The following is a 72,089-nucleotide window of genomic DNA, read 5'->3' on the forward strand; positions in this document are numbered from 1 at the left end:
ATATGAAAGCAGGACCCATCTTTCTGCTGCATACAAGAAACACACCTCAAATTTAAAGATAGACATTACCTAAGAGTAAAAGGCTGGGAAAAGATTTTCTAATCAAATGGTCTTAAGAAGCAAGCGGGTATAACCATCCTAATATCCAGCAAAATAGACTTCAAACTAAAATCAATCAAAAGAGATCAAGAAGGGCATTACATACTCATCACAGGAAAGATCCACCAAGATGAAGTTTCCATTCTGAAAATTTATGCCCCAAACACAAGGGCACCCACATATGTAAAAGAAACATTACTAAAGCTTAAACCACATATAAAACCCCACACATTAATAGTGGCAGACTTCAACACCCCCCTCTCACCACTTGACAGATCAGCCAAATTGAAACTTAACAGAGAAATAAAGGACTTAACTGATGTTATGACTCAAATGGACTTAATTGACATCTATGGAACATTCCACTCTAACAAAAAAGAACGTAACTTCTTCACAGTACCCCATGGAACCTTCTCTAAAATCGACCACATACTCGGTCACAAAGCAAATCTCAACAGATACAAAAGAAAATGGAATAACCTCCTGTATTCAATCAGACCACCATGGTTCAAAGTTAGATTTCAACAACATAAATGACAGAAAGCCTACAATCTCGTGGAAACTGAATAATGCTCAAATGAATCATGAATGGGTCAAGGAAGAAATGAAGAAAGAAATTAAAAACTTCCTAGAGATCAATGAAAATGAATATACCACATACTAAAACTCATGGGACACTCTGAAAGCAGTACTAAGAGGAAAATTCATAACACTAAATGCCCACATAAAGAAGTTGGAGAAATCTCACACTAGTAACTGAACAGCACACCTGAAAGCTCTAGAACAAGAAGAAGCAAAGTCACCCAGGAGGAAGAGACGCCAGAAAATAATCAAATTGAGAGCAGAAATCAATAAAATAGGAACAAAGAGAACAATACAAAGAATCGATGAAACAAAGAGTTGGTTCTTTGAGAAAATGACAAAATAGACAAGCCTTTATCCAGACTAACCAAAAGGCAGAGAGAGAGAGAGAGCATCTAAATTAGCAAAATCAGAAAAGAAAAGGGAGACATAACAACTGACAATGAGGAAATCCAGAGAATCATCATGTCATACTTCAAATAACTTTACTCCACAAAACTGGAAAACCTAAAAGAAATGGACAATTTTCTGGATAGGTACCTCATACTTAAGTTAAACCAAGACCAGATAAACTATTTAAATAGACCAATGACCCGTAAGAAAATAGAAGCAGTCATTAAAAGTCTTCCAACAACAACAACAACAACAAAAAGCCCAGGACAAGATGGCTTGAACATAGAATTCTACCAATTATTCAAAAAGAGTTAATACCAATACTCTTCAAATTGTTCTACAAAATAGAAACAGAAGGAAAATTACCAAACTCCTTCTATGAAACTACAGTTACTCTGATTCCCAAGCCAAACAAAGATGCAACAAAGAAAAAAATTAAAGAACAATCTCCCTCAGGAATATTGATGCCAAAATACTCAATAAAATTTTTGCAAACAGACTCCAAGAACACATCAAAGCATTATCCACATGACCAAGTAGGCTTCATCTCAGAGATGCAAGGTTGGTTCAACATACAAAAGTCTGTCAATGTAATACACCATATAAACAGTTTGAAAGAAAAAAACCACATGATCATTTCATTCAATGCTGAAAAGGCGTTTTACAAAATTCAACACCCCTTCATGATAAAGGTCTTGGAGAGATCAGGACTACAAGAAACATACCTAAACATGGTAAAGGCAATTTACAGCAAGCCAACAACCAATATCAAAGTAAATGGAGGGAAACTAAAAAAAAATCCAGTAAAATCAGGAACAAGGCAAGGCTGTACAATCTCCCCATATTTACTCAAAATAGTACTTGAAGTTCTAGCTAGAGCAATAAGACAACAATAGGAGATCAAGGGGATATAAATTGGAAAGGAAGAAGTCAAACTTTCAGTATTTGCTGGTGACATGATAGTATTTAGGAGTGACCCCAAAATTCGACTCAAGAACTCTTACAGCTTATAAACTCCTTCAGTAAAGTGGCAGGATACAAGATTAACTCAAAAAATCAGTAGCCCTCCTATATACAAATGACAAACAGGCTGAGAAAGAAATTAGAGAAATATCACCCTTTACAATACCCACAAATAATACAAACAACCTTGGTGTAACTCTAACTAAGCAAGTGAAGGACCTGTATGACAAGAACTTTAAGTCCTTGAAAAAAGAATTTGAAGAATATATCAGAAAATGGAAAGATCTCCCATGCTCATGGGTAGGTAGGATTAACATAGTAAAAATGGCAATCTTACCAAAAGCAATCTACAGATTCAATGCAATCCCCATCAAAATTCTTCACAGACCTGGTAAGAACAATACTCAATTTCATATGGAAAAACAAAAAAACACCCAGGATAGCCAAAAGAATCCTGTACAATAAAACAACCTCTGGAGGCATCATGATCCCTGACTTCAAGCTCTACTGTAGAGCTACAGTAATAAAAACAGCTTGGTACTGGCATAAAAACTGACATGTGGACCAATGGAACCAAACTGAAACCCATACTTTAATGCGCATATGTATGAACATCTAATTTTTGACAAAGAAGTCAAAACTGTACAATGGAATGAAGAAAGCATCTTCAACAAATGGTGCTGGTACAACCAGATGTCAATAGGTAGAAGATTGCAAATAGATCCGTATTTGTCACTGTGAACAAAGCTTAAGTCCAAGTGGATCAATGACCTGAACATAAATCTAGTTATTCTGATCATCTTATGAGAGAAATTTGGAAGTAGTCTTGAACGCATTAGCACTGGAGATTACTTCCTAAATACAACACCAGTAGCACAGACACTGAGAGAAACAATTATTAATAGGACCTCTTGAAACTGAGAAGCTTTTGTAGGGCAAAGGACATGGTCAACAAGACAAAAGGACAGCCTACAGCATGGGAAAAGATCTTCACCAACCCCACATCTGTCAGAGGGCTTGACACAGGATATTTTGATTTTTTGAGACAGGGCTTGTCTGTGTAGTTTTGGTTCTCCTCTATACATCCCAAGTGCTGATATTAAAGTTATACACCACCAACACATGAAAAAAACTCTTTCTCTCTCTCTCTTTCTCTTTTTTTCTTTCTTCCTTCCTTCCTGTCTTATTTCCTTTCTTTCTTCCCTTCCTTCTTTCTTTCTTTTGTTTTTGCTTGCTTTTATTTGTTATTTTAGACAGGGTTTCTTTGTGTAGCCTTGTCTGATCTTGACCAGGCTATAGATCAGGGTGTCCTTGAACTCAAGAGATATCCCTTTCTCTGCTTTCCCCGTGCTGAGATTAAAGACTTATGTCACCAACAGAAGAAAGATCCCCCTCTCTTTATTTGGGTTGTTGGTTCAAGAATGATTATCTCTTTGTAGTCTTGGCTGTTCTAGAACTTCAACTGTAGACCAGGCTGGTCTCAGACTCACAGAGATCTGTCCACTCTGTCTCCCAATTCCTAAGAAAAAAGGAGTGAAAATCCACTGCTGGTCAACAACTCTTTTTCTTTTTTATTAAGACATTTTTTTTCATTTATTTTACACACCAATCAAAAATCCCCCTCTTCCTCTTTCCACACTCCCCAGCCTTCTCTTCCCAACCCACCCTCCAGTCTACCCCACCAGAAGGCAAGTCCTCCCATGGAGAGACATATCCAGCTGAGGCAAGTCCAAACGCTTCCCCCTGCCTCAAGGCTGCACTAGGTGTCCCATCATAGATAGGGGGCTCCAAATGCCTGTTCTTGTACCAGGGATGGATTCTGATCCTTCTACCAGGGGGCTCCCCAAGCAGATCAAGTTACACAACTGTCTAGCCATGCAGAGGGGGGCCTAGTCCAGTCCCATGCCGACTCCATAGCCAGTGAACCAAGTTTCATGAGTTCCCACTAGTTTGGATTGGTCATCTTTGTAGGTTTCCCCATCATGATCCTGATACACTTGCTCGTAGAATCCCTCTTCTCTCTCTTTGACTGGTCTCCTGGAGCTCTGCCTGGTGTTTGGCTATGCATCTCTAGATCTGTTTCCATCAGTCTTTGGAGAGAAGCTCTGTGATGACAGTTAGGGTATTCACCTGTCTGATCCATGGGGTAGGCCAGTTCAGTTGAGGTACTTCTCCACAATTTCTAGTAATCCATGCTGGGGTCATCATTGGGGATTCCTGGCAACTTCCAAGCACAAGGTTTCTCTCTATCCCCATGGTATCTCCCTGTATCATAGTATCTCTGTCATTGCTTTTCCCCTCAAGCCCTGTTCCAGCTCAACCATTCCATTCCCTTATGATCTTATGCCCTATCCCCTACCCTCCTTGGCCCATCCATCATCCCCAGTTTACTCATGGAGATCTCATGTACTTTTCCTTCCCATGGCGATCCATGCATCCCTCTTTGGTTCTTCCTTGTTAGCTATCTTCTCTGGAGTTGTGGGTTGTTTTCTGATTATCCCTTGCTTTACATCTAGAATCCACTTATGTGTGGGTACACACCATGCTAGTCTTTCTGAGTCTGGGTTACCTCACTCAGGATGACATTTTCTAATTCCATCTATTTGCTTGCAAATTTCATGATGTCATTGTTTTTCTCTGCTGAGTAGTATGCCATTGTGTATATGTACCACATTTTCTTAATCCATTCTTCAGTTGAGGGGCATCTAAGGTGTTTCCAGGTCTACAATTCTTTAGAGATCTTGAAAGGACAATTGTCAGATATATAGAAATACCAAAACAAAACAAACAAACAAACAAATAAACAAAACAAACACAAGAACTAAAAACAGGGAAAAACTCAGGAAAACAAACAAAATCATGAACAATGAAAGAACTGTTGGATAAATCACTATCATTGTTTGCAAATTGTATTACAGGGCTATAGTAATAAAGAAGTTTGATGTTGGTAAAAAAAAATAGACACATTGCTCAATGGAAACAAATGGAGATCTACAAATAAAGTCATATATGTAGAGACATTGGACACCTGAATTTTTTGTTCTTAAAAAGGCCAAAAATAAATACAAAAATGGAGACATCATCTTTAAGAAATATACCTGATGAAACTAGATGGGCTCATGTGGAAGACTACAAATACATCAATATTTATCACCCTGTATAGAACTCAACTTTAAATGGATTAAAATCTCAGCCACAGTCATTGAATATGATAGAAGAGAAAGTGGGGACCAACACCACGTGGTCAGCCCTTCTGATGGCTATTCCTTATTGTCAATTTGATTAAACGTGGAGTTACTTAAAACCCAAGAGATAAGTGTAGCAACCACCTTGAATCTACAGGAACAAAAAACTAAATGGATATGAGCACACACACACACACACACACACACACACACACACACACACAGAGAGAGAGAGAGAAGAGAGAGAGAGAGAGAGAGAGAGAGAGAGAGAGAGAGAGAGAGAGAGAGAGAGAAGTGGTTCAGTCTACAAGGCTGGATGTATCAGCTGGTCTTCAGTATACTTTGAAATCCTCCCTAAAAATGGAATGTAATACCAGTGATAGGATGAACATCTGTGAGTTCGAGGCCAGCCTGGACTACCAAGTGAGTTCCCGGAAAGGCGCAAAGCTACACAGAGAAACCCTGTCTCGAAAAACCAAAAAAAAAAAAAAAAAAAAAAAAAAAAAAAAAAAAAAAAAAAAAAAAGTAATGTCACCAGTTTGTGACCAAGCATCTGGTGCATGAATCTGTGGAGGATCTTTCATATTCAAACCATGGATCAAAAACCATCCTAAAAATGTGACAACTTGGGGCTGGAAAGATGGCTCAGCGGATAAGAGCACTGGCTGTTCTTCTAGAGGTCCTGAGTTCGATTCCCAGCAACCACATGGTGGTTCACAACCTTCCTTAATGAGATCTATTGCCCCCTTCTGGTTTGCAGGCATACTTGCAGACAGAACACTGTATACATAATAAATAAATATAAAAAAAAAATGTGACAACTTAGAATAGTTTATGACTGCTGGTTCTGTTATAGAGATTCTCTGCTGGCTGGTTTTAACTCAGTGTTGCAGTGATCTGGCAGCTGGAGTGGGTCCCTGAAAGCAGAACTGGGATGATGTACAAGAACACTCACTGTTGCCTGACAGTGGGCAGCTGCAGGAATTTCCATGTGTCCTAGGAAGAAGGGTTCTTCTGGATTTTCATTGTGCTTCTTTGGTTGTCTCAGGATAGCTGGATTTCCTACCTAATGCCTAGCTTCCTAACAGAGCTGTGTTGTTGGGGGTACAGAGGCCCTTTTACTCACAGAGAAGCCCCAAGAGAACCAGGAATGTTAATCATTGCAGGAATGTTTCCTCAATGGAGGAGTTAAAAACCAAATACCACTATTCCATCCAGAAAGCTGAGAGTGGATTTTGTTAACGACCTGGTGACTTCTTTCCTTTCTGTGGAGGCAGACCTCACCCACCTTGTGCTACAGAGGTAAACCTCACCTAGATTTTGCTACAGAGACAGACGTTGCCCAAATTCACCAGAATGGTTATTCCAGACTCTTCCCTCCCTAGATAGTTACCAATCCTTAGGGAAGATGTTCCATGCACTTTATAGCCTGTTCACCTCTATGCATTGGTCAGAGACCAATCTAGATTCTAGGTCTTTTAGCTATAGAACTCACCCTCATGGTCTCATGTACCTTGTAAAGGAGTTTCTTTGTAGTCACACTTTGAGCTTTATTGTGCACCTGGGATTGGATTGATTGGACCGATTGTTGCCTAGAAACCTTTTCCCAAATTGTACTGTATTTTAAATATGCTGACAACAAATACTTGGCATTAGACTCCCCAAAGTCTGATCCAGGTTGACAAAGTCAATCTGCACCAGGTGTTCTTTCTTTCTTTTCTTTCTTTCTTTCTTTCTTTCTTTCTTTCTTTCTTTCTTTCTTTCTTTCTTTCTTTATTTCTTTGAGATAGGGTTTCTCTGTGTAGCCTTGTTTGTTCTGGAACTTGCTCTGTAGACTAGGCTGGCCTCAAACTCAGAGATCTACCTGCTTCTGCCTCCCAAGTAATAGGATTAAAGGCATGAGCCACTACTACCCGGATCCATTTTTCATTCATTTTTTTTTTAAGCTGAGGACCGAACCCAGGGCCTTGTTCTTGCTAGGCAAGTGCTCTACCACTGAGCTAAATCCCCAACCCTCAGTTTTCATTCTTATCTCTTCAGTGGTTTGCTTCTATTTTCTTTTCTGTCAATATTTGCTTCTATTTTCTTTTCTGTCATTATAAAGCAACAAAAATAATGAGAAATGGCAGAAGAGTCTACTTTTTATGAAACTAAAAGAAGCAATGTCTCTGTAAACATGATAACATCCTTGAGAAACTATGGATTATAAGACACAGGAGTGTGTATCAGCAATTTGGAGGTGAATGTCAAAGCTCATGAGATCACAAGTAGCTAGATACTTTAGAGATGATATACAACATACATATTTCCCCAGGGTGGTGGTGAACAGTTGTTTCCTTGTATTTATTCTGATTTTGAATAGAATAGCACATGTTGTTCAGTTAAGACCTCAGTTACTGGTATCTGTTTTGTGTGGAAATGGAAAGGAAGAAATTTCATGTTTGAAAAACTCACAATCCATGACCACTCCTGAATTAGTAATTCTAAACAAACTAAGATGCAAATTCATGGCCATAAGGGAAGCTTCAGGTTAGGAAGCAGTCCATTGGACTTCTCTCATAATCTGCAAAGAATATGTTGTAGAAATTATTGAACATTTTAGACCAGAATAAAGAGAATGCAAGAAAGAAAAGGTCACAATTGTCATATATCAAAGTATATATGAGAATAGAACAGTGAAAAAAAATGTAACCATTATCTGAATGGAAAAGTATGCCTAGCAATTAATGGATATTCAATTTTTTCTTTCTTTCTTTCTTTCTTTCTTTCTTTCTTTCTTTCTTTCTTTCTTTCTTTCTTTCTTTCTTTCTTTCTTGGTTTTTCAAGACAGGCTTTCTCTGTGTAGCTTTGGAGCCTGTCCTGAAACTGGCTTTGTAGACCAGGCTGGCCTCAAACTCACAGAGATCCTCCTGCCTCTGCCTCCCAAGTGTTGGATTAAAGGTGTCAGCCACCACCACCCAGCTTGATATTTTAACAAAATATTTCTTCACAAAAATAAAATAAAGTGAGAAAAAATATGTTAACCTATTAGTGTGTTTCAGTATGTTCTATCTAAAGTTTATAAATTAATACTTACTATCATCTTAAAACACTATGCTAGTAAGATAGGAAAAATTTCTTAACATGAACATGAGAATTCCATTAGAAAACCTAAAGTGTAATTCACAGAAATGATTTCTTTTGGTCCTTTTAGGCTTCTACAATGTGGATGACAACCTCACTGAACACCAAGAAACATACTCAGGGAGCAAATCTTGTAAATGCCTTGAAAGTCAAAAAACCTTTGCTAGCCAATCAGACCTTCCAGTTCATCCGGGGACACATAACCAGAGGAAAGCCCATGTATGTATCCAGTGTGAGAAACTCTTTAGCACTAAATCTTCCCTTACTAGTCATCAGAGAATTCACACAGGAGAAAAGCCCTATGGTTGTAGTAAATGTGATAAAACCTTCAGGCAAAAGTCAGCCCTCATTGTACATGAGAGAACTCATACTGGCGAGAAACCCTTTGAATGTTATGAATGTGGTAAAGCCTTCCATCATAACTGGTATCTCAAAATGCATCAGAGAACTCACACTGGTGAGAAACCATATGAATGTAAAGAATGTGGAAGAGCATTTCTAAAGAAGTCGTACCTCAAAATGCATCAGGGAACTCACAAGAGTGATAAACCATATGAATGTGAAGAATGTGGAAAAACCTTCCATAACAGGTTTTACTTCAACACGCACCATAGAACTCACACAAGTGAGAAACCCTATGCATGCAATGAGTGTGGGAAAGCCTTTTACCATACATCAGACCTCAGGAGGCATCAGAGAATTCACAACAGTGAGAAATTACATGAATGTAAAGAGTGTGGAAAAGCCTTTCAAAATAAGTCATACCTCAAAACTCATCAGAAAGTTCACACAGGTGAGAAACCATATGAATGTAAAGAGTGTGGAAAAGCCTTTCAAAACAAGTCATATCTCAACAAACATCAGATAATTCATACAGGTGAGAAACCCTATGAATGTAGTAAGTGTGGGAAAACATTTCAGTGGAAGTTAGTCCTTAGTAAGCATTATAGAATTCACATAGGTGAAAAGCTCTATGAATGCATTCAGTGTGGGAAAATGTTTGGCTACAAATCATCTCTCATGGTACATGAGTTGATTCATTATGGGGAGAAACCCTATGAATATAATATATGTAAAAAAAGTTTTCACAGAAATCAAACCTAAGTAGGCATCAGAGAACTCACAGATATGGGGAAGTATGATGATGATGGGTGTAGAAAGACATTTAAGCCTCAGAATGCTTCAAATACTCCAACCAAGAATTCCCTTGAGTGTGTGTAGTATAGGTGTTCTTTCTGTAAAACATCTCTCAGTTAACATGAGAGAACCCTCACAGGGTTGAGAAACATTAGGAATGTATTGAATGCGAAGGAAAGTTTCACCAGAACTTGCCCTTAAAATGTTATGAGATTGTTTCCATGTTCTGGCTATTACAAACAATGCTGATATGAACATAGCTGAACAATTGCTCTTATGGTGTGGTTGAACATTCCTTGGGTATATGCCCAAGAGTGGTATAGCTGGATCTTGGGGGAGATGGATTCCCAATTTTCTAAGAAAGTGCCATATTGATTTTCAAAGTGGTTGTACAAGCTTGCATTCCCACCAGCAGTGGAGGAGAGTTCCCCTAGCTCCACATCCTCTCCAGCATAAGGTGTCTTCAGTGTTTTTGATCTTAGTCATTCTGACAGGCGTAAGGTGGTATCTCAGAGTTGTTTTGATTTGCATTTCCCTGATGATTAGGGATGTTGTGCTCTTCAACTGAAGAATGGATAAACAAAATGTGGTACATATACACAATGGAATACTACTCAGCAGAGAAAAACAATGACATCATGAGGTTTGCAGACAAATGGATGGATCTAGAAAAAATCATCCTGAGTGAGGTAACCCAGACTCAGAAAGACAGACATGCTATGTACTCACTCATAGCAGGATACTAGATGTGGAACAAGGCTGACTTGTCTGCTACTCACATCACCAGGGAGGCTATCTGGAAAACAAGACCCCAAGAAAGACCCCAAGAAAGACACGGGGATCGCCCAATGACAGAGAAATGGAATGAGATCTACATGAACAGCCTGAACATGAGTGGGGGTGGTGAAAGGCACGGGTAGAGGGAAAGAGAGCTTGGGGGAGCGGGAGATCCCAGCTGGATCAACAACAGAGAGGGAGAACAAGGAATAGGAGACCATGGTAAATGAAGACCACATGAGAATAGGAAGAAGCAAAGTGCTAGAGAGGCCCACAGAAATCCACAAAGATACCCACACAACAGACTGCTGGCAATGGTCGAGAGACAGCCCGAACTGACCTACTCTGGTGATGGGATGGCCAAACACCCTAATTGTCGTGCTAGAAACCTCATCCAACTACTGAGGGATCTGGATGCAGAGATCCATGACTAGGCCCTGGGTGGATCTCTGCGAGTCCAATTAGCGAGAATTGTTGAGACCAAGGTTGGATAAAGCACAGGGACAAATAGCCAAATGAATGGAAACACATGAACTATGAACCAATGGCTGAGGGGTCCCCACTGGATCAGGCCCTCTGAATGGGTGAGACAGTTGATTGGCTTGATCTGTTTGGGAGGCATCCAGGCAGTGGGACCAGATCTTGTGCTCATTGCATGAGTTGGCTGTTTGAAACCTGGGGCCTATGCAGGATTGTTTGGCTCGGCCTGGGAGGAGGGGACTAGACCTACCTGGACTGAGTCTACCAGGTTGACCTCAGTCTGTGGGGAAAGCTTTGCCCTGGAGGAGATGGGAATGGGGGTGTTTGGGGGGAAGGTGAGGGGGACGGGAGGAGGGATAACAAGGGAATCCGTGGCTGATATGTAGAACTGAATTGTATTGCAAAATAAAAAAAAAGTTATGAGAAAACTCACACAAGAGGAAATTTTTATAAATGTAATACATATGGGAAAATGTCCCACACTACAGGTCTAAACTTGGAATGCATCTAAGTATTTACATAGGAGGAAACATGAATGTAAAACAATATAGATGTTTTAAACATGTTTTAAATATATCTAACTCATATTGGAGAAAACCTCAGTGAAAGTCATGAATGTGGAAAATACTTTTTATAACTGAAAAAAAATCTATGAATAGAATTAAAGTTGAAAATCATTTTGGCATCATTCATGCCCTAATATGCATGAGAAAGTCTGCACTGGCAAAAGACTCTTCTAGAAATGTAATCATTAGAAAACTATCTGGAAGTCACTCCTTTTGAAATATGAAATAATCCTGTGAGGAAAATCTCTGTGAATGGAATAATTATGGAATCTGTCCAGTAGAAATTTCCCCACAGCATGCATCAGCGAACTCACTTGAGAAAGAATTGCCTATAATGTTGAAAGCCCATTCATTAACCATACATCACACCTAAGGAAGTATCAGACAGCACAATCTAGGAAAAGTCTTATAGTATTGAAGAACATCAAGAACATTTAGAAATGAAGCATTGGCATATATCACAAAGTGTGTGCAATGGAATAATACTGAGTAGCAGAGTGGCTACATGTCCTCCAGAGAACTTTTTCTTATATCTCTGGACCTAGCCTGCAATTCTCAGCCACTACTATGGCCATTACAAGTTAAGTGAGCTTTGCTGGGAGACTATGAACTCAGCTGATATGCAATATTTCTAGACTTGGCAACCCAAAGAAGAGCAGGCATTGTTTTCTAGTTTATGTTAAAGTGAAGTCAAGGTGACACCCCCCCCCCCCTTTTTTTTTTGAGAAAGGGTTTCTCTGTGAAAGTTTGTCACCTTTCCTGGAACTCAGTCTGTAGCCCAGGCTGGCCTCAAACTCACAGAGATCCGCCTGCTTCTGCTTCCCAGGTCCTGGGACTAAAGGCATGCGCCAACACCACCTGGCCCAAAGGACATTCTTGCAAACATTGGGGAAAATTTGTTGGGATTGAAGAATTGGTTGAAGAAAACAGAGATCTTTCACCTTTGTCTTTGTGCCCTATGCCTGGCATATTAGTGTGAAATAAATGTTTGTAATATTTAGTCTTCCCAAGTGTGATCTGTTCTCATTGTATTACTAACAGGTCACTCTTGATAATTCATTTTATGAATACAGGGAGTCTTTCTGAGAGATGTGAGTAGCCTTTTATCAGCATATTCATACAGAAGAGAAGTGTGCCTAATCATTCGTCATTTCTAGCTTAATTCTAGAAGAATCAATTGTGGAAAGATCACAATGAATCATTTTTAGGAATATTTTTTATTATGAAGGGGTATCTCACTAAAGAAGAAATAGATCACTGTCAAATATTTTTATAGTATTTTCATTTTTCTTTTCTTTTTTTTTTTTTCTTTGAGACAGGGTTTCTCTGTGTAGTTTTGGCTCCTGCCCTGGAACTGGCTTTGTAGACCAGGCTGGCCTTGAACTCACAGAGATCTGCCTGGCTCTGCCCCCTCCTCCCCAATGATGGGATTAAAGGTGTGTACCACAACCACCTGACTTTTCATTTTTATAAAAAATTGTAATAAGAGAGACTTACCAACTTGTGTATTATACATACGGGTACAAGTAATGTTAAACATAATTACTTTAATAACAAATATTTGAGTATTGACCAGGCATAAAACATGAGTGGTGTTATATTCTGTGAAGGTACATTTGACTGACATTCTTGTCTATTTAACTGGATGTTAGGAGCTGCTGATCATCAGCTCCTGGGTAGAAGCCAGGGATCTGGTACATTGCTTAAGAAACACTGAACAGCCTCCTCAGGTTAGAAATTTATGTCAGAAATTTCTCTTAATGACACCTTAACTGTGACATGATAATACATACAGCTAATATAATAAATATTGTGACAAATAGTGTGCTCTGTCATTTTCTGTTGCTGTAACAAAACACTTAATGTTTAGAACTTCACCAGGAGATTAAATTTATTTTAATGATAGTTTCTTTTTAAGTTTGAAAATCCAAGATCAGGTAGTTTCATCATTTTTGCTTCTATGGTGGGCTTGCTTAGCTGTTGAAGAGTTGTATCGGCAACAAGCTATGTGTGGAGAGATAGCAAATGTGCTTTGACCCTGCATTAAAAGTAATACATAGCCGGGTGGTGGTGGCGCACGCCTTTAATCCCAGCACTCGGGAGCCAGAGCCAGGCGGATCTCTGTGAGTTCGAGGCCAGCCTGGGCTACCAAGTGAGTTCCAGGAAAGGCGCAAAGCTACACAAAGAAACCCTGTCTCGAAAAACCAAAAAAAAAAAAAAAAAAAAAAAAAAAAAAAAGTAATACACAATTATGGGAGTAAGCCCAAGATTAGCACTAATTCCTTTTGTGGCATTTTCCCTTGATTCAGTTCCTCTTCCCTCCTTTCCTTGCCATCTGGCAGAGGTTCACTCACCTTTCAACACGACCACACAGTGGGCCAATGTTTACCTAGCACATACAATTTTGAAAGGATTTTTACCCTAACTGCTACTGCAAGATCATGTTGTTTTAAGTATGAAACATAGAAGAATTATACATTTTCTACTAATGAATGTAAAATTTTAATTTATTTAAAGATTTTTGTTGTTGCTTTGAGACAAGGTCTCCTTATAATGTAGCTTTTGCTGTCCTAGAACTTGCTATGTAGACCCATCTGACCTTGAAATTTGCTATGTAAACTAGGCTGACCTTCAACTCACATATCTATTTGTCTCAGGCTCCTGCCCCCAAGTCTGGGTTAAATGTGTGTGCCAACATTGCCAGCCATTTTCTATTTTTATTACCTAAATCATAAGTAAAACACATCCCCCCAATGTCTTCAATGTGCATAGTTACACCCAGTAATAAAAAAAAGCATTTTTGTAGACATGTACAATCCTTGCACATTACTTTGAACAGATTAACTGTTAATTACCTCAGACAGCTGTGAACAATGGTTATATTTTATTCCATCCAGTTAAATGTAGTCTCTTGAAGATGAATTTCTAATGTTGAAATTGGTACCTGCACACGTGTAGGTATGTATGCCAAAGGATGTGTGATGAGTTACTCTGTATAATTGAATCGCCAGTTATGGAATGCTAGGTACATGCCCACTCATAGCTACTTAATTAGTAAGCTTTGTTTCCACTACACTTTAAAGAAAAAGAGATGTATTTACTTGACTTTATGTGTAAGTGTTTTGCCCGAATAAATGTATGTATGTTATGTATGTCCACCACATGCATGTCTGGGGCCTGAGGAGGTCAGAAGAGGTCCTAGATGGAAAGTCACATTCCTTTTTATCCCATCTCTCTTGCATCTTGAAAGATCATAGAGAGAGAATGTGGGATGGCCATGTAAAAACTTTAGCTACAATTTCTCAAAGACAAGCATTACCTGGGGTAAGCCTTTGCTTCTTGTGCTACTTTTGTTGGAATGAGTATACAATGGAGTAAAATGAAGTCTGTTTTAATATCTGCCCACAATGATACGTTTTACAAAACATTACTGTGTTCCAGCAATATATAACACGGGTTTTAATGGGAAACAAAAATAAAGTTCAGCGACTCCAGCAAGGGAAACAGGCTAACTGTGGATCATCACTTCTCCCTCCTCTCTTCCAAATCCAATCCCCTAGTCTCAGCTCAGGCCTTGTAGCAGACCAACTGCTGTGACCTTCCCTTCCTCTCTGCCCCACCTCTAGTGGATTACACAGATCTTCCCCTCCAACCTTCTTTCCTGCTTTTAATCACATTATTCCAGCCTCCAAATACCAGCATGCATTCCCTAGGACCCTTCAGTGAAGCCTGCCAGAGAAGCAAGTAGGCTAGGGAAGGAGGCAGGCTAACTGAAGATCTTCACTCTTTTCTCTAAATCCAATGTTCTAGTCTCAGCCCAGCTCTGTAGCAGACTACCTTCTGTGGCCTCTCCACTCTCTGCCCCATTTCCCAGGGGACAAATTAGATCCTGGTGGAACCTCTGCTTTTCTCCCTCATAAGGACTGCCTTAACTCCCCTACCCCAGCATACCCATCACTACTTGTCAGCTCCCAGTACTTAGAAACACTTTTTGCCTAGAATATTTGCTAAAATCACAGATTGATATCATTAACTATGAAATTACAAAAGGAAAAGCAAGATTATAAGCACACCACAAATTATTTAGAAACAGTGAAATATTGTAGCAAAATTTCTCTTTATTTATTTAAGTTTTTTTAGAAAAGTTCTCACTGTATATCCTAGGCAGGCCTTAAACTAAAACTCCCCCTGCTTCAGCAGCTCATCCTCTGGGACTCTATGGATTAAAGGTGTGAGCTACCACACCCAGCTAAGCATGACCTCAGGAAACCTTGTTGTGGAGATTTGTTTGTGGATACTGGCCATAGAGTTAATTCAATCTTCCATCCATTTAGAATACTGCTAATCAGAGGAACTCACCTATAGCAAGCATCAGTAAAAGCAACATGGGAGGAAGTGGGCATAGTCTTTAGAGAGTATATAAGGACACTCCAGGAGGCAGACAGCTTTATTCTTCTCTAGACTAGACAGAGTGAGTCTCCATATCTTGTGACTCCTAGACTGCTAGATCTATCTCCTCCACACATTGAGGATCATACCCCAGAGCTGAGCTAATATTGCTGTGTCTCCACAAAACACTGCTGAGGCCGGAGGCTATTTCTTGGGTGAGTGCACAATTTAAGATTGAAAGTTGTTGCCGGGTTGTGGTGGCGCATGCCTTTAATCCCAGCCCTCAAGAGGCAGAGGCAGGCAGATCTCTGTGAGTTCGAGGCCAGCCTGGGCTACCAAGTGAGTTCCAGGAAAGGCACAAAGCTACACAGAGAAACCCTGTCTCAAAAAACCGAAAAAAGAAAGATTGAAAGTTGTTGGTGTTTTCTATTTTAATTTATTACCAAACTGAGGTTTCTGCTTAAAAATGCTTAAAATTTGGCTATTTATCAAAAGAGACTCTGTTCCCATTTGGTCATCTTGCTTTGTAAAAATACTGTGAGTTACAGGTATAGATAATTGTAGTTTATCCATTCACAGTCTTTCTTTGCTCTGATGTTCCAACTTTCAATTTTGTTCTTTCTCTAAATTTTAAGAATATTTATAGAGTATTTCTGTATGTAGTTCATAGATGTGAGATCAACACACCTCTAAATTAATTTTACATGTATAATATATAAAATAATTGCTCTGAATAGATTGATAATTACTAGAAGTTAGAGATATATTCTATGAGTATTATGTATAAAAGTGAAAACTCATTATTTAACAAAGGAAAATATTTTAGTATTTCCCTGTTGTAAACTATAGGGAAACATCACAGTGTGAAATAATGCTTGATAATAGTTTACCATCTTTGAAAAACTGGCTCTTCATGCTATTGGTTGATTTGCTAGGTTGGAAGTATACATGTGATTAAATTAGAGAAAACTAAACACATTATTCTATTCAGGAAAGTAAATCCTGGTTGTAATCTGTGCAGTTTTTTAATTCTATACTCAGTTTTCATTATTTCTGTGAATTCATAAATTGTTTTGGAATGTTGTATCAGAAGCTCATTTTTTAGTAAAAGGGAGGACCTGTATGGACCTGGCTCCCGTTTTGGGTAACTGTTGGCTTGCTTGCTGACCTTGACCTTGATATCCTCCCTATGTTAATTCCCTGCTGGGTTCCACCAACCTGAATGCTTAAGGGAAGTTCCCTGTCTGTATATCCTAGATATTGGGCATTAACAGCTGAGATGCAAGATTGTAAAACATCAGTAGCAACTTCTGCCCTCTGGGTTCTCCCATTGTGCAATAAGCCTGTATTTTTCATACGGCTTTAGGCATTCAAAAAAAATGAAATATCTAATACAGAGAAAAAAAATACAAAATGGGGGTGATTAGGTAAGTTAAGGAAGGCAGCATTGGAGTCTCCATCTCTTTTCTAAAATAATCTTGACAATGAGTATTAGTATTATTTTCAAGGTAAATAGGACCAGCAGCTAAAGCCATGGAGTCCATTTGCTTCAGACCACAGAAGCTGTAGTTACTTGGGGGATGTTTATCTCACTCAATCCAAGATTCTTTATTTGTGTAGACCTTCCAAGAGAAGGAAAAATGGGCCCCTGTTGATTAAATAGGAAATTCTGCTAGACTCATGACATCCACATTTATGCCTCAAGGTTCATCCCATAAACTGAAGCCAGGAACTGTATCTTTGATAAACAAACAAGTTTCCACAGAGAGTACCCTAGAATTCAACTTATGGGATTTAGGATAGATATGGAAACCTCTGGGGATGTCTGTGAAGGATTACTTGGGGGTAGATTCACTACAGTTGGTAAGATCCACACTAAATGCTCATGAGATCACTTGACCATTCCATGGTTTGAGGTCTCAAACTAAGGAAAAGGGATCAGGAGCTGAGCAGCAAGTGTTCCTTGCTTTCTTCCTGCTGATTTTGGATGCAATGAGACCAGCTCCCTCAAGCTTCTGCCACCATTTCTTTCCCACAATGATGGACATATCCTTCAATTATGAGCCCCCCTAATTCTTATTCTTGTTAACTGTTTGCATCAGAAAGAGTTCAAGTAACTAATGTTTCCTTCAAGTGTCAAGGGGTGGGACAGGAGGATGTGAAGGACTAAGATGCTAAAATCAGAAATTAAGCAAAGCATTTACTAGGGACCATGTGAAATAGGGAGTGTTTTCTTGGATAGCCAACAAAGAAGGTTGTGTTTAACCTACTTATGTCTGTAGTGAAAGGCAAACTTGTGGACTTGAAGGAGTTTCATCACTCTAGTGTATATTTATTTATAAACACTTGGAAAGCATGTCTCAGACCAGCAACCAAGACACTAATTTGAAGGGAGTCTCCAAAAAAGATGCAGGTGGAATGGCTCCGAAGGACATCAGATTAATCTATATTTCTGTCAAGAAGAGTGAAAGAGGAAAGATCAGGAACTGCAATCCTATACTTATCTTGATATTTTGTTCCTGAAAAATGAAGCCTGCTTTGCCATATACAGAATTAAATCACAACTTGCATGAGTTTTTGTGCTGTTTCTGGTTTCTCTGGGGTCGAATAATAGCAATTCTTCTGCTTTTCTTCCTTCAGAAAAATGGAGTCAGACATCTCACAATCCTTCCAGAAAGAACTCACCTGCTTCATCTGCCTAAGGTGCCTGACAGACCCAGTCACCATAAGCTGTGGTCACAGCTTCTGTCGAGCCTGCCTCCACCTTTCCTGGGAAGACATCCAACCTCCTGTCCGATGCCCTTTGTGTAGAGAACAATATGGGAAGGAATTGAGAACCAACATTGTTTTGAAGAAGCTGGTGTCCATTGTCAGACAAGCCAGCCTTATGAAGGACCTGAGCTCTGAGGAGCAAAAGTGTGTGACCCACGAGGATACTAAGAGGATCTTCTGTGCTGAGAACAGGATCTTCCTCTGTCCACTCTGCTCAAACTCCCATGAGCACAGAGGACACAGACACTGTCCCATTGAACCTGCTGCTGAGGATCAACTGGTAAGTGATGCTTCTGAGAGAACTTGGAACCTGGAGAGAGGTAGCCTTAGCAAACCACAGGAAGATGCTGGTCCTCATTATGACAAAGGCACTGATTTCAGAATGGTGGAACTTTATTAACATCTAATGAAGAAAGGGTGACTAGGAATGTAAACATCCTTTGGGTTACCCTGAGTGTAAAGATCATTTGTACTTTATCCTACATTATACCCAGGTCACTGGAAAGTGCAACACTATCTTCCTATCTTTCAAAAGTGTCTATGGTTGGAGACTAAATTAGGAAAAGTACATGGGAGTCAGGTACAGCCAAACATATAATCAAAATAATTCATCAATATACCTGAGCAAAAGGGTGAGCTGCATTTTCTAATTCTGTGTTCTGATCTAAAATTCATACTTACAGAAAGATAAAAATGAAGCGTAATTTTGATTCTGGCACTCTTACTATAATAATAGTATTAATTGCCCTGTCTATCAGGTATATTTTTCAAAATTGATATTCATTGTTTTTTAAAGGATAGACTTTTGAAGCAAATGGTATCTTTATGGGAGAAGGTCCAAGAAAATCAAGAGAATTTAGAGGCAGAAAACAGAATGAGAACCCATTGGACAGTGAGTGTGAGAAACTTGCTTAAGATCTGCTTGATGCATATTTTGAAAATTTGCCATTCAAGATTTGAATATGAGGCCTAGGATATGATACTTGGATATGTGTCCTGCTCACCTCTAATTCTGAGTGTATAATATATCTCTGCTCTCAGAAGGAATGGTCTGCCTCTGGCTGAAGTATCTGGGACTAATGTGTGAATTGCTGATGGTTCTGCACACTGCATTAGATTTTATGACTACACTATGAATTCTAATTACTACATGCAGAGTTTCATATCTTTGTGAACATATGAGTGATCAATCCTTTCTTCAGACAACTCTAATATAGGTGTAAATGCATCTTAGGGTTGGATTGCCTATGTAATTAACAAGGAAGATATAAATGAAACCAAGGCATTTACATTTTCTGAGGTGTGAAGACAGTCAATCAGAGTATATGCATCAGAGTTATACAAGTCATTTGTGGAATATAAGCATAGGAGGATTAAATGAGGGAGGACCAAATACTTTGCAAAGATGATTGGGAATGTCCCTTTTTCTTCAGGATTACTTGACTTTTCGGGAAGAAATGATGAGGACAGAGTATAGGAAACTACATCAATATCTTTGTGAAGAGGAAGAGAAACATATTGTTTCAATGAGAAATGAAGGCCAATGTGTTTTAGAGAAACTCAGGACAAGTGAAACCATGATGGTCCAAAAGAGAAAAGAACTAAGAGAAATGTTTCAGAAGCTGATGGCAATGTCCCAGGAGCCGTATGTGGTCCTGCTGCAGGTGAGCATGGAGGAGTGCAGGAAGAGGCTTTATTGTCTGAGGCCCACAGTGATGATTGTTATACTAAGATAGCTTTCAATATATCCTGCATTTTTTTTAGGGAGTTTCCTTTTCAGAAATTTTCTGGAGAAACAAAATTCTGTAATAATCTTGAAAGAAGAAGCTTTTTGAAATTATGTCCATAGATTCTCCAGGGAATATGTCCTAACTTTTGGCTTTTGTGCTTTGCTTCTCTGAAAACTGAAATTCAGTGATTTCTCTTTCCAACATTCTTTACCTCTACTTGTATATTGTGCACAATTTTAAAGTAACCTATGGCTTAATTTCTTCTGTTTGAGTGCTGTGTTTTTGAGAGTCCTTTAGGAGTTGGCATTTTGAGACATGATCCTATTTGGTAGTACATGATACCTTGCAACTCACAGTAATGCTCAGGCCTCTAACCCTGCAATTCTGAAATACACATGTGAAGCAACATGCAGGGGTGAGGCCACCCTTTTGTAGTATCCTTAGCCAAAGTATTCCTATGGCTTGTAGACATTTGGGGGTTCAAAAGCAATGTACAGTCGATACCCTAGTCCTTCTCAAATTTTACTCTACAGTCTGCTTTCATGAATAATTCCAGTTCTGCTAATCTATTTGTTTGGCATCATCTTAAGACCTGAATATAATTTACCAGGATAGAATGGTGTGATTGTGACAGACATTTATATGAACTTTAGAAACAAATATTGTATTTCATTTCTTCAGCTATCTAAGCTTTTTTTTTTTTTATTTCTTTGCAGGGTTTGGACGATATGTTCAGAAGGTGAGTTTAGCCATCAGTGCAAGTCTGGATACCCAAAAATATGCTATAAAATTTTCCAAGTTGCCTTAGGAAATGCAGATATCTTTTATATAGAAAATCCTCAATTGTTTTAGTGTGATATTTTTGGGATTCTTTTATTTATTTTGTTATTTTTATGTGTGTGTGAATGTGTGTGCATACATGTGTGCGGGTTATAGGACTATTTTTAGGGGACAGTCTTCTTCTTCCATCAACGGCTCCAAGTATTGAAAAGATGTCAGACTTGTGTAACCTGAGGTGTTTGGCTGAACTTGCAATGAAGTTTTTCCTAATCACTGTGTGATATATTTAGCACCACACAGATCAATATTTTCTTATCCTTGCAGAAGTGAGTCAATGCAGCTGAGCATGCCACAGGCTATTAAGACAGAACTCAATGCCCTACCCATCACTGGACTGACTGAAAGTTACAACCAGTTCCAAGGTGAGTGTCTTCACTGATAAGATGATGAGAGGTACCCTCCAATATTGAGATATCCTTTGCAAACACAAATATTTTAACTCCCCAGAAATATGTCTAGGTAAGTCACATTCTATTATTAGTGAAACACACGGTCATCTTACAAACAAACCAACAAACAGAAATGCATACTAATATCATATTGTATGTAATAGTGGCAGAAAAGAGACTATCAGGTGTTCCTTGAGTAGAATGGTTATTTAACTCTGGACAGTATAATTCAAACTAAGTGTAGGCAGTGATGTAGTTATTTGATTATTTTCCTTTGAATGTGTTAGAAATCAATTTCTTACATTGCATTTTACTCCATAAATTAAAAAATACACAAGATAAAGAGGTGCACACTAGTAATCCCAGCATCAAAAACCTAGTGTGTGGAGGACTGCCAATGAGTTTGAGGAAGTCAGGTCAACATAATGAGTTCCTTGCAAGTCTGGGACAAATGGAAAATTCCTATCACAAAAGGAACCAAGAAAAATCATAAAATAACTTAACAGACAAAGCAATGTATCATGAGCAATGAAAATGAAACAAATTAATAGGACATGAGACAGTGTCTAAATCCCCCTTGTAGATCTAAAAGTCAATTTTAACCTCACAGGAAAGAGTATCAGAGGAACCAGAGGTTGAAGGAAGAGAGATACATTCAGGGATCCACTTCTAGAACATATTTAGATTCTCCTTGAGTATAAATATTCTCTGATAGATGCAAATGAAAACACCAATATGAAAGTTATCACTACTTATATCTACATAAAAGTAACTTTTCATGTATATCCATGAGGACAGCCTTTGCTCTGGCCCTTGCTTCAATGCACACATCTTCCCTTAGGTAGGTGTAATTAAAAGTCACCTGACAGAAGTAGGCTGAGGCTCCTTCCTCTACAGCATCTAAAATTTTCACAAAAATTTTGAGCATGCTGCTATTCTTTTCTTGTGGAAATCCTTATTTGGTTTATTTGAGCCAAATTTAACCTAAAGTCATAACATTCTGTTTTTAAAATCCATGAAGACTCTATGGACTGCTATCACCTGAGAATGTAAACCGTCATTTTACCTAAAATGTTGTTTCTTCCCACAGTGCCCATTTTCTTTGATAACTTAACCATGTTGCATTACAAGATGAACCTATTTAATACCATGAGAAGATTCAGCTTCAGACCTCACCATAAAGATACAACTGCAGATTCTGTTGGATGCTATTTGGCATCCTGGGGATCACAGAGCTTCATCTCAGGGAAGTATTACTGGGAGATTGATTTGAAGGACTCTTGGGACTGGGCTGTAGGGGTCTGTACGAATTCCTGCTTAAGGAATAGAGACCAACTGATTGAATCTGAGGGTTAATTTCTTCTTGTGTGTGTGAAGGTGGGTAATCATTACAGTCTCCTCACCACATGCCCAGTACTCCAGCACTATATAGAGAAGCCACTGGGCCAAGTTGGTGTGTTCCTTGATAGTGAGGATGGATGTTTAAGTTTCGTGAATGTTGCCAAGAGTTCCCTCATATAAAGATACCCTCCTGGCACCTTCAATTACCCTGTCTGGCCTTTCTTCTCCAGTGGGGAAACTGCAATCCAGCCTTCCCTCCCATGCCACCCCACATCCCCACATCCCTCAAATCAAGGTCTTCCATGAGGAGTCAACAGTGCCCAGCACTCGGAGTCTAGGCAGTTCCAAGCCTCTACCCACTGCACCAAGGCTGCACAAGGCATCACACCACAGGCACCGGATTCCCGGTGTCGTCTTTAGAGACTACATGAAGGACACCTAAGAAGGAATAGAAGGAGTAAATGATGTACTTTCATTCCCACTAACAACATACTAGAAATAAAACAAAAAATCAGGGCATCGAGGTGCAATGCAATCAACACTATCTGACTGAAATGTTGCAGATTCTGCCTAGTGGTGGTGGAGTAAGTCTTTAATCCCAGAACTTGGGAGGCAGAGGCAGGTGGATCTCTGTTAGGTCCAGTCCAGACTGTTCACACAGTTACTTCCAGGAGAGCCAGGCTACACAGAGAAATCCAGTCTCTGATAAGAAAAATGTTGCAGGTTTTGAACTGCTTCACATCCACAGCATTTCCAGCTCTCTAGGGGGTTAACTTGAACTCTAGACAGGCTGGGACCAAGGATTCTTTGAACACTAATGTCACTGTACATTGTTGGAACTGAAATAAAGTGATACATATGGAATAATTTTTAAGGGAAGAGAGGTTTATTCTTGCTAGCAATTTGAGATGAAACCATTCAATATAAGGGGCTGGGGTGTGATGGAAAGCGGGAATGGCTTGAAGCTCTGTTTCCAGCAGTGTGGGACTGTTTACTAGAGTCTCCATGGACCAGGTAGGAGAGAGGGGCCAGGAAACAGAGCTCATCTCTAAATCTCAAGCTTCCTCCATCTCCAGTGCCCTACTCCTCCAGCTTGGTCCCAACTCCTAAAGCTGCCATGTCATGTGTAAAGAACACCTACATCTGCATACATGTGTGTTTGTATGGATATTTAATATCCAAAGTTCGACACCCTGATAATCCAGGATAAAATCTCAACTCAAAACCCTTCATTTAATCACACCTACAAATCCTGTTTAGAATGAAGAGGACACTCATAGGTTCCAGGGATTAGAACCTGGGAGCCATTCATGATATCACATGGAGCCTCTGGGGTGAATTGGATAGCAAAGGAGCCAGTCACAAAGCCAGTCACAATCTAGAGTACCCATTGGTGCCTCCAGCAGAGGGCTTCTTCAAGTCCATAGCCATAGTTGGGTCTTGTGGTGACCCCAGGAGAGCCTGGGTATACATTCAGTGCCCAATACTTAGTGGAAACAACCAACAAACCAACTAATCACCAGCATCTACAGGGCCCTCCCAGTGGTCATTCAGCCCTGAAACACTCAATACTTATTAATCCCCTACTGTATGTTTTTGCTGTTCTAAACAGTTGGGATCCATCAATGGGCAAAACAAAGAGAAGTTTTCCCTCTTAGATAACAAACACTCCATTGGTGTCAAGAGGCAGTCATTAAATCAAATGAGAGCAGTCATGTGTTATACTGTGAGGTAACAAGGTATGGACAAAAGGGATAGCAGTGCAGAGGAAGGGCAAGTGTGTTTTTTATGGGGTAGGATAGGTGAGGGTATTAAAAGGACTATTCACAGAAGTTGTGCATGGTGCTTCTTACCTTCAATCCCAACAGTCAGGAGGCTAGACGCAGGAGATCTGTGAGTTCAAGGTCAGCCTGGTCTGCATAATGACTTCCAGGCCAGACAGCTACAGAGAGAGACAGAAACAAAGACAGACAGAGACAGAGAGAGATAAAGAGACATAAAGACTCAGAGAAGAGAGACCAGAGTGAGCTCTGAAGAAATAAAAAGGTTATCATGAGAGGTTACCTCAGCTTGTCTTGAAGCTGAAATCTAAAAGATCTTTTGCTGGGATGTCATATGTGCTTGAATTCGGATATGGGATGGATGCTGGACTAGACATTTGTCTAAAAAAGATAATGGGATGTGCCTGTCTAGTTGCCTTCCAAACATTTGTGTTTACACCTGTGGGTTATTGTTGCTGTCCTGTTCATCTTAAGGGAAACTTTTCTTTTCAGCTGGAGGTAGTTTTGATGTAAACTTATAACCAGTTAAGCTGCTGGAATAAGTGTCTTTTGCTCTGAAATGGTGGCCCTGTGCTCAGCCTTAAATGAAAGAAAATATCAAATGTATATATACTTTCTCCAAAACTCAGGGAATATCATTATTTTGTTTTATAAAGAACAGAAAGTTGAGTGGGTAGGGAAAGGGGATGTATTTGGAAGGAGTTTCAGTAGAGGTAAATCTGAAAAAAATAATCTGTGCAAAATTCTTGAAGGACTAATGAGACCTTTTTTTTTTTGATAGTTTTTTTTTAAATTTTTTTTTTAGACATAGCAGGGATGCTGCATCTATGAAAACTCAACAATATGGTCATCTAACAATACCTGTATAACAGTACCAGGCAACATGACAAAATGAATGATGGAAATTTCACAAGGTCACACAAGAGCTATAGGTAATCAATGGTTACTGATAAATGGAGACTCAGTTTTTTTAGGGATGAGCCCCTTATACATATACAGCCCTAGATACATATACATATTGAAAACACTAAATGGTTACACATGCACATATGCATATGTGCATATATATATATATATATATATATATATATATATATATTAGTTATAATCATAGAACAAGAGGTCATAAATTTGAGAGGAATGGGAGTGTACTTGTGCAATCATTTCATTTAATTGTTTAATTTTTTAAAATTTCACAAAGAAGTCCTCTACTGACATCCTTTCCACCCTCTCTAATGAGACCTTTTTAATGTTGATATTTGATAAAATCACAGATTGATATCATTATCTGTGAAATTATAAAAGGAAAGTAAAAATATAAGCACACCACAAAATATTTAGAAACAAGAAAATATGGTTTTAAAATTAGAATTTTAGAATTTTTTTTGTATTTTTAGACAAGTTCTTACTGTATATGCTAGGCAGACCTTGAACTAAAACTCCTCCTGCTTCAGCAGCCTTATCTGTAGGACTCTAGGATTAAAGGTGTGAGCTACCACACCCAGCTAAGCTGTGACTTAAGGAATCTTTTTGTGAAGATTTGAATGTGGATACTGGCCATAGAGTTAATTCAATCTTCTGTCCATTTAGAATACTGCTATTTACAGGAACTCACCTACAGCAAGCATTAGTAAAAACAATACCAAGACCCCCCCACCAGACCCTGCAATCTACATTCCCTGCCCCAAATCCGTCCACCTAAGATCCTAGCCCCTTCCTGTAGCACAGAAACCAAATCACCTGCTTGCATTAGACCAAGAGGTCCCATTGTACCAAGAGAGGAGGAGATGGGCAGACATCAATGCAAAATACATACAACAACATAAAGAACGATAGGGAATCACTAGAACCTAGCCCTCCTTCAACAGCAAGACCTGAACATCACAATGTAGGAGAAGCAGAAGAAAGTGACCTTAAGAATAGCATCACAACCAGGTGGTGGTGGGGCACGCCTTTAATCCCAGCGCTGAGGAGGCAGAGGCAGGCAGATCTCTGTGAGTTCCAGGCCAGCCTGGTTTACAGATTGAGATCCAGGAAAGGCACAAAGCAACACAGAGAAACCCAGTATGGAAAAAAAAAAGGATAACATCATGATGATGTTAGAGGCCATTCAAGAAAAAATGAAAAATGAAATTGAGGAAAAGACAAATAAAAAATTGGAATCGATCAATAAATCCCTTCAAGAAAGCCAAAACAACAACAAAAACCATAAAAAAACAATTAAACATGTCAGTGAAACAGTTCAAGGCCTCAAAAGGGAAACAGAAACAATGAAGGAAACACAAACAGAGGGAGTGATGGAAACAGAAAATCTGAGTAAATGAACAGGAAACACCTATGCAAGCATAACCAACAGAATGTGAGAGATGGAAGATAGAATCTCTGGTGTGGAGGATACTATAGAGGAAATAGATTCCTCAGTCAAAGAAAATACCCAAACCAAATTCGACATAACGCAAAACGTCCAGGAAATGGAGGACACAATGAAAAGGCCAAACCTAAGAATAATAGGTATAGAAGAAGAAGAAGAATACCAACTCAAAGGCACAGAAAATATATTCAACAAGATCAGAGAAGAAAACTTTCCCAACATAAAAAAAAAAAATCAGCCAGGGCGTGGTGGTGCATGCCTTTTATCCCAGCACTTGGGAGGCACAGCCAGGTAGATCTCTGTGAGTACAAGACCAGCCTGGGCTACAGAGTGAGTTCCAGGAAAGGCACAAAGCTACACAGAGAAATCCTGTCTCGAAAAGCAAAAAACAAAAAACAAAAAAAAGAAAGAAAAGAAATGAAAGTGAAATATCTATGAAGACACAAGAAGCCTATAGAACACCAAACAGACTAGACCCTCAAAAAAGTCCCCTCACCACATAATAATTAAACAACTAAACCTACAGACTAATGAAAGAATATTAAGAGCACCAAGGAAAAAGGCCAAGTGACTTATAAAGGCAGACCCATCAGAATAACATCTGATATCTCAATGGAGATTTTGAAAGCCAGAAGGAACTGGAAAAATGTAATGAAGACACTAAGAGACCATGGATGTCAGCCTAGACTAATATACTCAGCAAAACTTTAAATCAACATAGACAGAGTAAACAAGAAATTCCAAGACAAAATAAGATTAAACAATACCTACCCACAAATCCAGCCCAACAGAAAGCACTAGAAAAAAAATTACAACCTAACAAGTCAGATACACCCACAAAAACATAGGCAATAGATATCCCCACAGCAGCAAATCCCAAAGAAGAGAAATACACACACACACTACACGAAGAGATAACAGAAACTAACAATCACTACTCATAAATACCTCTTAATATCAATGGACTTAATTCACATATAATAAGACACAGGCTTACAGTATGGATATGAAAGCAGGACCCATCTTTCTGCTGCATACAAGAAATACACCTCAAATTCAAAGATAGGCATTACCTCAGAATAAAAGGCTGGGAAAAGACTTTCCAATCAAATGGTCTTAAGAAGAAAGTGGGTGCAGCCATCCTAATATCCAGCAAAATAGACTTCAAACTAAAATCAATCAAAAAAGAGATCAAGAAGGGCATCACATACTCATCACAGGAAAGATCCACCAAGATGAAGTTTCTATTCTGAAAATTTATGCCCCAAGCACTGGGGCACCCACATATGTAAAAGAAACATTACTAAAGCTTAAACCACATATAAAACCCCACACATTAATAGTGCAGACTTCAACACCCCAGTCTCACAACTTACAGATCAGACAAATAGAAACTTAACAGAGAAATAAAGGACTTAACTGATGTTATGACTCAAGTGGACTTAATTGACATCTATGGAACATTCCACCCTAACAAAAAAGAACATAAATTCTTCTTAGTACCCCATGGAACCTTCTCTAAAATCGACCACATACTCGGTCACAAAACAAATTGCAACAGATACAAAAAAAAAAAAAAAGTAATAACCTCCTGTATTCAATCAGACCACCATGGTTTAAAGTTAGATTTCAACAACATAAATTACAGAAAGCCTACAATCTCATGGAAACTGAATAATGCTCAAATGAATCATGAATGGGTCAAGAAAGAAATGAAGAAAGAAATTAAAAACTTCCTAGAGATCAATGAAAATGAATATACCACATACCCAAACTTTTGGGACACTATGAAAGCAGTACTAAGAGGAAAATTCATAACACAAAATGCCCACATAAAGAAGTTGGAGAAATCTCACACAAGTGACTGAACAGCACACATGAAACCTCTAGAACAAGAAGAAGCAAAGTCACCCAGGATGAAGAGACACCAGAAAATAATCAAATTGAGAGCAGAAATCAATAAAATAGAAAAAAGAGAGAACAATACAAAGAATCAATGAAACAAAGAGTTGGTTCTTTGAGAAAACAACAAAATAGACAAGCCTTTATCCAGACTAACCAAAAGGCAGAGAGAGAGAATCTAAATTAGCAAAATCAGAAAAGAAAAGGGAGACATAACAACTGACAATGAGGAAATCCAGAGAATCATCATGTCATACTTCAAATAACTTTACTCCACAAAATTGGAAGACCTAAAAGAAATGGACAGTTTTCTGGATAGGTACCTCATACTTAAGTTAAACCAAGACCAGATAAACTATTTAAATAGACCAATGACCCGTAAGAAAATAGAAGCAGTCATTAAAATTCTCCCAACCAAAAAAAGCCCAGGACGAGATGGCTTGAACACAGAATTCTATCAATTATTCAAAAAGAGTTAATACCAATACTCTTCAAATTGTTCTACAAAATAGAAACAGAAGGAACATTACCAAACTTCTATTAAACTACAGTTACTCTGATTCCCAAGCCAAACAAAGATGCAACAAAGAAAGCGAATTACAGACCAATCTCCCTCATGAATATTGATGCTAAAATACTCAATAAAATTTTGGCAAACAGACTCCAAGAACACATCAAAAACATTATCCACCATGACCAAGTAGGCTTCATCTCAGAGATGCAAGGTTGGTTCAACACACAAAAGTCTGTCAATGTAATACACCATATAAACAGATTGAAAGAAAAAAACCACATGATCATTTCATTAAATGCTGAAAAGGTGTTTTACAAAATTCAACACCCCTTCATGATAAAGGTCTTGGAGAGATCAGGACTACAAGAAACATACCTAAACATGGTAAAGGCAATTTACAGCAAGCCAACAGCCAATATCAAAGTAAATGGAGAGATACTAAAATAAAATCCACTAAAATCAGGAACAAGGCAAGGCTGTACAATCTCTCCATATTTACTCAAAATAGTACTTGAAGTTCTAGCTAGAGCAATAAGACAACAATAGGAGATCAAGGGGATATAAATTGGAAAGGAAGAAGTCAAACTTTCAGTATTTGCTGGTGACATGATAGTATTCAGTAGTGACCCCAAAATTCGACTCAAGAACTCTTACAGCTTATAAACTCCTTCAGTAAAGTGTCAGGATACAAGATTAACTCAAAAAATCAGTAGCCCTCCTATATACAAATGACAAACAGGCTGAGAAAGAAATTAGAGAAATATCACCCTTTACAATACCCACAAATAATTAAAAAAACCTTGGGGTAACTCTAACTAAGCAAGTGAAGGACCTGTATGACAAGGACTTTAAGTCCCTGAAAAAAGAATTTGAAGAATATATCAGAAAATGGAAAGATCTCCCATGCTCATGGGTAGGTAGGATTAACATAGTAGAAATGGCAATCTTACCAAAAGCAATCTACAGATGCAATGCAATCCCCATCAAAATACTTCACAGACCTGGTAAGAACAATACTCAATTTCATATGGAAAAACAAAAAAACACCCAGGATAGCCAAAAGAATCCTGTACAATAAAACAACCTCTGGAGGCATCACGATCCCTGACTTCAAGCTCTACTATAGAGCTAGAATAATAAAAACAGCTTGGTACTGGCATAAAAACTAACATATGGACCAATGAAACCAAACTGAAGCACCTGACATTAATCCGCACAGGTATGAACACCTAATTTTTGACAAAGAAGCCAAAACTATACAATGGAATGAAGAAAGCATCTTCAACAAATGGTGCTGGCACAACAGGTAGACGATTGCAAATAAATCCATATTTGTCAATGTGCACAAAGTTTAAGTCCAAGTGGATCAAAGACCTGAACATAAATCTAGTTATTCTGATCCTCATAGAAGACAAATTTGGAAATAGTCTTGAGCGCATTGGCACTGGAGATCACTTCCTAAATACAACAGCAGTAGCACAGACACTGAGAGAAACAATTAATAAATAAGACCTCTTGAAACTGAGAAGCTTTTGTAGGGCAAAGGACATGGTCAACAAGACAAAAGGACAGCCTACAGAACAGGAAAAGATCTTCACCAACCCCACATCTGTCAGAGGGCCTGACACAGGATATTTTGATTTTTTGAGACTGGGCTTGTCTGTGTAGTCTTGGTTCTCCTCTACACATCCCAAGTGCTGATATTAAAGTTATGTACCACGAACACATGAAAAAAATTCTCTCTCTCTCTTTTTTTCTTTCTTTCTTTCTTTCTTTCTTTCTTTCTTTCTTTCTTTCTTTCTTTCTTTCTTTCTTTCTTTCTTTCTTTCTTGTGTTTTTGCTTGCTTTTGTTTGTTATTTTAGACAGGATTTCTTTGTGTAGCCTTGTCTGTTTTGACCAGGGTATAGACCAGGGTGTCCTTGAACTCAAGAGATACCCCTTTCTCTGCTTTCCTCGTGCTGAGATTAAAGACTTATGTCACCAGCAAAATAAAGATACCCCTGTCTTTATTTGGGTTGTTGGTTCAAGACTGGGTTTCTCTTTGTAGCCTTGGCTGTTCTAGAACTTCAACTGTAGACCAGGCTGGTCTCAGACTCACAGAGTTCTGTCCACTCTGCCTCCCAATTCCTAAAATAAAAGGAGTGAAAATCCACTACTGGCCAACAACACTTTTTCTTTTTTATTAAGACTTTTTTTTCATTCATTTTACACACCAATCAAAAATCCCCCTCTTCCCACCTTCCACACTCCCCAGCCTTCTCCTCCCAACCCAACCTCCAGTCTCCCCCACCAGAAGGCAAGTCCTCCCATGGGGAGACACATCCAGCTGAGGCAAGTCCAAACGCTTCCCCCTGCCTCAAGGCTGCACTAGGTGTCCCATCATAGATAGTGGGCTCCAAATGCCTGTTCTTGCACCAGGGATGGATTCTGATCCTTCTACCACGGGCTCCCCAAGCAGATCAAGTTACACAACTGCCTAGCCATGCAGAGGGGGGCCTAGTCCAGTCCCATGCTGGCTCCACAGCCAGTGAACCAAGTTTCATGAGTTCCCACTAGTTTGGTTGGGTCATCTCTGCAGGTTTCCCCATCATGATCCTGATACACTTGCTCGTAGAATCCCTCTTCTCTCTCTTTGACTGGACTCCTGGAGCTCTGCCTGGTGTTTGGCTATGGATCTCTAGATCTGCTTTCATCAGTCTTTGGAGAGAAGCTCTGTGATGACAGTTAGAGTGTTCACCAGTCTGATCCATGGGGTAAGCCAGTTCAGTTCAGGTACCTTCTCCACAATTTCTAGTAATCCATGCTGGGGTCATCTTTGGGGATTTCTGGCAACTTCCCAAGCATAAGGTTTCTTTCTATCCCCATGATATCTCCCTGTATCATAGTATCTCTGTCATTGGTTTTCCCCTCAAGCCCTGTTGCAGCTCAACCATTCCATTCCCTATGATCTCATGCCCTATCTCCTACCATCCTTGGCCCACCCATCATCCCCAGTTTACTCATGGAGATCTCATGTACTTCTCCTTCCCATGATGATCCATGCATCCCTCTTTGGTTCTTCCTTGTTAGCTATATTCTCTGGAATTGTGGGTTGTTGTCTGATTATCCCTTGCTTTACATCTAGAATCCACTTATGTGTGGGTACACACCATGCTTGTCTTTCTGAGTCTGGGTTACCTCACTCAGGATGACATTTTCTAATTCCATCTATTTGCTTGCAAATTTCATGATGTCATTGTTTTTCTCTGCTGAGTAGTATGCCATTGTGTATATGTACCACATTTTCTTAATCCATTCTTCAGTTGAGGGGCATCTAGGTTGTTTCCAGGCCCACAATTCTTTAGAGATCTTGAAAGGACAATTGTTAGATTTCTATAGAAATACCAAAACAAAACAAAACAAAAAAACAACCAACAAACCAAACAAACAAACCAAACACAAGCACAAAAAACAGGGAAAAAACTCAGGAAAACAAACACAATCTTGAACAATGAAAGAACTGTTGGATAAATCACTATCATTGTTTGCAAATTGTATTACAGAGCTATAGTAATAAAAAAGTTTGATGTTGGTATAAAAATAGACACATTGACCAATGGAAACAAATTGAGATCTACAAATAAATTTATATATCTAGAGACATCGGACACCTGATTTTTTTATTCGTAAAAAAGCCAAAACTACATACAAAAATGGAGACATCATCTTTAGAAATATACCTGATCAAACTAGATGGGCTCATGTAGAAGACTGCAAATACATCAATATTTATCACCCTATATGGAACTCAACTCTAAATAGATCAAAGATCTCAGCCAGATACATTGAATATGATAGAATAGAGAGTGGGGAATAGCCTTGAACTCACTGGAACAGGAAAAGACTTTCTGAACAGAACACCAAATAAACAGGCATTAAGAACAACAATTAATATATAGGATCTCATGGAACTGAAAAGCTTCTGTTTGGCATAGGACACCACCATTGAGACAAAGTATCAGTCTACAGAAGAGGAAAAGAAGTTTAACTACTACACAACCAATAAAAAGATAATATCTAAAACATATAAAGAATTAAAAAAAACTGGACATCAAGAAAACAATTAACCTAGTTAAAAATGGAGTATAGATCTAAAGAGAGATCTCCCAAAGGAGGAAACAGATCCATCTCCACTTCAGGATGCCTTCATTCTATAGCCTCCCTTCCTAATCCTGAGCTCACCAAAGAGAAGGATCAGGGAGCTCCATATAAAGTTTAGTTCACATCCCAAGATTCCTGAAAAGAACCAAATCATCCAGCTTCTTTTATTCTGGTATTCTTTTTTTTTTTTTTGTTTTTGGAGACAGGGTTTCTCTGTGTAGCTTTGCACCTTTCCTGGAACTCACTTGGTAGTCCAGGCTGGCCTCGAACTCACAGAGATCCTCCTGGCTCTGCCTCCCGAGTGCTGGGATTAAAGGCGTGCGCCACCACCGCCAGGCCTATTCTGGTATTCTTAAAGGCAGATTCTAAATGACTTTAACTTGGGTTAAGGCTTTCCAAGACCTGGCTATGACTTTAGAGGCAAAGAAAACTGTTTAAGGGGAACCAAAAGGCACCATCTCCTGGTCTCCCATCAGGTAACAACTGTTACTGTAATGATTTTAATTCAAACACCAGGAAGATGCTACATAGAAGCCACAGTGTGAATGATAGCATAGGTCATGACTCCATTAATAGGGTTTCTGCTAACTCCAGTTAGGAATAATCCTTATCTGAACCATATTTATAGCTAGAACTCTAAATAAACTTCACATACAGGAAATCTTCACCATTCTGACAACTCCAGTTCCCTCAGCTAGTATTTAGTGGGTAAATTACATGTAATATTATCATCTTTCTCATCATCATCTTACACACTCCTTGAAAGCTGTGTTCAGATACCCATTATGGTTCCTTGTGCTCTCTAAATACTAAACACATCTCTGTGTTGAGAACATGCATGACAAATAATACTAAGCACATTTTTTTTTCTGCCAGTACTCCTATTAGGGATTCCTATCATTTCCTTGAACTCACAATCCCTGAAACAATTTAATCCTTGATCTGGTTTATTATTTAACTAAACAATACTTTAGATTTCAGATCAAGTAAGTAAAACCTAGAAATGCTTATTTATAAGAACATAGAAAAGAATCGATCGGCCATACAGGCAGACACTCACAGGATACCACAACTGGACAGAATGTAAAAATGAAGAGATCATGGGGATCTGAACCCCAACATACACCTCTATATCCTACATTAATGGCTCCAGAAATATTGTGGAAGAGTGGACAGAAAGACAGTGAGAGCCAGAATACCAGGAAGTGTGCTGTGAAACATTCTCTCCTAGAAATGGCTGCATAAACAAGACCAGAACAATGAATATGTTGGTATGAATGTGGGAAATTTTGAGAGTCCAATCCCTAGACAAAAAATTAGGCTCTATTAGGGACAAGCTCCCTAACTGATCATCCAGCACCAAGTGGTCATCCCTTCTGATGGCTATTCCTTATTGTCAATTTGACTACCTGTGGAATTAACTAAAACCCAAAAGATAAGTGTAGCAACCATCATTAATCTACAGGAACAAAATTAAATGGATATGAGCACACACACACACACACATAGAGAGAGAGAGAGAGAGAGAGAGAGAGAGAGAGAGAGAGAGAGAGAGAGAGAGAGAAGTGGTTCATTCTACAAGGCTGGATGTATCAGCTGGTCTTCAGTATACATTGAAATCCTCCCTAAAAATAGAATCTAATACCAGTGACAGGATGAACTTGGCAGTGAGAATGAGAGCAAGAAGTCAAAGAGCACAGATGAGAGATTTTCCTTCTTTTCCATGTCCTTTATATAGGCTGCCACAAGCTAAGATTTAAGGTAGATTCTCAAACCTCAAAACTTCTGAGCTTAGGCGGGGGCTTCTCCCTTCAAATGATTCAATCAAGAAAATTCCCTTCACAGAAAAATCAGAGACACTTGGGTTTTAGTTAATCAAGTATTTATTTTTTATTCAGACCTAGTTTCTCTGTGTATTGTTGGAGCACAGATTTGAATTCATTTTGTAGATCAGGCTAGCCTCTAACTCACAGAGATCTGCCTGCCTCTGCCTCCAGAATGCTAGGATTGGAGGTATGTGCCACCAGTGCCTGGCTTCCCAAAGTATTTATTAAAAAAAAGAAAGAAGAAAAGAACAGACAGTTGAGTGGGTAGAGAAAGGGATGAATCTTTTTGAAATCGCAGTTGAGGTAAATATAAAAATGAGTTGAACAAAATTCTAAAGAATTTTTGAGGTCTTTAATGTTGATATTTGCTAAAATCACAGATTGATATCATTAACTGTGAAATTAAAAAAGTAAAAGCAAGAATATAAGCACACCACAAATTATTTAGAAACAGTGAAATATTGTAGCAAAATTTCTCTTTATTTATTTTAAGTTTTTTTTTTTTAGAAAAGTTCTCACTGTATATCTTAGGCAGGCCTTGAACTAAAACTCCCCCCTGCTTCAGCAGCTCATCCTCTGGGGACTCTAAGGATTAAAGGTGTGAGCTACCACACCCAGCTAAGCATGACCTCAGGAAACCTTATTGTGGAGATTTGTTTGTGGATATTGGCCATAGAGTTAATTCAATCTTCCATCCATTTAGAATACTGCTATTCACAGGAGCTCACCTACAGCAAGCATCAGTAAAAGCAACATGGGAGGAAGTGGGCGTGGACTTTAGAGAGTATATAAGGACACTCCAGGGGCCAGCCAGCTTCATTCTTCTCTAGACCAGACAGAGTGGAGTCTCCACGTCTTGTGGCTCCTAGACTGCTCGATCTATCTTCTCCAGACCCTGAGGATCATACCCCAGAGCTGAGCTAATATTGCTGTGTCTCCACAAAACACTGCTGAGGCCAGAGACTATTTCTTGGGTGAGCGCACAATTTAAGATTGAAAATAGTTGGTGTTTTCTATTTGAATTTATTACCAATCTGATGTTTTTGCTTAAAAATGTTTGAAATTTGTCTATTTATCAAAAGAGACTCTGCTCCCATTTGGTCATCTTGCTTTTTAAAATATACTGTGAGTTACAGGTATAGATAACTGTAGTTTATCCATTCACAGTCTTTCTTTGCTAAGATGATCCAACTTTCAATTTGGATCTTTCTCTTAATTTTAAGAATATTTATAGAGTATTTCTGTATGTAGTTCATAGATGTGAGATCAACACCTCTAAGTTAATTTTACATGTATAATATATAAAATAATTGCTCTGAATGGACTGATAATTATTAGCAGTTAGATATATATTCTATGAGTGTTATGTATAAAAGTGAAACTCATTATTTAGTAAAGGAAAATATTTTAGTATTTCCCTGTTGTAAACTATAGGGAAACATCACAGTATGAAATTAATGCTTGATAATAGTTTATCATCTTTGAAAAACTGGCTCTTCCTGCTCTTGGTTGATTTGCTAGGTTGAAAGTATACATGTTATTAAATTAGAAAAAACTAAACACATTATTCTATTTAGGAAAGTAGATCCTGGTTATAACCTGGTGCAATTTTTTAAATTCTGCATTCAGTTTTCATTATTTCTGTGAATTCATAAATTGTTTTTGGAATGATGTATCAGAAGCTCATTGTTTAGTAAAAGGGAGGACCTGTATGGCCCTGGCTCCCGTTTTGGGTAACTGTTGGCTTGCTTGCTGACCTTGACCTTGATATCCTCCCTATGCTAATTCCCTGCTGGGTTCCACCCTCCTGAATGCTTAAGGGAAGTTCCCTGTCTTTATATCCTGCATATTGGGCATTAACAACTGAGATGCAAGATTGTAAAACATCAGTAGCAACTTCTGCCCTCTGGGTTCTCCCATTGTGCTATAAGCCTGTATTTTATATGGCATTAGGCATTCAAAAAAATGAAGTATCTAATATAGAGAAAAAAATACCAAATGGGGGTGATTAGGTAAGTTAAGGAAGGCAGCATTGGAGTCTCCATCTCTTTTCTAAAATAATCTTGACAATGAGTATTAGAATTATTTTCAAGGTAAATAGGACCCACCAGCTAAAGTCATGGATTCCATTTGCTTCAGACCACACAAGCAGAAGTTATTTGGGGGATGTTTATCTCACTCAATCCAAGATTCTTTATTTGTGAAGATCTTCCAAGAGAAGGAACAATGGGCCCCTGTTGATTAAATAGGAAATTCTGCTAGAGTCATGACAACCACATTTATGCCTCAAGGTTCATCCCATAAACTGAAGCCAGGAACTGTATCTTTGATAAACAAACAAGTTTCCACAGAGAGTACCCTAGAATTCAACTTGATGGGATTTAGGATAGATATGGAAACCTCTGGGATGTCTGTGAAGGATTACTTGGGGGTAGATTCACTACAGTTGGTAAGATCCACACTAAATGCTCATGAGATCACATGACCATTCCATCGTTTGAGGTCTCAAACTCAGGAAAAGGGAACAGGAGCTGAGCAGCAAGTATTCCTTGCTTTCTTCTTGCTGATTTTGGATGCAATGAGACCAGTTCCCTCAAGGTTGTGCCACCATTTCTTCCCCACAATGATGGACATATCCTTCAATTATGAGCCTCTCTAATTCTTATTCTTGTTAACTATTTGCATCAGAAAGAAGTCAAGTAACTAATGTTGCCTTCAAGTATCGAGGGGTGGGTCAGGAGGATGTGAAGGACTAAGATGCTAAAATCAGAAATTAAGCAAAGCATTTACTAGGGGACCATGTGAAATAAGGAGTTTTTTCTTGGATAACCAACAAGGAAGGGTGTGTTTAACCTACTTATGTCTGTAGTGAAAGGCAAACTTGTGGACCTGAAGGAGTTTGATCACTCTAGTGTATATTTATTTATAAACACTTGGAAAGCATGTCTCAGACCAGCAACCAAGACACTAATTTGAAGGGAGTCTCCAAAAAAAGATGCAGGTGGAATGGCTCAGAAGGACATCAGACTAATCTACATTTCTGTCAAGAAGAGTGAAAGAGGAAAGACCAGCAACTGCAATCCTATACTTATCTTGATATTTTTTTCCTGAAAATGAAGGCTGCTTTGCCATACACAGAATTAAATCACAACTTGCATGAGTTTTTGTGCTGTTTCTGGCTTCTCTGGGGTCGAATAATAGCAATTCTTCTGCTTTTCTTCCTTCAGAAAAATGGAGTCGGACATCTCACAAGCCTTCCAGAAAGAACTTACCTGCTTCATCTGTCTGAGTTGCCTGACAGACCCAGTCACCATAAGCTGTGGTCACAGCTTCTGTCGAGCCTGCCTCCACCTTTCCTGGGAAGACATCCAACCTTCTGTCCGATGCCCTTTGTGTAGAGAACAATATGGGACAGAATTGAGAACCAACATTGTTCTGAAGAAGCTGGTGTCCATTGTCAGACAAGCCAGTCTCATGAAGGACCTGAGCTCTGAGGAGCAAAAGTGTGTGACCCACGAGGATACTAAGAGGATCTTCTGTGCTGAGAACAGGATCTTCCTCTGTCAACTCTGCTCAAACTCCCATGAGCACAGAGGACACAGACACTGTCCCATTGAAGCAGCTGCTGAGGATCAAATGGTAAGTGATGCTTCTGAGAGAACTTGCAAGCTGGAGAGGGGTAGGCTTAGAAAACCACAGGAAGATGCTGGTCCTCATTATGACAAAGGCACTGTTTTCAGAATGGTGGTACTTTTATTAACATCTAATGAAGAAAGGGTGACTAGGAATGTAAACAACCTTTGGGGTACCCTGAATGTAACAATCATTTGTATTTTATGATACATTATGCCCAGGTCACTGGAAAGTGCAACACTAACTTGCTATGTTTTAAAAGTGTCTATGGCTGGAGACTAAATTAGGAAAAGTACATGGGAGTCAGGTACAGCCAAACAGGTAATCAAAATAATTCATCAATATACCTCAGCAAAACGGAAAGCTGCATTTTCTAATTCTGTTGGCTAATCTAATATTCATATTTACAAAAAATGAAGGATAATTTTGATTCTGGTACTCTCACTACAATAATTGTATTAATTGCCCAAGAGTCTGTCAATCAGTTATATTTTTCAAAATATTCATTGTTTTTTTTACAGGACAGACTTTTGAAGCAAATGGCATCTTTATGGGAGAAGGTCCAGGAAAATCAAGAGAATTTAGAGGCAGAGAACAGAATGAGAACTCTTTGGACGGTGAGTATGAGAACCATGCTTAAAATCAACTTGATGCAGATATTTTCAAAATTTGCCTTTCAAGAGTTGAATATAAGGCCTAGGATAGGATACTTGAAATATGTGTCCTGCTCACCTCTATTTCTGAGTTTATAATATGTCTCTGCTCTTGGAAAGAATGGTCTGCCTCTGGTAGAATAGTCTGGGTCTAATGAGTGAATTGCTGACGTTTGTGCATACTGTGTTAGACTTTATGACTTCACCATGAATTCCAATTACTACATGCAGAGTTTCATAACTTTGTGAATATATGAATGATCAATCTTTTTTTCAGGCACCTCTGCACCTCTAATATAGGTGTAAATGCATCTTAGGTTTGGATTGCCTGTGTAATTAACAAAGAAGAAATAAATGAAATCAAGACATTTACATTTTCTGAGGTGTGAAGACAGTCAATCAGAGTATATGCATCAGAGTTATACAAGTCATTTGTGGAATTTAAGCATAGGAAGATGGAATGAGGGAGGACAAAGTACTTTGCAAAGATGATTGGGAATGTCTTTTTTTCTTCAGGACTACTTGACTCTTCGGGAAGAAATGATCAGGACAGAGTATAGGAAACTGCATCCACTCCTCTGTGAAGAGGAAGAGAAACACATTGAGTCTATGAGAAATGAAGGCCAATGTGTTTTAGAGAAACTCAGGACAAGTGAATCTGTGATGGTCCAAAAGAGTAAAGAACTAAGAGAAATGTACCAGGCACTGATGGCAATGTCCCCAGGAGCCATATGTGGTCCTGCTGCAGGTGAGCATGGAGGAGTGCAGGAAGAGGCTTTATTGTCTGTGTCCCACAGTGATGATTGTTATACTAAGATAGCTTTCAATATATCCTGCATTTTTTAAGGGAGTTTCCTTTTCAGAATTTTTCTGGAGAAACAAAATTCTGTAATAATTTTGAAAGAAGAAGCTTTTTGAATTTATGTCCATAGATTCTTCAGGGATTATGTCCTAACTTTTGGCTTTTGTTCCTTGCTTTTCTGATAACTGAAATTCAGTGATTTCTTTTTCCAGCATTCTTTACCTCTACTTATATATTGTGTACAATATTAAAGTAACCCAAGGCTTAATTTCTTCTGTTTGAGCACTGTGTTTTAGTGAGTCCTTTAGGAGGTTGGCATTTTGAGAAAGGATCCTATTTGGTAGTACATGATACCTTGCAACTCACAGTAAGCTCAGGCCTCTAACCCTGCAATTCTGAAATACACATGTGAAGCACCATGCAGGGGGTGAGGCCACCCCTTTTGAAGTATCCTTAGCTAAAGCATCCCTATGGCTTGCAGAGAAGCTCAGGGAAGTTACCTTTGCAGACAGTTTGGGGTGTCAAAAACAAGGTACAGTCGATACCCATGTCCTTCTCAAATTACTTTTAATCTGATTTCATCAAGAATTTGGGTTCTGCTAATCTATTTGGTTGGCATCATTTTAAGACATGAATATAATTTACCAGGATAGATTGGTTTGATGGTGACTGGCTTTTATATGAACTTTAGAAACTAACATTGTATTTCATTTCTTCAGATATCTAAGTTTTTCCTTGTTTTCTTTGCAGGGTTTGGACGACATGTTCAGAAGGTGAGTTTAGCTGTCAGTTCAAGTCCGGGGTACCCAAAAATTATGCTATAAAATTGTCCAAGTTGCCTTAGGAAGTGCAGATGTCTTTTATATAGAAAATCCTCAATTGTTTTAGTGTGATATTTTTGGGATTCTTTTATTTGTTTTGTTATTTTTATGTGTGTGTGTGAATGTGTGTGTATGTACTTGCACATTTGTGCAGGTCAGAGGACAACTTTCTTCTTCCATCAAGGGTTCCAAGGATTGAACTCAAGTTGTCAGGCTTGTGTAACCTGAGGTGTTTGGGCTGAACTTGGAATGAAGTTTTTCCTAATCAGAGTGTGATATCTTTAGCACCACGGAGGTCAATATTTTCTTTTCCTTGCAGAAGTGAGTCAATGCAGCTGAGCATGCCACAGCCTATTAAGACAGAACTCAATGCCCTACCCATCACTGGACTGACCAAAAGTTACAACCAGTTCCAAGGTGAGTGTCTCCACTGATAAAAATGACCAGAGCTAACTTTCAATAATGAGATAGCCTTTGCAAATGCAGTATTTTAACTCCCCAGAAATATGTCTAGGTAAGTCACATTCTATTGTTATTGAATCTTATGGTCATCTTACAAACAAACCAACAAACAGAAATGCATACTAATATCATGTTGTATGTCATAGTGACTGAAAAGAGACTATCATTTGTTCATTGAGTAGAATGGTTATTTCACTCTGGACAGTATAATTCAAAGGAAGTATAGCCAGTGATGGAGGTATTTGATTATTTTCTTTTCAATGTGTTAGAAATTAATTTCTAACATTGCATTTTACTTCATAGATTAAAAAATACACAAGATAAAGATGTTCACACTATTAATCCCAGCATCAAAATCCCAGTTTATGGATGACTGCCAATGAGTTTGAGGACAGTCTGGTCAACATATTGAGTTCCATGCCGGTCTAGGACAAACAGAAAGACCCTATCACCAAAGGAACAAAAAAAAGTCATAAAATAACTTAATAAACAAAGCCATGTATCATGAGCAATGAAAATGAAACAAATTGATAAGACATGAGGCAGTGTCTAAATCCTCCTTGTAAATCTAAAAGTCAATTGTAACCTCACAGAGAAAGAGTATCAGATGAACCAGAGGTTTAAAGGAGGACAGATACATTCAGGGATCCACTTCTAGAGCATATTTAGATTCTCCTTGAGTATAAATATGCTCAGTTAGATGCAAATGAAAACACCAATATGAAAGTTATCACTACTTATATCTACATAAAAATAACTTTTCAAGTAGATCCATGAGCACAGCCTTTGCTCTGGCCCTTGTTGCAATGCACTCATCTTCCCTGATGCAGGTGTAATAAAGTCTTTTCAGCATGCTACCACTCTTTTCTTGTGGAAATCCTTGACATTGGTGTATTTGAGCCAAATTTAACCTCAGGTCATATCCTTCTCTTTTTAAAATCTCAAAGACTCTATGGACCTCTCTCACCTGAGAAATGTAAACGATCATTTTATCTAAATGTTGTTTCTTCCCACAGTGCGCATTTCCTTACCAAACATAACAATGATCCATCACAAGATAAACCTGTTTAATGCCATGAGAAGACTAAGCTTCAGACCTCACCATAAAGATACATCTGCGGATTATGCTGGATGCTATTCTGCTACCTGGAGTTCACAGAGCTTCATCATAGGGAAATATTACTGGGAGATTGATTTGAAGGACTCTTGGGACTGGGCTGTAGGGGTCTGTAAGGATTCCTTGTTAAGGAATAGAAACCAAGTGATTGAACCTGAAGGTGCCTTTCTTCTTGTGTGTGTGAAGGAGGGTAATGATTACAGTCTCCTCACCACATGCCCAGTATTTCAGCACTATATAGAGAAGCCACTGGGCCGAGTTGGTGTGTTCCTTGATTGTGAGGAGGGATGTTTAAGTTTTGTGAATGTTGCCAAGAGTTCCCTCATACACAAGTACCCTTCTGGCACCTTCAAAAACCCTGTCTGGCCTTACTTCTCCACGGGGAAATCTGAAATCCAGTACCATAGTGATTTTTAAGTATTCCCTACTGTTATGTTACTTTTGTTATTGCTATTAAATATTAAAATACTATTAAATGAAAAAATGGTAGACTATATTACCTTTTATTCTGTAGTCCACATATTCCATAAAGTAACCTTATTTCATAGTGATTTTTGTTTGCTTGTTTTTGTGTATTTGACGTTAAGTAATTATGCTTAGATACTGAGAGTAGTCTTAGAGACTCAGGCTCTAGTTGGCTGTTAAAGTCCCTTTTATGTGTACTCAGGACCCTCAGCTGCATTCCACCACCATAAATATATGCTCTACCTATGGGATTCCACTTAATGTTGTCAAGCTGGAGCACATGTATATATTGTGGTTGCTAATTTAATGTCAATTTAACACAGACTCTTTTGGTGTTTTGAGACATGATTTCTCTGTATAGCTTGGGCTGTCCTCTGCATTCCAGGTGCTGGGAATAAAGGCTTGCACCATCAACACCTGAGAGAAACATCCTTCCTTCCCTCTTTCCTTTCTTTCTTCCTTTCTCTATTCCTTTCTTCCTCTCCTTTTTTATTGCTTTGAGACAAAATTTTTGAAACTTTGGTTATACTGGAGAAGGCTATAGAGGGGGCCGGTCTTGAAGTCTCAGACATGCCTCTGCCTCTGCTTCCCCAGTGGTTTGATTAAAGGCTTGTTTTACCACCACAAGAAAGATGCCATTCTTTTTTCTATCTATCTATCTATCTATCTATCTATCTATCTATCTATCTATCTATCTGTTATTTATTTATTTATTTATTTTTGGTGAAGGGTGGGGTTCAAGACGAGGTTTCTTTCTGTAGCCTTGGCTGTCCCAAAATTTGAACTGTAGATGAGGCTGGGCTCAGAGTCACAGAGATCTGTCTGCTCTTCTTCCTTTGAGCTAAGATTAAAGGAGTGCAAGTCCACCCGCAGGTCAGAATTCTTCAGACATCTTGAAAAGACAATTATCAGATTCATATGGAAATACAAAAAAAGAACAAAACAAAATCCAAAATATCCCAATGACAACAAAAATGCCAAACAATAGAAAAGCTAAAGCAATCTTGAATAATAAAACAACTGCTGGATCCATCACTATCTCCGAGTTCAAATTGTACTACAGAGGTATAATAATAAAAATAATTTGATGTTGTCATGAAAATAGATGCATTGATCAATGGAAGCAAAGTAGAGCTGCACACATAAGTTCATAAATTCATATACATATGAATACCTGATATTTTTATTTTTAAAGTGAAAAATACACACTAAAATGAAGACAGCTTTAATAAATGTACCAGGTCAAACTAGTTGGCTTCCTGTAGAAGACTCCAATACATCAATTTTTATCACCCTGTATAGATATCAACTCTAAATAGATCAAATACCTCAGCAAAATATTTTGAATATGACAGAAGAGAAAGCAAAGATTAGTCATAACCTCACTTGGAATAGGAAATGCTTTCTGAACAGAACATCAATAGCTCAGGCACTAAGAACAACAATTAATAAATTGGACCTCATAGAACTGAAAAGCTTCTGTTTGGCATAGAACACCATCATTGGGACAAAGTGGCAGCCCATGGAATAGGAAAAGAAGTTTAACTACTACACAGCCAACAAAGAGCTACTATGTAAATATATATAAAGAACTAAAAAAACTGGACATCAAGAAAATAACCCAGTTAAATATGGAGTATAGATCTAAACAGAGAATTCCCAAAGGAGGAAACACATCAAACTGCACTTCAGGATCCCTTCATTCCAAGCCTCCTTCCCTAATCCTGAGCCTACCAAAGAGAAGGATCAGGGAGCTAACATAAAGCTTAGTTCACACCCCAAAGGTTTCCTTAAATGAACCAAATCATCCAACTTCTTCTGCCCTGGTATTATCAAAGGCAGATTCTAAATGGCTTCTATGACCTACTCAACTAGGGTTAAGGCTATGACTTTAGAGGCAGAGAAATTTGCTTAAAGGGAAGTGAAGGACTCCATCTCCTGGTCTCCTATCAGGTAACACTTGTTACTGTAGTGATTTTAATTCAAACACCAGGAATATGCCACAAAGAAGCCACAGCATAAATGATAGCACAGGACATGACTCCATCAATAGGAGTCATGCTAATTCCAGTGAGGAATAATCAATATCTGAACTATATTTATAGCTAGAAAACTGAATAAACTTTACATACAAGAAATCTTCACCAGTCTGACAACACCAGTTCCCTCACCCAGGATTTAACGGGTAACTTACATGTAATATTATCGTTTTTCTCATCATCATTTTACACATTCCTTGGAAGCTGTGTTAAGATACCCATTATGGTTCCTTGTGCTCTCTAAATACTAAACACATCTCAATGATATGACAAATAACACTAAGCACATTTTTCTTGCAAGTCTTCTTAGTAGTTATTCCTATCACCTATCATTGCATAACCTCACAATCCCTGAAATAATATATCCTTGATTTGGTTTACTATTAAACAGACCAATACATTAGATTTCAGGTCAAGCAAGAAAGACCTTGTCATGCTTATTTACAACAATATAGAAAAGACCTGATCGGCCATACAGGCAGACATGCACAGAATACTACAACTGGACAGAATTTAAAAATCAGGAGATCATGGGGATCTGAATCCCAACAGATACCTCTATATTCTACATCAACAGCTCCAGAAATATTGTGAAAGAGGGCTCAAAAAGACAGTGAGAGTCAGAAGACCAGGAAGTGTGCTGTGAAACAGTCTCTCCTAGAAATGGCTGCACAAATGAATATGTTGTGCAGAACAATGAATATGTTGATATGAATGTGGGAAAGTTTGAAAGAATCCCATGTCTAGACACAGAATTAGCCTCTATGAGTGATGAGCTCCCTAAAGGTTCACTTAATACAAAGTGGTCATCCCTTGAGATGGCTATACTTGTCTGTTAATTTTACTACATCTGGAATTAACTTAAAGCAAGAGGTTGTGATTTTTTTCTTGATAGGGATTTTTCATGATTGAGTCTTTTAAAGAGGGAAGTCTGACTAAAACCTGGATCTTCTGGAGTGTTCAGATCACCTTACATCCTGCTCACATGGTCTACTGGCAGCCTACATAAAAAGGACCTGTAAGAAAGAAAGGGAGGAGAAAGTGGTCCAATTTTATTTCACCTAAAAACATATTGGAAATAAGAAAACTACACAGCATCCAGGAGCAAAGCAATCTACAGTACTTGACTGAGATCCAGAAGGTTATTTGATATTTCATGTCTAGAGCATTTTACACAGTTTTCTGTGTGGTTACTGTGATCTCTAGATGCTGGGAAGCAAGGCATCTTTTGCCTCTATTGTCAACCACAAAAAGTTGAAAATGAAATAGAATGAGAATAATGAAATTTTTTTAAGAAACCAAGTTGAGTGAGTAGGAAAAGGGGATGGATCTGGAAAGAGTTGCAGTTCAGATGTATATGCTCAAAACTAGTTGTATAAAATATTGTAAAAAAAACTAGTAAGGATTTTTTAATGCTGATATTGCTAAAATCACAGATTGATGACATCATTTGATAAATTATCTAGAGTAAAATATAAGCACACTGCAAAATAGTAAGCACAGAACAATAGCTTTTAATTATTTTTTAGTCTTTTTAAAAATGATTTTTTTATTTTACATGCTGACCTAAGTGTCCACTGCCTCCTTTCCTCCCATTCCCTCCTCCCACTGCTTTCTGCCCACCCAAAATCTACTCCTGTTCTGGTTCTGTTCAGAAAAAGAAAGGCCTCCCTTGGGTATCAACAAAGCATGGCATACCAAGTTTCAAATAAGACTAAGAATCTCCCCTTGTATTAAGGCTGGGCAAGGCAACACAGTATGAGGAACAGATTACCAAGAGCCACCAAGAGCATTGTGGAAGCCTCTGCTTCCATTTTTATGAGTCCCAGAAATAGACCAAGCTACACTACTATGTACATTGAGAGAACTTAAGTCAGTTCCATGCACGTAGGCTCCCTGTCTGTTGTTTCCTATGAGCCAGGTGAGTTGTTTCTGTGGGTTTTCTTTTGATGTACTTGACCCCTCTGGCTCTTACAATCCTGCTTCCCTGTCTTCAGCAGGATTTAGTGAGCTCGGTCTAATGTTTGGCCATAGGTCTCTGTATCTTTTTCTGTTAGTTACTGGATGAAGCTTCTCTGATGAAATCTGGGGTAATCACCAATCTGAACAGAGGAGATGGCCAACTCAGGCTACCTATCCACTGTTGCTAGGAGTCTTAGCTGTGGTCATCCTTGTAGATTCATGGGAGTTATCCATTTTCTACCTGACCCTGAAAAAGTGTCTCCCCTTTTCAGTCATCTCTTTGAGTACTCTTCCCCCCACCCAACCTCCAAGCTCATTCTTTATGTTCCCATCCCCTCCCACCATCAGTCTACCCAGGAAATCTCTTCTATTTCTCATTCCAGAGAGTCCATGTGTCGCCTCTTGGGCCTTCCTTGTTACCTAGCCTATTTGGGTCTGTGGATTGCAGCATGGTTATCCTTTACTTTAGTGTTGATATCTACTTATGAGTGAGTGCATACCACGTTTGTCTTTGTGGGTCTGGGTTACCTCACCCAGGATGATTTTTTTTCTAATTTTATCCATTCATCTTCAAAATTCCTAATGCCATTATTTTTAACAGCTAAGTAATACTCCATCCCTCCATCCTGTAAATATATTGCATTTTCTTATTTTTTTTATGGTTTCTATAGGACATGTTCAGCATTTGGCAGTAAAGTGTCATTTTTTCCACATACATTTCTTTTTCTTTTTTTAATTTTATAATTTGATTTAATTTTACATATCAGCCATAGATTCCCATGTCCCCCTCCTCCCACCATCCCCTCTCCCTCTTCCCCTAGCACATCCCCCATTCCCATCTCCTCCACTGCAAGGACTACCCAGGGGATTCAGCTCAACCTGGTAGATTCAGTCAAGGCAGTTTCAGTCTCCTCTTCCCAGGCTGAGCAAAGTGTCCCTGCATAGGCCCCAGGCTCCAAAAAGCTAGCTCGCCAGCTCATACACCAAGCATAGGTCCTGGTCCTACTGCCTGGGTGCCTCCCAAACAGTTCAAGCTGATCAACTGTCTCACTTATCCAGAGGGCCTGAATCAGTTGGGGGCTTCTCAGCTATTGGTTTATACTTCATGTGTGTCCACTAATTTGGCTATTTGTCGCTGTGCTTTTTCCAATCTTGGGTTCAATAATTCTCACTCATACAATCCCTAATCTTTCTTGCCTATTGGATTCCTGGAGCTCCACCTGGGGCCTGGCCGTGGATCTCCTCATTCACTTCCATCAGTCATTGGATGAGATTTCTAGCACGACCATTAGGGTGTTTGGCCATTCTATCGCCAGAGTAGGTCATTTTGGGCTTTCTCTTGACCATTGCCAGTAGTCTATTGTGGAGGTATCTTTATGGATTTCTGAGGACCTCGCTAGCACTTTGCTTCTTCCTATTCCCATGGGGCTTTCATTTATCATGGTCTCTTTTCCCTTATTCTCCCTCTCTGTTCTTGATCAAGCTGGGATCTCCCACTCCCCTAATCTCTATTTTCCTTGAACCTTGCCCTTCTTTACCTTCCCTCCCTCCTCACGTCCAGTTTGCTCATGTAGATCTCATCCATTTCTCTGGCACTGGGGGATCCTTGTGTCTTTCTTAGGGTTCTTTTTTTTAGGTAGCCTTTCTGGAGTTGTGAGTAGCAGTCTAGCCATCATTGTTTTACATCTAGTATCGTCCTATGAGTGAGTACATACCATGTTCCTGTTACTGAGTCTGGGTAAACTCACTCAGGATGATTTTTTTCTAGCTCCATCCATTTGCCTGCAAACCTCATGATGTCAGGTTCTGGCTATTAGAAATAAAGATGCCATGAACATAGTTGTTCAAGAGATCTTGTGGTATAATTGTGTATCTGTTGGATATATGAGCAAGAGTGGTATCACTGGGTAATGAGGTAGATTGGTTACCAATTTTCTGATAAACTGCCATGTTTATTTCCAAAGTGGCTGTTCAAGTTTGCACTCTTACCAACAATAGAGTAATGTTCCCCTTACTCCACGTTCTCTCCAAATTCTCACTGTATACCCTAGGCTGGCTTTGAACTAAAAATCTTCCTGCTTTGGCACCCTTTTCCTTCTGACTGTGGAATTGAAAGTATGGGATACTATACCCAGCTAAGTAGTGACTCAAGAAATCTTGTTGTGGAGATTGACTGCTGTATGAGTTCAATCGTTCATTATTTAGAATAATGTTAATTACAGGAGTTCATCATTGGAAACATTATTAAAAACGACCATGGAGGAAGTTGGTCTGGTCTTTAGAGACTACATGAAGGACATCTAAGAAGGAATAGAAGGAGAAAATGATGTACTTTCATTCCCACTAACAACATACTAGAAATAAAACAAAAAATCAGGGCATCGAGGTGCAATGCAATCAACACTATCTGACTGAAATCTTGAGATTCTGCCTGGTGGTGGTAAAGTAAGTCTTTAATCCCAGAACTTGGGAGGCAGATGCAGGTAGATCTCTGTTAGGTCCAGTCCAGACTGTTCACACAGTTACTTCCAGGAGAGCCAGGCTACACAGAGAAATCCAGTCTCTGATAAGAAAAATGTTGCAGGTTTTGAACTGCTCACATCCACATCATTTCCAGCTCTCTAGGGGGTTAACTTGAACTCTAGACAGGCTGGGACCAAGGATTCTTTGAACGCTAATGTCACTGTACATTGTTGAAACTGAAATAAAGTGATACATATGGCATCATTTTTTTTAAGGGAAGACAGATTTATTCTTGCTAACAATTTGAGATGAAACCATTCAATATAAGGGGCTGGGGTGTGATGGAAGGCGGGAATGGCTTGAAGCTCAGTTGCCAGCAGTGTGGGACTGTTTACTATAGTCTCCACAAACAAGGTAGGATGGGGGGCAGCAAACAGAGCTCATCTTTAAATCTCAAGCTTCCTCCATTTCCAGTGCCCCACTCCTCCAGCTAGGTCCCACCTCCTAAAGGTGCCATGTCATGTATAAAGAGCACCTCCATCTGCATACATGTGTGTTTGTATGGATATTTAATATCCAAAGTTCGACATCCTGATAATCCAGGATAAAATCTCATCTCAAAACCCTTCATTTAATCACACCTACAAATCCTGTTTAGAATGAAGAGGACACTCATAGGTTGCAGGGATTAGGACCTGGGAGTCATTCATGGTATCACATGGAGCCTCTGGGGGAATTGGATAGCAAAGGAGCCATTTGAAAAGCCAGCCACAACCTAGAGTACCCATTGGTGCCTCCAGCAGAGGGCTTCTTCAAGTCCATAGCCATAGTTGTGTCATGTGGTGACCCCAGGAGAGCCTGTGTATACATTCAGTGCCCAATACTTAGTGGAATCAACCAGCAAACCAACTAATCACCAGCATCTACAGGGCCCTCCCAGTGGTCATTCAACTCTGAAACTCTCAGTACTTATTAATCCCCTACTATATGTCTTTGCTGTTCGAAACAGTTGGGATCCATCAATGTGCAAAACAAGGAGAAGTTTTCCCTCTTAGATAACAAACACTCCATTGCTATCAAGAGGCAGTCATTAAATCAAATGAGAGCAGTCATGTGTTATACTGTGAGGTAACAAGGTATGGACAAAAGGGATAGCCGTGCAGAGGAAGGCAAGTGTGCTTTTTATGGGGTAGGATAGGTGAGGGTATTAAAAGGACTGATCACAGAAGCTGTGCATGGTGCTTCTTACCTTCAATCCCAGCACTCAGGAGGCTAGAGGCAGGAGATCTGTGAGTTCAAGGCCAGCTTGGTCTGCATAATGAGTTCCAGGCCAGGCAGCTACAGAGAGAGACAGAAACAGAGACAGACAGAGACAGAGAGAGATAAAGAGATATAGAGACTCAGAGACAGAGAGACCAGAGTGAGTTCTGAAGAAATAAAAAGGCTATCATGAGAGGTCACCTCAGGTTGTCTTGAAGCTGAAATCTAAAAGATCTTTTGCTGGGATGTCATATGTGCTTGAATTCGGAGATGGGATGGATGCTGAACTAGACATTTATCTAAAAAACATAATGGGATATACCTGTCTAGTTGCCTTCTAAATATTTGTGTTTACACCTGTGGGTTATTGTTGCTGTCCTCTTCGTCTTAAGGGAACCTTTTCCTTTCAGCTGGAGGTAGTTTTGCTGTAAACTTATAACCAGTTAAGCTGCTGAGAATAAGTGTCTGTTGCTCTGAAATGGTGGCCCTGTGCTCAGCCTTAAATGATGGAAAATATCAAATGTATATATACCCTCTCCAAAACTCAGAGAATATCATTATTTTGTTTTATAAAGAACAGAAATTTGAGTGGGTAGGGAAAGTGGATGTATTTGGAAGGAGTTTCAGTAGAGGTAAATCTGATAAAAATAATCTGTGCAAAATACTTGAAGGACTAATGAGACCTTTTTAATGTTGATATTGATAAAAACACAGATTGATATCATTATTTGTGAAATTATAAAAGGAAAGCAAAAATATAAGCACACCACAAAATATTTAGAAACAAGAAAATATGGTTTTAAAATTAGAATTTTAGAACTTTTTTTTTAGACAAGTTCTTACTGTATATGCTAGGCAGGTCTTGAACTAAAACTCCTCCTGCTTCAGCAGCCTGATCTGTAGGACTCTAGGATTAAAGGTGTGAGCTACCACACCCAGCTAAGCTGTGACTTATGGAATCTTCTTGTGGAGATTTGAATGTGGGTACTGGCCATAGAGTTAATTCAATCTTCCATTCCATTTAGAATACTGCTATTTACATGAACTCACCTACAGCAAGCATTAGTAAAAACAATACCAAGACCTCCCACCAGACCCTGCAGTCTACATTCCCTGTCCCCATATCCATCCTCCTGAGATCCTAGCCACTTCCTGTAGCACAGAAACCAAATCACCTGCTTGCATTAGACCAAGAGCTCGCATTGGACCAAGAACTTGAATTGGACCAAGAGAGGAGGAGATGGGCAGACGTCAATGCAAAAATACATACAACAACATAAAGAACAATAGGGAATCACTGGAACCTAGCCCTCCTTCAACAGCAAGACCTGAACATCACAATATAGAACAAGCAAAAAAAGTGACCTTAAGAATATCATCACAACCAGGCGGTGGTGGGCCATGGCTTTAATTCCAGCACTGGGGAGGCAGAGGTAGGCAGATCTTTGTGAGTTGGAGGCCAGCCTGGTTTATAGATTGAGATCCAGGAAAGGCACAAAGCTACACAGAGAAACCCTGCATGGAAAAACTGTTGGACCCAAAGTTTAGGGTCTCAAGTGGGCACCCCATCAACCCAGACTCCAATCCAGTTGATGCAAAAGCACAAGGAATTTATTGGCTTCTGTACAGAAGGGCAAACTCTGCTCCTAAGAGCAAGAGCCGCTTCTTCCTGTAGACACATGGGTGCTTTTAAAGGAAAACCCCACAAAAACCATAAGATTACAGTTTCCATACAATTTTGTTTCACAAGATCATGGTCTGATCACAGAGTGGGTACAGTCACATCAACAGGCACATTTTTCCTGAAACTTCAAGGGGGTATCAGGGTGGGAGTGGTGTTTATACAATGGTCACAGTGGTCCTTCTTGGAACACTTGCAACTATCCCAGTCACAGTTGAGCACATCTCTTAACAGAAATCTTTTTACATTGTTATATTGTTACAGGTGTGATTGTGTAGTAGCTGAGTGAGGAGGCCCTTGGAACTAGTTTTCTTTTTAGTTCCTTATTTCCTGGGGCTTGGGGGGGGTGTAAGCCTAAAGGGTTAGGGTCTTTCAAACCAAAAAAAAGAATAACATCATGATGATGTTAGAGGCCTTTCAAGAAAAAATGAAAAATGAAATTGAGGAAAAGACAAACAAGAAATTGGAAGAAATCAATAAATCCCTTCAAGAAAGCCTAAACAAGAACAAAAACCATAAAAAAGCAATTAAACATATGAGGGAAACAGCTCAAGACCTGAAAAGGGAAATAGAAACAATGAAGAAAACACAAACAGAGGGAATGATGGAAATACAAGATCTGAGTAAATGAACAGGAAACACCAATGCAAGCATAACCAACAGAATGCGAGAGATGGAAGAGAGAATCTCTGGTGTAGAGGATACTATGGAGGAAATAGATTCGTCAGTCACAGAAAATACCAAAACCAAAATTGACATAACACAAAACGTCCAGGAAATCGAGGAAAGTATGAAAAGGTCAAACCTAAGAATAATAGGGATAGAGGAAGGAGAAGAATACCAACTCAAAGGAACAGAAAATATATTCAACAAGATCAGAGAAGAAAACTTTCCCAACTTAAAGAAATAAATATCAACCAGGGCATGGTGGTGCATGCCTTTGATCCCAGCACTTGCGAAGCACAGACAGGTAGATCTCTGTGAGTTCAAGATCAGCCTGGACTACAGAGTGAGTTCCAGGAAAGGCACAAAGCTACACAGAGGAAATCCTGTCTCAAAAAACCAAAAAAAAGAGAAAGAAATGAAAAGAAAAATATGTACGAAGATACAAGAAGCCTATAGAACACCAAACAGACTAGACCCTCAAAAAAGTCCCCTCAACTCATAATAATTAAATAACTAAACCCACAGACTAAAGAAAGAATATTAAGAGCAGCAAAGGAAAAAGGCAGACCCATCAGAATAACACCTGATTGCTCAATGGATATTTTGAAAGCCAGAAGGAGTTGGAAAGATGTGATGCAGACACTAAGAGACCATGGATGTCAGCCTAGACTTATATACCCAGCAAAACTTTAAATCACCATAGACAGAGTGAACAAGAAATTCCAAGACAAAACAAGACTTAAACAATACCTACCCACAAATCCAGCCCAACAGAAAGCACTAGAAAAAAAAATCCAACCTAACAATTCAGATACACCCACAAAAACATAGGCAATAGATACCCCCACAGCAGTAAATCCCAAAGAAGAGAAATACACACACACTACCACCAAAAGATAACAGGAACTAACAATCACTGCTCATAAATAACTCTTAATATCAATGGACTTAATTCACATATAATAAGACACAGGCTTACAGAATGGATATGAAAGCAGGACCCATCTTTCTGCTGCATACAAGAAACACACCTCAAATTCAAAGATAGGCATTAACTCAGAATAAAAGGCTGGGAAAAGACTTTCCAATCTTAAGAAGAAAGTGGGTGTAGCCATCCTAATATCCAGCAAAATAGACTTCAAACTAAAAACAATCAAAAGAGATCAAGAAGGGCATCACATACACATCACAGGAAAGATCCACCAAGATGAAGTTTCCATTCTGAAAATTTATGCCCCAAACACAAGGGCACCCACATATATAAAAGAAACATTACTAAAGCTTAAACCACATATAAAACCCCACACATTAACAGTGGCAGACTTCAACACCCCACTCTCACCACTTGACAGATCAGCCAAATTGAAACTTAACAGAGAAATAAAGGACTTAACTGATGTTATGACTCAAATGGACTTAATTGACATCTATGGAACATTCCACTCTAACAAAAAAAAACATAACTTCTTCTCAGTACTCCATGGAACCTTATCTAAAATGGACCACATACTCGGTCACAAAGCAAATCTCAACAGATAAAAAAAAAATACAACAGATTAACCTCCTGTATTCAATCAGACCACCATGGTTTAAAGTTAGATTTCAAAAACATAAATTACAGAAAGCCTACAATCACATGGAGACTGAATAATGCTCAAATGAATCATGAATGGGTCAAGAAAGAAATGAAGAAAGAAATTAAAAACTTCCTAGAGATCAATGAAAATGAATATACCACATATCCAAACTTATGGGAAACTATAAAAGCAGTACTAAGAGGAATTTCATAACACTAAATGCCCACATAAAGAAGTTGGAGAAATCTCACACTAGTGACTGAACAGCACACCTGAAAGCTCTAGAACAAGAAGAAGCAAAGTCATCCAGGAGGAAGAGACCCCAGAAAATAATCAAATTGAGAGCAGAAATCAATAAAATAGGAACAAAAAGAACAATACAAAGAATCGATGAAATAAAGAGTTGGTTCTTTGAGAAAATAATAATATAGACAAGCCTTTATCTAGACTACCCCAAAGCAGAGAGAGAGCATCTAAATTAGCAAAATCAGAAAAGAAAAGGGAGACATAACAACTGACAATGAGGAAATCCAGAGAATCATCATGTCATACTTCAAATAACTTTACTCCACAAAATTGGAAAACCTAAAAGAAATGGACAATTTTCTGGATAGGTACCTCATACTTAAGTTAAACCAAGACCAGATAAACTATTTAAATAGACCAATGACCCATAAGAAAATAGAAGCAGTCATTAAAATCTTCCCAACCAAAAAAAGCCCAGGATGAGAAGCCTTGAAAACAGAATTCTACCAATTATTCAAAAGAGTTAATACCAATACTCTTCAAACTGTTCTACAAAATAGAAACAGAAGGAACATTACCAAACTCCTTCTGTGAAACTACAGTTACTCTGATTCCCAAGCCAAACAAAGATGCAATAAAGAAAGAGAATTACTGAACAATCTCCCTCATGAATATTGATGCCAAAATACTCAATAAAATTTTGGCAAAGAGACTCCAAGAACACATCAAAAACATTATCCACCATGACCAAGTAGGCTTCATCTCAGAGATGCAAGGTTGGTTCAACATACAAAAGTCTGTCAATGTAATACACCATATAAACAGATTGAAAGAAAAAAACCACATGAGCTTTTCATTAGATGCTGAAAAGGCGTTTTACAAAATTCAACACCCCTTCATGATAAAGGTCTTGGAGAGATCAGGACTACAAGAAACATACCTAAACATGGTAAAGGCAATTTACAGCAAGCCAACAACCAATATCAAAGTAAATGGAGAGAAACTAAAAAAAAAAAATCCTCTAAAATCGGGAACAAGAGAAGGCTGTACAATCTCCACATATTTACTCAAAATAGTACTTGAAGTTCTAGCTAGAGCAATAAGACAACAATAGGAGATCAAGGGGATATAAATTGGAAAGGAAGAAGTCAAACTTTCAGTATTTGCTGGTGACATGATAGTATTCAGTAGTGACCCCAAAATTTGACCCAAGAACTCTTACAGCTTATAAACTCCTTCAGTAAAGTGGCAGGATACAAGATTAACTCAAAAAATCAGTAGCCCTCCTATATACAAACTAGTGGCTTAACAGCACAACTTCTTGAACAAGAATCAAAGTCACCCAGGAGGAAATGATGCCAGAAAATAATTAAATTGATAGCTGAAATCAATAAAATATAAACAAAGAGAACAATACAACGAATTAATGAAACAAAGAGTTGGTTCTTTGAGAAAATCAACAAGGTAGACAAGCTCTTATCCAAACTAACCAGACGGCAGAGAGAGCATCCAAATTAGGAAAATCAGAAATGAAAAGGGAGACATAACAGCTAACACAATAGACTGCTAGCTGTCACGGACTGGCCCATCGTGGGTACCACGACCGTAGGGGGACCAGAGCTTGGGTAGTCAGGAAGGCAAGGATTCAGTGAATGACAGACAGACAACACACTCAGAAGTGGTTTGAATCTGTTGCAGTTTTACTTTTGTAAATCAGTAGTTTATATACAGAAAATAAATCTATTAAGTCATATAAGGAACAACAAGAGCTTGGCAATAATTTAACTACATCATCTTTAAAAAAACGCAAGCACATAATTATTTTTTTTTCTCTTTTTTTTTTAATTTATTTTAATTTATTTTGCAATACAATTCAGTTCTACATATCGGTCACGGATTCCCTTGTTCTCCCCCCTCCCGTCCCCCTCACCTTCCCCCCAACGCCCCCCCCCCCCCATTCCCATCTCCTCCAGGGCAAAGCCTTCCCCACAGACTGAGGTCAACCTGGTAGACTCAGTCCAGGTAGGTCTAGTCCCCTCCTCCCAGGCCAAGCCAAACAATCCTGCATAGGCCCCAGGTTTCAAACAGCCAACTCATGCAATGAGCACAAGATCTAGTCCCACTGCCTGGATGCCTCCCAAACAGATCAAGCCAATCAACTGTCTCACCCATTCAGAGGGCCTGATCCAGTGTGGATCCCTCAGCCATTGGTTCATAGTTCATGTGTTTCCATTCATTTGGCTATTTGTCCCTGTGCTTTATCCAACCTTGGTCTCAACAATTCTCGCTCATATAAACCCTCCTCATTCTCGTTGATTGGACTCCCAGAGATCCACCCAGGGCCTAGTCATGGATCTCTGCATCCAGATCCCTCAGTAGTTGGATGAGGTTTCTAGCACAACAATTAGGGTGTTTGGCCATTCCATCACCAGAGTAGGTCAGTTCGGGCTGTCTCTCGACCATTGCCGGCAGTCTGTTGTGTGGGTATCTTTGTGGATTTCTGTGGGCCTCTCTAGCACTTTGCTTCTTCCTGTTCTCATGTGGTCTTCATTTACCATGGTCTCCTATTCCTTGTTCTCCCTCTCTGTTGTTGATCCAGCTGGGATCTCCCGCTCCCCCAAGCTCGCCTTTCATTACCCCCACTCATGTCCAGGCTGTTCATGTCATGTCCACATAATTATTAATCGGAGCTAGACATATCCCTTTACCTACAAGAACTTTATGACCCAAAGAGCAGTCTGTGTTTTTTAAACTTAGTACAGTTTTTAGACATGTGAAGGCTTTTTTTGTGGTTGTGGCTGTGTCTTTTATCTTTATTTCAGTCTTTTGTTAGTTTATTATTTATTTTTATTTTATTTTTTTGGTTCTCATGACCCACTTAGCCAATTTGGATGTTGTAGATGCTAAGTTTTTTTAGTTTTTTTTTTTTTTTTTGTTTTTTTTTTTTTTTACCATATATCTCTTTAATATAAAACCTTTTTACCTGTTGAAATATGGACTCTTGTACTTTTACTCCTGTAAGGGGAAAGGGTTCTATTGTAGTCCTTAAGTTTTCCATGTTGAACTTCCTCAACAGAGGAACCCATTATCTGTCTCCTATGAGATAACGTTTTCTGTCATAAATCACTTTAGTTGGGATTCCTAAAGGATTCCTAGTGGGTGAGTGTTCATTCCCTAGAAGTGCCTGAACTATTATACTTTCTGTTATCTAGTGGCTTGAGGCCTTTAAGGAATAGCTTATTCTGCTATATCTAAATAAGGTCCATGTCCAGCTTCCCCTTTCCCCCATAGTTCACAACCCAAGCATTTATTAGTTTTGGCTGTGCTTCATAGATTAATTAGAACATTATCAGAAAAGCAGTTATACACAACCCATAGCCCAAGGAGCTCATGATCCATGAAGCACGTCTCCTTTAAGAAGGAGGCATAACATGGGCACTCTGGCAGGGACCTCCAGGGAGCTTAGTCCTGTGGGACACGTATCTCCCGTCCGCTATTATTGACATAATTGTTCATGTCACACGGACGACACTGGAGTTTGTTGTGACAGCTAGCAATGGTTGAGAGAGAGCACGAACTGACCTACTCTGGTGATCAGATGGCCAAACACCCTAACTGTCATGGTAAAACTCTCATTCAATGACTGATGGAAGCAGATGCAGAGATTCACAGCCAGGTCCCAGGTAGAACTCTGGGAGTGTAATCAGCAAGCAAGTGGAGGGATTGTATGAGTGAGAGGTATTGAGACCATGATTGGAAAAAGCACAGGGACAAATAGCCAAACTAGTGGAAACACATGAACTATGAACCTATAGCTGAGGAGCCCCTAACTGGATCAGGCCCTCTGGATAAGTGAGACAGTTGATTAGCTTGAACTGTTTGGGAGGCCCCCAGGCAGTTGGACCAGGACCTGCCCTTAGTGCATGAGCTGGCTTTTTTGGAGCCTGGGGCCTCTGCTGGCACACTTTGCTCAGCCTGGGTGAAGGGAGGAGGAGACTGGACCTGCCTCGACTGCATCTACCAGGCTGAGCTGAATCCCCAGGGGAGTCCTTGCCCTGGGGGAGATAAGAATGGGGGGTGTATTGGGGAGAGTTGTGGGAGGGGTGCGGGGAGAGGGAGGACAGGGGAATCTGTGGCTAATATGTAAGATTAAATTAAAGTATAAAAAAGAAATATGGGTTAATTTAAATATAAGAGTTAGGTAGTAATAAGCCTGGGCTATCAGCTTAGCATTTGTAAGTCATCTTAGATCTGTATGTTTGTTATTTGGGAGCAGGTGGTTGGTCTAGGGAAACTCTCACCTACATACATTTTCTTCAAGTAGCTTAGGATCTCATTAAATGGTGAAGATACTTAGAGAAAAGGATGGGTTTGGTTGCTTGTGTTATTTAAAAAGAAATAAATGCAATCAAAGAATTTAAATTTTCTGAAAAGTATGGACAGTAAACTACACTGATAGAAGTCACTAGTTGAATTTAAACATTGAAGTAGTTACTGGATAAAATATTCAATAAATGTGATCTAGAATGTCCCTCTTCATTCAAGACTATGTGACTCTATGGAAAGAAATGATCAGAACAGAGTATTGGAAATGGTATCCAGACCGCTTTGATGAAGAGGAGAATCATAGAGTGAATAAAAAATGAAGGCCAAACTATTTTAGAGAAACTCAAGCAAAGTGAAGCCATGATGTTCCAAAAGAGCAATTAAATGAGAGAAATGTATCAGGAGCTGATGCAATGTCACAGGAGCCATTTGTGGTACTGCTGCAGGTGCGCATGGAGGAGTCCATGAAAATGTTTTATTAACTGAAGCCCACATCTGTGACTGTTACATCTATGATAGCATTCTATATTCCCTATGTTTTTATGTTTAAGGGGTTTCCTTTTTAGCAATAATCTGGAGGAACTAAATTCAGTAATAATCTTGAAAGAAGAAGCTTTTTGAAATTGTGTCAGTAGATTCCCCAAGGAATATGTCCTAATTTTTGGCTTTTGTAGCTTGTTTGTCTGAAAGCCCAAATTCACCGGTTGCTGTTTCCAATGCTCCATTTTTACCTCTACTTGGATATTATGTACAATTTTTAAAGAACACTGTGTCTTAATTTCTTCTATTTGAAAGCTATGTTTTTGAGAGTTTTTGGGAGGTTGGAATTTTGAGATAGGGTCCTACTCTGTGCTGTGGGATGGACTCCAACTCACAGTAATCCTCAGGCCTCCAACCTGGCAGTTCTGGAATTACAGGCATGAGGTCATCCTCTTGAAGTACCCTTAGTTAAAGTATCCCTGTGCTTTATGTTCAATCCCAGGGAAAGCTACCTTTGTAGATGGCTTGGGGTTAAAAAGTAATGTACAATCAAATTTTATGTCCTTCTCAAATTTTACTCTCATGGTCTGATTTATCAAGAATTTAAATTCTGCTAACCTGTTTCACTGACATTTTCCTGAGACATGAAAATAAATTTGCAGGGTGGATTGGTGTGAAGATGACTGTTATTTATCTGAATGTTATAAATGAACATTGTACGTCATTTTTTTCAGAAGTCTAAGCTTTTCTGTTTTTGTTTGCCAGATTTGGATGACATGTTCAGAAGATGAGTTTAGCTACCAGTGAAAGCCAGAATACCTCAAAATATGCTATAAAATTGACCAAGCCACCTTAGCGAAGTACAGATATACTTTATACAGATAATATTCAATTGTTTGTGTATATTGTATTTTGGATTGTTTTCATGTATATTTGACTTCTGTTCTTCTTTACCAGAAAGTGTCCTTTATTTCTACCTATGAATGAAGGATTATATGTGTTTTAGTTAGGGTTTTTGTTATTGCTTTGAAGAGACATTATGACACAGAAAAGATTTAATTGAATGGGCTTGCCCACAGCTTCAGAGGTTTAGTCCATTGTCATCATGGTGAGGAACATGTTGGAGTGTAGGCAGAGCTGGTGTTGGAGCTGAGAGTCCTTACATATTGATAGGTAGAAAACAGGAAGTCAACTGACTGTCACATTGAGGGATGCTTGAGCAAAAAAGAACCACAGGTCTAGAGTTCTCATTCACTTTTTTTGTGTGTGTCCTGTAGAATGTCTGGCAGTTTCCTCTGCAAAGCAGGAACCGGAAGGACCATTTTGTCAAACAAAGTTCAGTGGACACCTTCCTATGGGTCCTGCATGTCCAATTGATCTTGCAGTCCAGGCAAGTTTCTTGCCCAAATGGCTATTTTTGTCAAGGTGAAGATAAACTCCATGTGGAGTGTCTTTGATGCCCATACTCCTCTCTGAAGTAAATCAGTGCTGTCAGGGGCAGACATGTCTCACTGTCCAGAAAGTCTAAATTTTTAAAACATTTTAAATGCCATATTCTGTAGGTCTTTGAAGTGTTTGAAGACTACCTATCTATCTGAAATATATCTATGTATACCTAGAAGACTTAAATAACATGGCTACAAATATGATTGTCATAGATGACTAATTATCAATCTATTTTAAATTATCCATTACAATTTTAAATGAGTTACATAAACATAATACCTCAAACAAGAATAGAAATATATATATATATATACTGTATAACAAAATTAAGTTTAAAATAAACTAAAATCTATAGCAATGTAAAACATTTTAAACAAGTTGTTACTCTTTAAAAGTAGGTTTATTAATCTACCCTTTTTTTTTTTGGTTCTTCGAGACAGGGTTTCTCTGTGTAGCTTTGCGCCTTTCCTGGTACTCGCTTTGGAGACCAGGCTGGCCTCGAACTCACAGAGATCCGCCTGCCTCTGCCTCCTGAGTGCTGGGATTAAAGGCGTGCGCCACCACCGCCCGGCTTAATCTACCCTTTTATCCTATCATATCTAAACTATCCCCTTTTTTTCTTTAGAAAGAGATTATATTTATAATCAACCTGCTTTAAATAAAAATATTGGTTTTTCTCTGTCCCACACCAGAGGGCTCTTCTGATTTGGGACACGAGAATCTCTTAACCATTTTTTTTAAGCAATATGTCATGGTTTAGAGGGGGAGTGAGCCAATTCCATCTCTAAAGCCAGCTTGGTATATTTGGGAATTTGGGCATAGCTTCTCTTACTACTTCCTGCTGGAGGGGGGCACTGTATCTTATGGGGACACAAAGAAAATTTTAGGATTATGGAGTAGTCCATGAGGGTGTATCATCTGAGCCAGTTGCCTAAAACCATTCTGAATGTTGGATCATCTGGGCCATGGTGTCATTGGAGACCTTTCAGGGGGTCTTGGCTGGTCAAACCTGATGTATCTTAACCTGGAACAAATCCATAGCCTCTGGCTTTCTGTGGAAACAAAAGTAGAGACTCTTTTCCAAAGCAACATATCCAAGTTTTGAAGTCAAGGTACCTTTAAAATTTACATTTTGGCATAACTCAACAGCTTTTACAATCAAATGTTTTTCTTCAGTTATGAATATCAAAGACAACATAATCCAGATTTTCTGTGTGATAGCCATCTTTGCGTGGCTTATTACCTTTAATGTTTCTTTAAAGATTTTATATTTAAAAACTATTTGTTTATACAACTGTATATATTCCTTTTTTTCTCTCTTTTAAGCCTACATAAATTTTATACACATTGTAAACTATTTCATCTGAATCAGTCTTATTGTGAACCTATTGCTTTAAATTGCAGCATTGTAAGACTGATACTGTGGCTGCTGGCTCCACCCACTTTAGCTTCCCAACATGTTGGTGGTACATTTTATGCTAGCTCTGGGAGTTATCAAGTCTCAGAAACAGTGGGTCTAAGCTTTTATCAAAGTAGCATGTAGCCCAGAAACCTCTTTTTTTTTTTTTTTATACTAGTAAAGACTAAATCTACTACACAGCATAATGTGCAGCTGGCAGATGCCTCATTCCCACCATATTGCCAGTCAAACACGCAGGCCAGGAACCTGCCAGTAGTTTAAACCCGAGTTTTGTGGCATCTAGCTGCCCGTATGAGACATGAAGCAGGAACCTGGTTTTGGCTCTGTTCAGAATTGTTTATTAAATATTGTTAGGTTTAAGGTGGAAACTCGAGACGTTGGGCACCATTTGTTGCTGGAGAATTTCTCTCCGACTCCCACAGCCAAGTCCTGCAGGTCCCAGAGCCCACTGATAAAATAAACACACAGACTCTTACATTATTTAAACTGTTTGGCCATCAGCTCAGGCCTATCATTGTCTAGCTCTTACTCTTATATTTAGCCCATTTCTATTAATCTTTACTTTGCCATGTGGCTCCTGGCTTACAGGTACTTTACATCTCCCTTGTCCTGGTGGCAGCTCCACGCAGTCCCCTTTCTCTTCCTGTTTTCTCTTTTTTCCTCTCTCTTAGTCCCGCCTATACTTCCTGCCTGGCCACTGGCCAATCAGTGTTTATTTATACAGAGCGATATCCACAGCAGTTTCTATTTAATTGATTTTTGCTCTTAATTTGATTATTTCCTGGCATCTCTTCCTCCTGGGTGACTTTGCTTCTTCTTGTTCTAGCGCTTTCAGGTGTGCTGTTCCATCACTAGTGTTAGATTTCTCCAACTTCTTTATGTGGGCATTTAGTGCTATGAATTTCCCTCTTAGCACTGCTTTCATTGTGTCCCATAAGTTTGGGTATGTGGTATATTCATTTTCATTGATCTCTAGGAAGTCTTTAATTTCTTTCTTTATTTCTTCCTTGACGCGCTGGTGATTCACTTGAGCATTATTAAGTTTCTATGAGATTGCAGACATTCTGTAATTTTCTTGTTATTGAAATCTAATTTTAAACCATGGTGGTCTGATAGAACACAGGAGGTTATTCCAGTTTTTTTTTGTATCTGTTGAGATTTGCTTTGGTCAAGTATGTGGTGGGTTTTAGATAAGGTTCCATGGGGTGCTGAGAAAGAGGTATATTCTTTTTTGTAAGGATGGAATGTTCTGTAGATATCGATTAAGTCCATTTGAGTCATAACATCAGTTAAACCTCTTATTTCTCTGTTAAGTTTTGGTGTTGCAAATTGGTCCAGTGGTGAGAGTGGGGTGTTGAAGTCTGCCACTATTAATGTGTGGGGGTTTTATATGTGATTCAAGCCTTAGTAATGTTTCTTTTACGTATGTGGGTGGCCTTGTGTTTGGGGCATAAATGTTCAGAATTGAAACTTCATTTTGGTGGATCTTTCTTGTGATGAGTATGTAAAGTCTTTCTTGATCTCTTTTGATTGATTTTAGTTTGAAGTCTATTTCGCTGGATATTAGGATGGCTGCACCACCTTCCTTCTTAATACCATTTGATTAGAAAGACATTTCCCAGTCTTATACTCTGCGAGGTAATGTCTATCTTTGAAATTGAGGTGTGTTTCTTGTATGCAGCAAGAAAGATGGGTTGTGCTTTCATATCCATTCTGTCAGCCTGTGTCTTTTTATAGGTAAATTAATTCCATCGATATTAAGGGATATTAATGACCAGTGATTGTTAGTTCCTGTTATCTTTTGCTGGTAGTGTGTGCATACTTCTCTTCTTTGTGGTTTACTGCTGTGGGGTTATCTATTGCCTATGTTTCCATGGGTGTATCTGCCTTCCTTAGTTTGGAATTTTCCTTCTAGAGCTTTCTGTTGGGCTGTATTTGTGGATAGGTATTGTTTAAATCTGGTTTTGTCTTGGAATGTCTTGTTCACTCCATCTATGATAATTGAAAGTTTTGCTGAGTATATTAGTCTGGGCTGGCATCCATGGTCTCTTAGTATCTGCATTACATCTTTCCAGACTTTTTGCTTTCAAAGTCTCAATTGAGATTGTGGGTGTTATTCTGATGGGTTTGCCTTTATAAGTCACTTGGCCTTTTTCCTTACTGCTCTTAATACATTTTCTTTATTATGTAGGTTTAGTTGTTTACTTAATATACGGCAAGTGGACTTTTTTGGGGGGGGTTCTAGTCTGTTTGGTGTTCTATAGGCTTCTTGTATCTTTATAGGTATTTCCTTCTTTAAGTTGGGAAAGTTTTCTTCTGTGATCCTGTGGAATGTATTTTCCATGCCTTTGAGTTGGTATTCTTCTCCTTCCTCTATGCCTATTACTCTTAGGTTTGGTCTTTTCATGGTGTTTCAGAGTTTTTGGACATTTTGTGTTATGACTTTTTTGGCTTTGGTATTTTCTTTGAGTGATGAATTCATTTCCTCTATTGTATCCTCTACACCGGAGATCCTCTTTTCCATCTCTTGCATTCTGTTCATTATGCTTGCATCTGTGTTTCCTTTTAGTTTTTAGAAGTATTTTGCACAACTAGTTTAGAGCATTAACATCTGAATTGCATCTCCTTCCAGATCCATCCCCTTTTCCTACTTACTCAACTTTCTGTCTTAAAAAAATTCATTAATCTCATTCCATTTCATTTTTAACTGTTTGTAGTTGACAATAGAGACAGAAGATTCCTTGCTCCCCAGCTTCTGGAGATCACAGTATCCAGACAGAAAACTGTACAGAAATGTTCTCGATATGAAATATTGAAGAACCTTCTGAATCTCAATCAAGTGCTATAGATTGCTTTGCACCTGGATGCTGTGGGATTTTTTTATTTCTAAAATGTTTTTAGGTGAAAGAAAACTGAACCACTTTGTCCTACTTTTCCTTCTTACAGGTCCTTTGTATATAGCCTACCAGTAGACCATGTGAGCAGGATGTAAGGTGATCTGAACAGTCCAGATGATCCAGGTTTTGATGGGTCTTCCTGCTTTAAATGATTCAATCAAGAAAAGTTGTTAACAAGAAAAATCACAGCCTCTTGTTTTAAGTTAATGCCAGATGTAGTCAAATTAACAGCCAAGAATAGCCATTTCAAGGGATGACCACTTTGTATTAGTGATTCTTTGGGGAGCTCATTGCTAATAGAGGCTAATTCTGTGTCTAGAGGTAAGACTCTGTCAAACCTTCCCACATTCATATCAACACATTCATTGTCCTGATTTTGTTTATGCAGCAATTTCTAGGAGAGACTGTTTTCACAGCACACTTCCTGGTCTTCTGGTTCTCACTGTCTTTCTGACCCCTCTTCCACAGTATTTCTGGAGCCATTGATGTAGGATATAAATGTATCTGTTGGGGTTCAGATCCCCATGATCTCTTGATATTTACATTCTGTCCAGATGTGGTGTTCTGTGAGTGTCTGCCTGCATGCCCGAGGGATTCTTTTCTATGTTCTTGTAAATAAGCATGACTAGGCTTTTCTTACTTGATCTGAAATCTAATGTATTTTTCAGTTTAATAGTAAACCAAATCAAGGATAAATTATTTCAGGGATTGTGAGATCAAGGCAATGACAGGAATAACTAATAAGGGTAAAGGCAGGAAAATTGTGCTTTGTATTCTTTGACATGCAAGTTGTCAACATGGAGATGTGTTTAGTATTTAGAGAGCACAAGGAACCATAATGGGTATCTTAACACAGCTTCCAAGGAGTATGTAAAACGATGATGAGAAATACGATAATATTACATGTTACTTACCTATTAAATCCTGGGTGAGAAAACTGGTGTTGTCAGAATGGTAACATTTTCTGTATGTGAAGCTTATTTAGACTTCTAGCTATAAATATGGTTCAGACAAGGATTATTCCTAACTGAGTTAGCAGGAATCCTATTGATGGAGTCATGACCTGTGCTATCATTCATGCTATGGCTTTTATGTAGTATCTTTCTGGTGTTTGAATCAATATCACTACAGTAAGAGGTGCTACCTGATAGGGGACCAGGAGATGGAGCCCTTCACTACCCCTTAAGCAAATTTCACTGCCTCTAAAGTGGTAGCCTTAACCATAGTTGAGCAGATCATAGAAGCCATGTAGAATCTACCTTTGACAATATCAGAGCAAAAGAAGTTGGATGACTTGGTTCATTTAAGGAAACCTCTGGGGTGTAAACTAAGCTTTATGTGGAGCTCCCTGATCCTTCTCTTTAGTGGGTTCAGGATTAGGAAGGGAGGCTATAGGATGAAGACGTCCTGAAGTGGATGGTGATGTGTTTCCTCCTTTGGGAATTCTCTGTTTAGTTCTATACTCCATTTTTAACTGGGTTAATTGTTTGCTGGATGTCCAGTTTCTTGAGTTCTTTATATATTTTTGATATTAGCCCTTTATTGGTTGTGTAGTAGTTAAACCTCTTTTCCTATTCTGTAGGCTGCCACTTTGTCCCAATGATAGTGTGTATGTCAAACAGAAGCTTTTCAGGTCTGTGAGGTCCTATTTATTAATTGTTGTTCTTAGTGCCTGTGCTATTGGTGCTCTGTTAAGAAAATCTTTTCCTGTTTCTTGTGAGTCAAGGCTGTTCCTGTATTTCCCTTCTATCATATTCAAAATATTGTGCTGAAGTCTTTAATCTACTTAGAGTTGAGTTCTGTACAGGGTGATAAATGTTGATGTGTTGGAATCTTCTCCATGAAGCCATCTAGTTTCATCTGGTACGTTTATTGAAGATGTTTTATTCATTTTATTTTGTATTTACCACTTTAAAAATAAAAAAATCAGGTATTCATAAATGTGTGAATTTATGAATTTATGTGTAGCCCTTTAATTTGCTTCCATTGATCAATGCATCTATTTTTATTACAAAAAGTTTCTCCTTCTATCAATGGTTCCAAGGATTGAAGTCAAGTTGTCAGGCTTGTGTAAGTGTTTTGCCCGAATAAATGTATGCATGTTATGTATGTCCACCGCATGCATGTCTGGGGCCTGAGGAGGTCAGAAGAGGTCCTAGATGGAAAGCCACATTCCTTTTTATCCCATCTCTCTTGCATCTTGAAAGATCATAGAGAGAGAATGTGGGATGGCCATGTAAAAACTATAGCTACGATTTCTCAAAGACAAGCATTACTGGTGTAAGCCTTTGCTTCTTCCCCTACTTTTGTTGGAATGACTGTAGAATGGAGTAAAATGAAGGTTGTTTTAAAATCTGCCCACAAAGTTACGTTTTACAAAATATTACTGTGTTCCAGCAATATATAACACAGGGGTTTTAATGGGAAACTAAAATAAAGTTCAGAGACTCCAACAAGGGAAACAGGCTAACTGTGGATCATCATTTGTCCCTCCTCTCTTCCAAATCCAATTCCCTAGTCTCAGCTCAGGCCTTGTAGCAGACCAACTGCTGTGACCTTCTCTTCCTCTCTGCCCCCACCTCTAGTGGATTACATAGATCTTCCCCTCCAACCTTCTTTCCTGCTTCTAATCACATTATTCCAGCCTCCAAACACCAGCATGCATTCCCTAGGAACCCCTCAGTGAAGCCTGCCAGAGAAGAAAGAAGGCTAAGGAAGGAGGCAGGCTAACTGAAGATCTTCACTCTTCTCTCCAAATCCAATGTTCTAGTCTCAGCCCAGCTCTGTAGCAGACTACCTGCTGTGGCCTCTCTTCACTCTCTTCCCCAATTCCCAGGGGACAAGTTAGATCCTGGTGGAACACCTGCTTTTCTCCCTCCTAAAGACTCCCTTAACTCCCCTACCCCAGCATACCCATCACTACTTCTCAGCTCCCAGTACTTAGAAACACATTTTGCCTAGAATATTTACTAAAATCACAGATTGATATCATTAACTGTGAAATTACAAAAGGAAAAGCAAGAATATAAGCACACCACAAATTATTTAGAAACAGTGAAATATTGTAGCAAAATTTCTCTTTATTTATTTAAGTTTTTTTTTAAGAAAAGTTCTCACTGTATATCCTAGGCAGGCCTTAAACTAAAACACCCCCTGATTCAGCAGCTCATCCTCTGGGACTCTATGGATTAAAGGTGTGAGCTACCACACCCAGCATGACCTCAGGAAACCTTATTGTGGAGATTTGTTTGTGGATACTGGCCATAGAGTTAGTTCAATCTTCCATCCATTTAGAATACTGCTATTCACAGGAGCTCACCTACAGCAAGCATCAGTGAAAGAACACAGGAGGAAGTAGGTGTGGTTATTAGAGAGTATATAAGGACACTCTAGGGGCCAGCCAGGTTCAGTCTTCTCTAGACCAGACAGAGTGAGTCTCCATATCTTGTGGCTCCTAGACTGCTAGATCTATCTCCTCCACACATTGAGGATCATACCCCAGAGCTGAGCTAATATTGCTGTGTCTCCACAAAACACTGCTGAGGCCAGAGACTATTTCATGGGTGAGTGTACAATTTAAGATTGAAAGTTGTTGGTGTTTTCTATTTGAATTTATTACCAAACTGAGGTTTCTGGTTAAAAATCCTTAAAATTTGGCTATTTATCAAAAGAGATTCTGCTCCCATTTGGTCATCTTGCTTTGTAAAAATACTGTGAGTTACAGGTATAGATAATTTTAGTTTATCCATTCACAGTCTTTCTTTGCTCTGATGTTCTACCTTTCAATTTTGATCTTTCTCTAAATTTTAAGACAATTTATAGAGTATTTCTGTATGTAGTTCGTAGATGTGAGATCAACACCTCTAAATTAATTTTACATGTATAATATATAAAATAATTGCTCTGAATAGATTGATAATTACTAGTATTGCCGGGTGGTGGTGGCGCACGCCTTTAATCCCAGCACTTGGGAGGCAGAGCCAGGCGGATCTCTGTGAGTTCGAGGCCAGCCTGGACTACCAAGTGAGTTCCAGGAAAGGCACAAAGCTACACAGAGAAACCCTGTCTCGAAAAATCAAAAAAAAAAAAAAAAGATAATTACTAGTATTTAGAGATATATCCTATGAGTATTATGTATAAATGTGAAAACTCATTATTTAGCAAAGAAAAATATTTTAGTATTTCCCTATTATAAATTATAGGGAAACATCACAGTGTGAAATAATGCTTGATAATAGTTTACCATCTTTGAAAAACTGGCTCTTCCTGCTATTGGTTGATTTGCTAGGTTGGAAGTATACATGTAATTAAATTAGAGAAAACTAAACAAAATATTCTGTTCAGGAAAGTAGATCCTGGTTATAATCTGGTGCGATTTTTAAAATTCTGCATTCAGTTTTCATTATTTCTGTGAATTCAAAAATTATTTTGGAATGATGTATGAGAAGCTCATTTTGTAGTAAAAGGGGGGACCTGTATGGACCTGGCTCCCATTTTGGGTAACTGTTGGCTTGGTTGCTGACCTTGACCTTGATATCCTCCCTATGCTAATTCCCTGCCTGGTTCCACCCTCCTTAATGCTTAAGGGAAGTTCCCTGTCTGTATATCCTGCATATTGGGCATTAGCAGCTGAGATGCAAGATTGTAAAACATCAGTAGCAACTTCTGACCTCTGGGGTTCTCCCATTGTGCTGTAAGCCTGTATTTTATATGGCATTAGGCATTCAAAAAAAATGAAGTATCTAATATAGAGAAAAAAAATACCAAATGGGGGTGATTAGGTAAGTTAAGGAAGGCAATATTGGAGTCTCCATCTCTTTTCTAAAATAATCTTGACAATGAGTATTAGAATTATTTTCAAGGTAAATAGGACCACCAGCTAAAGCCATGGAGTCCATTTGCTTCAGACCACAGAAGCTAAAGTTATTTGAGGGATGTTAATCTCACTCAATCCAAGATTCTTTATTTGTGTAGACCTTCCAAGAGAAGGAACAATGGGTTCGTGTTGATTAAATAAGAAATTCTGCTAGAGTCATGACAGCCACATTTATGCCTCAAGGTTCATCCCATATACTGAAGCCAGGAACTGTATCTTTGATAAACAAGCAAGTTTCCACAGAGAGTACCCTAGAATTCAACTTGATGGGATTTAGGACAGACATGGAAACCTCTGGGGATGTCTGTGAAGGATTATTGGGGGGGGGGTAGATTCACTATAGCTGGTAAGATCCACACTAAATGCTCATGAGGTCACTTGACCATTCCATGGTCTGAGGTCTCAAACTAAGGAAAAGGGATCAGGAGCTGAGCAACAAATGTTCCTTGCTTTCTTCTTGCTGATTTTGGATGCAATGCCACCAGCTCCCTCAAGCTCCTGCCACGATTTCTACCCCACAATGATGGACATATCCTTCAATAATGAGCCCCCCGAAGTCTTATTCTTGTTAACTGTTTGCATCAGAAAGTAGTCAAGTAACTAATGTTGCCTTCAAGTGTCCAGGGGTGGGACAGGAGGATGTGAAGGACTAAAATGCTAAAATCAGAAATTAAGCAAAGCATTTACTAGGGACCATGTGAAATAGGGAGTGTTTTCTTGGATAACCAATAAAGAAGGGTGTTTTTACCCTACCTATGTGTGTAGTGAAAGGAAAACATGTGGACTTGAAGGATTTTGATCACTCTAGTGTATATATATTTATAAACACTTGGAAAGCATGTCTAAGACCACCACCAAGATACTAATTTGAAGGGAGTCTCCAAAAAATGCAGGTGGAATGGCTCAGAAGGACATCAGATTAATCTATATTTCTGTCAAGAAGAGTGAAAGAGGAAAAATCAGCACCTCAATCCTATACTTATCTTGATTTTTTGTTCCTGAAAAATGAAGGCTGCTTTGCCATACACAGAATTAAATCACAACTTGCATCAGTTTTTGTGCTGTTTCTGGCTTCTCTGGGGTAGAATAATAGCAATTCTTCTCCTTTTCTTCCTTCAGAAAAATGGAGTCAGACATCTCACAAGCCTTCCAGAAAGAACTCACCTGCTTTATCTGCCTGAGCTGCCTGACAGACCCAGTCACCATAAGCTGTGGTCACAGTTTCTGTCGAGCCTGCCTCCACCTTTCCAGGGAAGACATCCAACCTCCTGTCCAATGCCCTTTGTGTAGAGAACAATATGGGAAGGAATTGAGAACCAACATTGTTTTGAAGAAGCTGGTATCCATTGTCAGACAAGCCAGCCTCATGAAGAACCTGAGCTCTGAGGAGCAAAAGTGTGTGACCCACGAGGATACTAAGAGGATCTTCTGTGCTGAGAACAGGATCTTCCTCTGTCCACTCTGCTCAAACTCCCATGAGCACAGAGGACACAGAC

The 72,089-nt window shown here is 38.9% G+C and overlaps 1 pseudogene; it reads left to right on the forward strand.

Moving 5' to 3' along the window:
• Positions 1–8,462: 8,462 nt before the first annotated feature.
• Positions 8,463–22,946, forward strand: LOC128105327 (tripartite motif-containing protein 43-like; annotated as a pseudogene).
• The last annotated feature ends 49,143 nt before the right edge of the window (positions 22,947–72,089 follow it).

The sequence above is a fragment of the Peromyscus californicus genome, unplaced genomic scaffold (genome assembly GCF_007827085.1).
Source record: "Peromyscus californicus insignis strain IS unplaced genomic scaffold, ASM782708v3 Scaffold_11__1_contigs__length_118956290, whole genome shotgun sequence".
Classification (NCBI taxonomy): domain Eukaryota; kingdom Metazoa; phylum Chordata; class Mammalia; order Rodentia; family Cricetidae; genus Peromyscus; species Peromyscus californicus.